We start from the raw sequence: 71904 nt of genomic DNA, 5'->3' as shown, positions 1-71904 counted from the left end.
CTACAAGTACACAGTTAGACTGTCCTCCTTGCTAGGGAGAGCCCACCCTAAGCAGAGAGGAGTACACAGCAGCACTGAGGGAGACAGCCCCAGCGAATAAAATAATTACAGCACAGCAGCACACCAGAGGTAGACCGCACAGAGGAGACAGTAGTACTATAAGTACACAGTTAGACTACACAGCAGCACTGAGAGACAGCCCCAGTAAATAAAAAAATATTGCGTTCAAGGTCAAGCTCAAGCTCAAGTTTAAGCCCCAGCAGCAGAACCAACACACCCTCTCCCAACCCACTACTAGACTGGAGTGAAGATGGCGGGCGCAGCAGCCACTATTTAAAGCCTCGCAAAATCCGGCACCGGGAGATGACGTTCTGACCACGCAGACGGACCCAAGTCAGGCGGGAATCTCTGAGCGCTGCTCGGAACCGGGCTCGGAATGATGACGTCCGTGGGGGCTCGGATCTCTGGAATCCGAGTCTGCACATCTCTAGTCTTATCCTTCTAGTACCGAGACATCGTTCCCAAAGCTGCAACATAAGCTCAAATGTACTTTGTAGTCTTTCTGTGACGAATAAATGAATCTCCCCTCATTTTGGATGTAGGACTCTGTGGTCATTGTGATTTGGAATGTGGAAATTCGCAGTGCTGGTTTTACAAGAAAAAGTAGCAGAGTTCCTGGCTAGTTACTTTTAAACCCCCATAGTAGTGCCCTAGTTACTAGGTACTGTTACGCCCCCATAGTAGTGCCATAGTTACTGTTACACCTCCTTAGTAGTGCCCTAGTTACTGTTACGCTCCCGGAGCAGTGCCCTAGTTACTGTTACGCTCCCATAGTAGTGCCCTAGTTACTGTTACGCCCCCATAGTAGTGCCCTAGTTACTGTTACGCCCCCATAGTAGTGCCCTAGTTACTGTTACGCCCCCTTAGTAGTGCCCTAGTTACTGTTATGCCCCATAGTACTGCCCTAGTTACTGTTACGCCCCCATAGTAGTGCCCTAGTTACTGTTACGCCCCCATAGTACTGCCCTAGTTACTGTTACGCTCCCATAGTAGTGCCCTAGTTACTGTTACGCTCCCATAGTAGTGCCCTAGTTACTGTTACGCCCCTATAGTAGTGCCCTAGTTACTGTTACGCCCCCATAGTAGTGCCCTAGTTACTGTTACACTCCCTTAGTAGTGCCCTAGTTACTGTTATGCCCCCATAGTAGTGCCCTAGTTACTGTTACGCCCCCATAGTAGTGCCCTAGTTACTGTTACACTCCCTTAGTAGTGCCCTAGTTACTGTTATGCCCCCATAGTAGTGTCCTAGTAACAGTTACGCCCCCATAGTAGTGCCATAGTTACAGTTACGCCCCCATAGTAGTGTCCTAGTTACTGTTACGCCCCCATAGTAGTGCCATAGTTACTGTTACGCTCCCACAGTAGTGCCCTAGTTACTGTTATGCCCCCATAGTAGTGCCCTAGTTACTCTTACACCCCCTAAGTAGTGCCCTAGTTACTGTTACACCCCCTTAGTAGTGCCCTAGTTACTGTTACGCCCCCATAGTAGTGCCCTAGTTATGGTTACGCCCCCATAGTAGTGCCCTAGTTACTGTTACGCCCCCATAGTAGTGCCCTAGTTACTGTTACGCCCCCATAGTACTGCCCTAGTTACTGTTACGCTCCCATAGTAGTGCCCTAGTTACTGTTACGCCCCTATAGTAGTGCCCTAGTTACTGTTACGCCCCCATAGTAGTGCCCTAGTTACTGTTACACTCCCTTAGTAGTGCCCTAGTTACTGATACGCCCCCCATAGTAGTGCCCTAGTTACTGTTACGCCCCCATAGTCTAATGCCCTAGTTACTGTTATGCCCCCATAGTAGTGCCCTAGTTACTGTTACGCCCCCATAGTAGTGCCCTAGTTACTGTTACACCCCCTTAGTAGTGCCCTAGTTACTGTTACACCCTCATAGTAATGCCCTAGTTACTGTTATGCCCCCATAGTAGTGCCCTAGTTACAGTTACGCCCCCATAGTAGTGTCCTAGTTACTGTTACGCCCCCATAGTAGTTTCCTAGTAACAGTTACGCCCCCATAGTAGTGCCATAGTTACAGTTACGCCCCCATAGTAGTGCCATAGTTACTGTTACGCTCCCACAGTAGTGCCCTAGTTACTGTTACGCCCCCATAGTAGTGCCCTAGTTACTGTTACACCCCCTTAGTAGTGCCCTAGTTATTGTTACACCCCCTTAGTAGTGCCCTAGTTACTGTTACGCCCCCATAGTAGTGCCCTAGTTACTGTTACGCCCCCATAGTAGTGCCCTAGTTACTGTTAAACCTCCTTAGTAGTGCCCTAGTTACTGTTACACCCCCTTAGTAGTGCCCTAGTTACTGTTACGCCCCCATAGTAGTGCCCTAGTTACTGTTACGCCCCCATAGTAGTGCCCTAGTAACTGTTATGCCCCCCATAGTAGTGCCCTAGTTACTGTTACACCCCTTAGTAGTGCCCTAGTTACTGTTACACCCCCTTAGTAGTGCCCTAGTTACTGTTACGCCCCCATAGTAGTGCCCTAGTTACTGTTACGCCCCCATAGTAGTGCCCTAGTTACTGTTACGCCCCCATAGTAGTGCCCTAGTTACTGTTACGCCCCCATAGTACTGCCCTAGTTACTGTTACGCTCCCATAGTAGTGCCCTAGTTACTGTTACGCTCCCATAGTAGTGCCCTTTTTACTGTTACGACCCTATAGTAGTGCCCTAGTTACTGTTACGCCCCCATAGTAGTGCCCTAGTTACTGTTACACTCCCTTAGTAGTGCCCTAGTTACTGTTACGCCCCCATAGTAGTGCCCTAGTTACTGTTACACTCCCTTAGTAGTGCCCTAGTTACTGATACGCCCCCCATTTTAGTGCCCTAGTTACTGTTACGCCCCCATAGTAGTGCCCTAGTTACTGTTATGCCCCCATAGTAGTGCCCTAGTTACTGTTACACCCCCTTAGTAGTGCCCTAGTTACTGTTACACCCTCATAGTAGTGCCCTAGTTACTGTTATGCCCCCATAGTAGTGCCCTAGTTACAGTTACGCCCCCATAGTAGTGTCCCAGTTACTGTTACGCCCCCATAGTAGTGTCCTAGTAACAGTTACGCCGCCATAGTAGTGCCATAGTTACAGTTACGCCCCCATAGTAGTGCCATAGTTACTGTTACGCTCCCACAGTAGTGCCCTAGTTACTGTTACGCCCCCATAGTAGTGCCCTAGTTACTGTTACACCCCCTTAGTAGTGCCCTAGTTACTGTTACACCCCCTTAGTAGTGCCCTAGTTACTGTTATGCCCCAATAGAAGTGCCCTAGTTACTGTTACGCCCCCATAGTAGTGCCCTAGTTACTGTAACACACCCTTAGTAGTGACCTAGTTACTGTAACACCCCCTTAGTAGTGCCCTAGTTACTGTTACACCCCCATAGTAGTGCCCTAGTTACTGTTACACCCCCCATAGTAGTGCCCTAGTTACTGTTACACCCCCTTAGTAGTGCCCTAGTTACTGTTACACCCCCTTAGTAGTGGCCTAGTTACTGTTACGCCCCCATAGTATTGCCCTAGTTACTGTTACGCCCCCATAGTAGTGCCCTAGTTACTGTTACGCCCCCATAGTAGTGCTCTAGTTACTGTTACGCCCCCATAGTAGTGCCCTAGTTACTGTTACGCCCCCATAGTAGTGCCCTAGTTACTGTTACACCCCCTTAGTAGTGCCCTAGTTACTGTTACACCCCCTTAGTAGTGCCCTAATTACTGTTACGCCCCCATAGTAGTGCCCTAGTAACTGTTACGCCCCCCATAGTAGTGCCCTATTTACTGTTACACCCCCTTAGTAGTGCCCTAGTTACTGTTACACCCCCTTACTAGTGCCCTAGTTACTGTTACGCCCCCATAGTAGTGCTCTAGTTACTGTTACGCCCCCATAGTAGTGCCCTAGTTACTGTTACGCCCCCATAGTAGTGCCCTAGTTACTGTTACGGCCCCATAGTAGTGCCCTAGTTACTGTTACGCCCCCATAGTAGTGCCCTAGTTACTGTTATGTATATAGTAACATCTGAGTTTTTGTTATATGCCACGTAGAAGTGCACTAGTTACTATCAACTGGGGAGCCAATGGGCTGAGTCGTTGGTTTCTTCGAACCAATCCTCTCTCGCCTGCTCTCTTAAAAGGCTCCTAACTGTAAACCATATTAACCAATGCAAGGACTCTCTACTTTTGCAATAGGGCTTATTTCTGTGCTTCCTGAGTTGCTTCTGTGAGTTTTAGAGTTGCCTTGGTCAGTGCCCGGTCGTGCCCTTGCAACATTATAATTAATGATTATAACCCTATATACTTTTTTCTGCAAAATATTTGTCTATCTCTTTTTTAACCGTATCTATTCAATTTGGCAAAGTATTCATACTTCACAATTCTCAGGCAGAGTATCTCATACTTACTGCCCTTACTGTACAGAAACCCTTCCTTCGCTGGGTGAGAAGATTCATCTACTATCTTGTAGTCCAGTCTGCAGCTTCAGTCCGGCTCCACGTTACAGATCTTGTATTCCAGTCCGCAATTCCAGTTTGATTCCAAATGACAGATCTAGAATTCCAGTCCACAATTCCAGATCAATTCCCAATTACTGTTCTAATATTCCTGTCTGCAATTCCAGTTTGATTCCAAGTTACAGATCAAGTATACCAGTCCTCAATTTCAGATAATAATAATAATAATAATAATAATAATAATAATAATGATATTTATATAGAATTTTTCTCGCAATAGGACTCAAAATGCTTTACCATTGTCTTTACAGCTCAAAATACAAAACAACACACACACACCTTGAAAAAGCTCTACTACAGAGCGAAACGCGTTGGTGGACCTCACAAGTGACTGTTATTCAAGTTCGATTCCAAGTTACAGTTCAATTCCAAGTTACAGATCTAGTATTGCAGTATTCCAGTCCGCAATTCATATTCGATTCCAAGTTACAGTAATTGGGTGATTGGTGCAGCTTACATATCAATGACTCTCAGCAGTGGGATTGCTCAGCTCTATGATTATTACCACTTGTCTCGCAATACATTGCCGAAGGAAAAAGTGGAGCGCAAACAGTTTTATGCGATTAAAGACAAGTCCACTTATTTTACATATCATTGACTCTCAGCAGTGGGATTAATGAATGGTGATGCAAGATGGAATTGTCCTTGGGCCCTCCCACCCACCCTTATTTTGTGGAAATAGGACTTGCCCACTTTAACAAACCAAACATTTCAGTGACAGGGCCTACAAAACTGTGGCAGAAATTATTGGTTTGTTTGGGCCCCCACACAAAAAAGCAATTCATCTTTCCTTGTATAAACTGGCTCTACAGAGACAAGATGTCATCGTCACTCGTCATCATCCTCCTGTGATTCCTCGCCCCCTTCAGTGTGTACTTCCTCATCCTCACAGATTATCAATTCTTCCACGGTGGACTCCACAATCACAGGTCCCTCCATAAACTCTGGAGGCAATTCCTGGTCTTCATTGAATAATTGATAATTCATTTTTATAAACATCATCTTCTCCACATTTTACGGAAGCAACCTCCTTCGCCGCTCACTGACCAGGTTCTCCGCTGCACTAAAAACTCTTTTGGAGTACACACTAGAGGGGGGACAACTCAGGTAAATAGAGCCAGTTTGTACAGGGGTTTCACAACTGCCTTTTTTTCCTGCCAGTACAGGTAAGGACTGTCTGACATGTCTACTTGGATGCTGTCACCAAAGTAATCCTCCACCATTTTTTCAATGGTGACAGAATCCAATGCACCGACAGTAGACATGTCAGCAATCGTTGGCAGGTCCTTGAGTCCGGACCAGATGTCCAAACTCCCTCTTGCCTGCCCTGCATCCCCGCCAGCGGGTAGTGTGGGAAATCGAAGCTGTTTCCTCACAGGCACAGGTAGGAGAGAAAATGAAGGAGGAGCTGTGGCCGTGTCACGGTCCCCTTCAGATGACAATCTCCTGACCAGCAAGTCTTTGCAGCTTTGTAGACTTGCGTCCGCAGGAAACAGAGACACAACATATGCTTTAAACCGAGGATCGAGCACGGTGGCCAGAACATATTCCTCTGACTTTAACAGACTGACCACCCTCATATCCTGGCAAAGCTTATGGAGGGCTTCATCCACAAGAGTTACATGCTTTGCGGAATCACTACGCTTTAGCTCCTCCTTCACTTTCTCCAGCTGCTTCTCCAACAGCCTGATCAGGGGAATCACCTGACTCAATCTGGCAGTGTCGGAACTGACTTCACGTGTGGCAAGTTCAAATGGCTGGAGAACCTTGCACAACACAGAAATCAGCCTCCACTGCGCTTGAGTCAGGTGCCGCCCCGCTCCTCTGCCTAAGTCGTAGGTGGCCGTGTAGGCTTGAATGTCCTTTTGCTGCTCCCCATCCTCTGCAGCATATGGATGGATGGAGTTCCAGAGTGTCACCACCTCTTGTTTAAGCTGATGGCAGTTAGGACAGGTTGAGGAGTTTTTGTTGATGCTCCAGCCTTCGGCAGGCAGTGGCAGAATGCCGAAAGTATCCGCAAATTTGTCGGGCCACTGCAAGCATCTCCTGCACGCTCCTGTAACTTCTGATGAAATGCTGCACCACCAATTTTTTTTGTGTGGGCAAAACATTGCACGTGCTGGAAATTGCCCACGTGTAATGCCACAATGTTACTGGCGTTGTCCGACACCACAAATCCCCAGGAGAGACTAAGTGGGGTAAGCCACTGCAAGACGATTTCCCTCAGTTTCTCTAAGAGGTTGTCGGCATTGTGCCTCTTACTGAAACCGGTGATACACAGCGTAGCCTGCCTTGGAAGGAGCTGGTGTGCAGGAGATACTGCTGCTGCGGAAGGCGATGCATCTACCCAGTGGGCTGTCACAGTCATATAGTCCTTAGTTTGCCCTGATCCACTTGTCCACGTGTCCGTAGTTAAGTGGACAGTGGGTACAGCCACATTTTTCAGGGCACTGAGGACACTTTTTCTGACGTCTCTGTACATCCCGGGTATCACCTGCCTAGTGAAGTGGAATCTAGACGGGATTTGGTACAGGGGACACAATACCTTGATCAACCGTCTAAATCCCACTCCACTGATGGCGGACACCGGACGCACGTATAACACCAAAATAGCTGTCATGGCCGCAGTTATCCGCTTTGACATAGGATGACTGCTGTCATACTTTGTCCTCATGGCAAACCACGGTTGGACAGTCAATTGCTTAGTGAAAGACGTAGCGGTCTTACGACTTCCCCTCTGGGATGATGACAGACTCCCAGCAGCAGTGGCAGTAGTAGGCATAGCGCTGCAGGATCCTACGGAGGAATCCCGGATAGAAGAGGTGTCAGCCGTGCTGGTGACATGGCCTGCAGGACTCCCCCCAATCCGGATAGAGGAGGACATTGACGAGGAGGGAGTTGCTGGTGTGCTTTTATTGCACTTGGCTCCAACAGGAGGACCAAGAGATTTAGGTGTCCCTGGACTGCTCACAGTCCTAGCCACAGTTCCTGAACTAAACACTGATTTATAAAGGGTCTTCAGGTGGCGTATAAGGGAGGATGTCCCTAGGTGGGCAAGATCCTTACCCCTGCTTATTGGAACTTTACATAAGCTACATATGGCAATACATTTGTTGTCCGGATTTGGATAAAAAAAAAATCCAGATCGAAGAGGTGAATTTATTGGTCCTCTGCCCAGGCGTGACGATGGGCTTTTTCATCCCATGGACAACAACTGTTTCCCCCCCCCTGGTGCCTTATTTAAGCAAACCACGTCAGCATCCTCCTTGTCAACTCCCTCCTCAGCGCCATCTACATCAATATCCTCCTCCTGGTGTACAACATCACCTTCATTATTAAAATCTGGAACTAGAGTAGACAGTGGGTGATCCTTCCAGCATATGCAGAGGGAGTGCTGAAAATGGGGGAAGGAGCCACCTCTTCCCATAGAGTGATGGGAAGGTCCAGGACCCAGGGGCTGGCTGGCAACTTTTAGCCTGGGGGACAAGTCCAGAGCACTGGCCCATAAGTAACAACGCATCATTAAATGGCGTTTTTTCGGTAAAAAAAAATGTATTAATAAAAAAAAGATAATAACGACACCACAGGCTGTTCCCCCTGTATAATAACAGGACACCACAGGCTGCTCCCCCTGTATAATAACAGGACACCACAGACTGCTGCCCTGTATAATAAAAGGACACCACAGACTGCTCCCCTGTATAATAACATTACACCACAGACTGCTCCCCTGTATAATAACATTACACCACAGACTGCTCCCCTGTATAATAACAGGACACCACAGACTGCTCCCCTGTATAATAACAGGACACCGCAGGCTTCTCCCCAGTAAAATATCAGGACACCACAGACTGTCCTGGTATAATCATACAGGGGAAGCAGCCTGTGGTATCCTGACAGGACACCACAGGCTGCTCCCCCTGTATAATTATACCAGGAAACCACAGGCTGCTCCCCCTGTATAATTATTCCTTACACCACAGGCTGCTCCCCTGCATACTAACAAGAAGACACCACAGGTTGCTCCCCTATATTAAAAGAACAGGACACCAAAGGCTGCTCCCTCTGTATAATCATACCAGGACACCATAGGCTGCTCCCCCTGTATAATTATACCAAGACTGTCCTGGTATAATTATACAGGGGAAGCAGCCTGTGGTGTCCTGGCTTTTATAATTATACCAGGACACCACAGGCTGCTCCCCCTGTATAATTATACCAAGTCCTGGTAGAATTATACAGGGGGAGCAGCCTGTGGTGTCCTGGCCCCTGCATACTAACAAGAAGACACAACAGGTTGCTCCCCTATATTAAAAGAATAGGACACCACAGGATGCTCCCTCTGTATAATCATACCAGGACACCATAGGCTGCTCCCCCTGTATAATTATACCAAGACTGTCCTGGTATAATTATACAGGGGAAGCAGCCTGTGGTGTCCTGGCAGGACACCACAGGCTGCTCCCCTTGTATAATTATACCAGGACACCACAGGCTGCTCCCCCTGTATAATTATACCAAGACTGTCCTGGTATAATTATACAGGGGGAGCAGCCTCTGGTGTCCTGGCAAGACACCACAGGCTGCTCCCCCTGTATAATTATACCTTACACCACAGGCTGCTCCCCCTGTATAATTATACCAGGGTTGCCAACTTGCACAAGATCCTCTCCTGGAGAAGCCCGGAGAGGAATCTCTTTCATTACGAGTTCGGGGGCGGGGCTTAACGGTGACGTCATTAAGCCCCGCCCCATTATGGCAAATAATAACTGATCTCCACGATTGTGCCATTTTAGCTCCACCCCCTCCCCTGAGACCCGCGGATTGCGGCATTTAAATGCCGCGATTGGGGGGGGGGGGCTCAGTTGGGGTCCCCCTGATTCCGGGAGGGTTGCCCACCCTTCCGGGGGCCGGGAGGGGGGACCCGATTTTCGGGAGACTCCCGCAAATTCCGGGAGAGTCGGCAATCCTGAATTATACCAAGACTGTCCTGCTATAATTATACAGGGGGAGCAGCCGGTGGTGTCCTGGCAGGACACCACCGGCTGCTCCCCCTGTGTAATTATACCTTACACCACAGACAGCTCCCCCCCCCCTGTATACCAAGACTGTCCTGGTGTAATTATACAGGGGGAGCACTGAGCAGCCTGTGGTGTCCTGGCAGGACACCACAGGCTGCTCCGCCTGTATAATTTTACCTTACACCACAGGCTGCTCCCCCTGTATAATTATACCAGGGTTGCCAACTTGCACAAGATCCTCTCCGGGAGAAGCCCGGAGAGGAATCTCTTTCATTACGAGTTCGGGGGTGGGGCTTAACGGTGACGTCATTAAGCCCCGCCCCATTATGGCAAATAATAACTGATCTCCACGATTGTGCCATTTTAGCTCCACCCCCTCCCCTGAGACCCGCGGATTGCGGCATTTAAATGCCGCGATTGGGGGGGGGGGGGGGGGGGGCTCGGTTGGGGTCCCCCTGATTCCGGGAGGGTTGCCCACCCTTCCGGGGGCCGGGAGGGGGGACCCGATTTTCGGGAGACTCCCGCAAATTCCGGGAGAGTCGGCAACCCTGAATTATACCAAGACTGTCCTGGTATAATTATACAGGGGGAGCAGCCGGTGGTGTCCTGGCAGGACACCACCGGCTGCTCCCCCTGTGTAATTATACCTTACACCACAGACAGCTCCCCCCCCCCTGTATACCAAGACTGTCCTGGTGTAATTATACAGGGGGAGCACTGAGCAGCCTGTGGTGTCCTGGCAGGACACCACAGGCTGCTCCGCCTGTATAATTTTACCTTACACCACAGGCTGCTCCCCCTGTATAATTATACCAAGACTGTCCTGGTATAATTATACAGGGGGAGCAGCCTGTGGTGTCGGCTCAAACACCACAGGCTGCTCCCCCTGTATAATTATACTAGGACACCACAGGCAGTACTGTACTGTAGTACTGTAACCATACTTGATTTTAGGCCCGGGTCCGTGCTGCGGCTCCCGTCTCTCTGTGACCTTCCTTGGTTTCACTTTCCCACGGCTCCGTCCTCCTCCGAGTAGCTGTCGTGACTTGTCCGTCCACCGCGGCCCGCCCCTTCCCCCATAGACACACGAGTGTGGTTGGCCAGGAATGCTAACGTAACAGGCTGCCGGCCCGGGACATGCGAACATGTCCTCATGCCAGCGGCCATGTTCCTGTAGCCGCGGCACGGCCTACAGGATGTCACAGTGTTAAATACAAGGCGGCCCGAAAAGGTACCTTTTAGAGCGACCCCTGGCACCCTGCCCCCCGGCCCAGCCCGCCCCTTGGCAGGGGGAGAGGAGGAGGTATTTGATCGTTGTTTGAAGCTGAACCACTAGTCATGCACGTAGGCCTTGGCTTGGCCTTATCCGTTCCTTGCCACTCCGTGTCGTAAATGGCATATTGGCAAGTTTACGTTTCTCATTCAACGATTTACATTTTTTAGAGTCCTTTTACCGAACTTTGGCTTCAATTTTACATGCCCTTTACTTTGACACTGGGCATCGGCCTTGGCAGACGACGTTGATGGCATTTTATTGTCTATATGTCATGGCAAGTGGCAGCAGCTTCAGAACTACGAGGAAGCGGCTCTTCATCTTTCCCTATTTTTGTATCCTCCATATTTTGGATCTCTATTATTTTTGTAAAGTTATGCCACAGGACAGCACCACTGGAGTGCAATTATATACGTCAGTAGGTAGGCCCCAGCAGACAGGAATTATATACAGCAATAGGTAGGCAGTGGCAACAGCAGACTGGAATTATATACTGCGATAGGTACTGGTAGGCAGGGGCAACAGCCAACTGGAATGATATACTGCGGTAGGTACTGGGCGCCAGGGGCAACAGCCGCCTGGAATTATATACTGCGGCAGGTACTAGTCACCAGGGGCAACAGCAGACTGGAATGATATACTGTGGCAGGTACTGGTTGCCAGGGGCAACAGCAGACTGGAATTATATACTGCAATAGGTACTGGTAGGCAATGGCAACAGCAGAGAACAGACTGGAATTATATACTGCACTAGGTACTAGTTGACAGGGCACCAGCAGACTGGAATTATGTACTGCAGTAGGTAGGTAAGTAGGTAGGTACTGGCAGTCACTAGGCAGTGCAGGGCAGGCACTAGCAGCACCAGTGGACTATACAGCAGAGGCAGGCCCGGCATAAATGAGGAGAGACAGTACACAGCAGTCGTCCTTGCAATGGTGATGATCCCACTGAGCAGAGAGAAGAGAACAGTACACAGCAGCACACAAGGCCCCAGCAGAGACAGTACATAGCAGCACACCCTATCCCATCCTGCTCCTAGACTGGAGTGAAGATGGCGGCACGGGGAGGCGGAATTTAAGGGATTCCGTGATCTCGCGAGAATCCGACGCCGGTCGATGACGTTCGTCCGGGATTGGATCTGGGAAATCCGAGCCCGCACATCTCTACAGTACAGCAGGCACCAATGCCTGTCCATGAGAAAAAATGACATTGGGCCTCCTCGCTTGGTATACTTCTCAGAGATGACTTCTCCAGCTTCTGCCACATCACCGCAAACCAACTTCAAGGTGACCCTGACAGAGGACCTTTTGGGCTCAACAGTCTTCAGTGGCGGGTCCAGCCCATGCGATGTCCTGGAGACTCAGAGACAGTTGAGAAGGACAATGTCAGCGACCATGGAGACTGTAAGCAGCTGGTTACAGGATGTATCAGGCTGGAGCACTCCAAACCCACCCAGGCCACGTGGGTAAGCCACGCTACCACTTTATTTTTTTTAACTAGATTTTTCTATGAATTTTCAGGTTCTAGGGTTTTGGGATTTAATATAATAACAGTATAATTTTACAACTGATAATCAGGTTGGGATAATTACTACATGACTTTCATTGGTTCCGCCAATTACCCCAAATTAAAAGAACACATATTGGGGGTAATTCAGTACTGCTCGCTAAGCTGTGACCCATAACCCCCCTGCCACCGAATCCCCTCGGTAACATGCGGGGGATGTGTACGAGAACACATTCTCTCGCAGGCAGCCGCTAGCTGGAGAAATCATATGATGGTCGCCAACCAATCAAATGATTTATCCTGCCTTCCCAAATAAAAGTCTGAACGCATGCTAGAACGAAGAAGGGGTGGACTGCTGGCATCCAGTGACATCAGCCGCCACCTCTGGCAAGCATCGTCCGCCCATAAAACATTGGTTGTTCCCCTGGTCTGGCCCTGTGTCCGCCACCCCCGGCCTTTCCTCCCCTCAGCCAATGGCCCGGCGTGAGTGTTGCCCGATATCGGGTTTGCACGTGCGCAGAAGTGCGTATGCACAAACCCCGGTTATCGGGGCTGGGGCCAAATTCGGATCACTATGAGTGCTTCTGAATCGGCCCCATAATCTGGATGTTATCATGCTACACAAGGGCCTGGTAAAATTCGCCACTTTCCGGCAGCGAAGTTGGAAGGTATTTGGCATATTTCCAAGTCATATAACACCTGCATGTTATCTGGAATATTGTATATTTATGTTGTATAGGTTAATGGTTTATTAAGTTTGACATTGATGTCTGTCCATATAAAGGCTGCTTAGAACCCTTCAGCTTTGCATCTCTTCAAGCCATCGGCAGAAGCAGTAACCAGCACCATGAACTCTGCAGTCTACCTGGTCTTCCTTGCGGTCCTTGTGGTCAGTGATGCCAAGGTGTTCACAAAATGTGAGCTGGCGACAACGTTGAAGAACGCTGGCCTGGACGGGTACAGAGGCTACAGCCTGGCGAACTGTACGTATGGTGCTATTATATATGATTATGGAGATATGTACCTGGGTCTGTTTAGGATTAGCAGATGTATGATCTTGGAAATTACCCCAAAATGTTCCAAGAAATGGAAATGTTTCAGTGACCCGCTTAGTGCTGTGGTAGGACTTACAAAGGGCCGGGTGCCATATTATGTCGTCATCCAGAATGTTGACATGGTCATTATGTTAATCCCACAAGCTCTCCACCCCACCCCCAGTCCTTATCTGCTCCTACCTCCAATATATGTCTAGAGTGTCATACGTGGGACCGTCCCAGCTTTTGGGGATGTTCCCGCGTTCCACGGTGGGAGGGAGGGGGGCAGTCACCTGTGAGCATGCGCACAGCATTTATTCCTGCATGGGGCTGGGGGAATGGCCAGCAGCTCACAAAAAATCTGGTCATGCCTCTACAGCGGTAAACCGGGGGTGTGGTCTCATGGGAGTGATGAAATTTATAGGCCATGCCCCATTGTCGCTAAGCCATGCCCCCAAAATGTCACTTTCTGTTATGACATATTTTTAGCACACATTTGGTCTGTTGAGTGGCCTCTAGTGGTCGGTGGCGGTACTTCACCTCATAGAGATGAGGAGTAGTTAGCCTTTTATATATAATAGTACTGTACGTACTGTACGATGATGTGTTGTGTGGTTTTTTTCTCACTATAGGGATGTGTTTGAGTTACTATGAGAGCCGCTATACGACCAATGCCATGTATGACAACGGCTGGAGCCGGGACTACGGCATCTTCCAGATCAACAGCTACTGGTGGTGCAATGACGGCAAAACAGCAGATGCCAAGAACGCTTGTGCCATCAGCTGCAGCAGTGAGTTACTGATGTTACTCACCTGGGATATAGAGGGAATTACTCACATGAGGACCACATCAATCCCAGTCCCAGTCCAAACATCTCAGCACCCTAGGCAAAGCCTACTGCCCCCCCAACCCCACCGCTGCCACCAATACCCACTTTCCAGCCCCTCCAATAAAAGTGTGGAGGTGAAGTTTTAGAGCCGCCACCTGCATTAAGTACAAAAAGGATGTTGTCCTCATAGAGAGCCCTCATTTTGTGACAGGCAGGCTCATCTCTCTCTACTTCCTGACTACATCACTTCTTAAGGGAACCACTTATCATCATAGAATTCCTTGTATGTACTGATTTGTAGCCCATTTTCCTATGCTAGTCAGACATAAAATATAGTACCGGTACACCACGATCTCTCGGCCCCCGTTGTTTTCAGCTTTGTGCCAGATTATCGGTGGTAAATCCAGCAGCCTCCCAATGACTTACTCTCCCACCCACCATCACCTTAACTTAAATCTCTTGTGGCCTGAGTCCCTCCCACAATCTTACTGATTCCTCCTGCATAATAACTCCACCCCCAGCTCCTAAACCTATCGCAGCTTGAGTCCCTGCTACAGCCTTACTGATTTCTCCTGCATACTAACTCCACCCCGCATCACCTAAACCTATTGCAGCTTAAGTCCCTCCCACAGCCTTACTGATTCCTCCTGCATACTTACTCCACCCCCAGCTCCTAAACCTATCACAGCCTGAGTCCTTCCCACAGCCTTACTGATTCCTCCTGCATACTAACTCCACCCCCAGCTCCTAAACCTATTGCAGCCTGAATCCCTCCCACACTCTTACTAATTCCTCCAGCATACTAACTCCCCCCCAGCTCCAGAACCTATCGCAGCCTGAGTCCCTCCCACACCCTTACTGATTCTTACTGCATACTAACTCCACCCCGCAGAACCTAAACCTACCACAGCCTGACTCTTTCCCACAGCCTAACTCAGCCTTTTCACAGCCTGGCCCCACCAACAATCTAATTGAGCCCTCAGTGCATGCATAGTCAACAGATACACTTTAGATTCTTTTTTTATGCATCAACCACATTCACAGATTTAATCCAATGACATAAGATATTTTTATGATACTCTCTCCAAGATTTGATGAATGACAACATCAGTGATGACATCGTATGTGCCAAAAGAGTCGTCTCAGACCCCAATGGCATGGGTGCCTGGTAAGTCCTTTGAGATCCAAAGCTTTCTTGTCATAACTTATCTATCTATTCCTCTAAGATCCATCTATCAATATAAGATCAATTTATCCGTATCTATCTATCTATCTATCTATCTTCCATATGAACCAGCCGCAGGTCTGGAAGAATAAAGACTATTTATTGCAACTGATGTTTCAGAATTTCAAACTGTTCTTTCTTCAGGGAACTATGGAACAAATTGGCATTGTCTGAAATGTTAAATTAGTCTTTTGTTCCAAGCAGTGAAAAAAAAAAGTAGGGACCAACAAGGAGAACATAAGTAGTGCAAATTGTAACACAAAGTGCAAAAGGGCCCTGCTTAGTACAGCCTTTCATTTAGTAGAGAAAGGTCAGTGTTAAAAAAGAAAGAGCAAGAGATACATTTACTAAAGTGTGAGTTTTTAGAAGTGAGAGATATTGGCCATAGCAACCAGTCAGATTCTACTTATTATTTATCTAGCACATTCTAGAGGATAATCGGTAGAATCTCATTGGGTGCTATGGGTAACATCTCTCACTTCTAAAAACTTACACTTTAGTAAATTTACCCCAAGTCACTTATTTAACAATCTTTAACAATTCACTTGCTATCTCTCACTAGTGTCATCCCTTGGGTTGGTTTGGTTGGCTGGCTTAGGTGAGTCCATTGGCCTAGACTTGAACCCCTAAAATGTTTGGGACTTACCCAATGATGAGGTTATCTGGACGTGATGTGTAAGTTAATAGGTTTGGCCAAGATTAAACAAAAAACTCTAATTGAATAATGTAATTCAATTCTAGTTAGTAATGTTTAAATAGTGCACATGCATTCTTTCTCTTGTGTGTGACATTAAAAGTCTCAGCAAGGTAGCACCTGTCATTTTATGTAGTTAGTGTGTGCAGTCTTCCTCTTCCTCTTTATAATTATTATTATTCTCCGAAGGGTGGCCTGGAACAACTACTGCAAGAACAAGGATGTGAGCAGCTTCGTCAGTGGATGCGCTGTGTGAAGCGGAACGTCAGACCCCATGGCGGTACCTTCGCTTCCCCCATTCTAGCTCGACAATAAATTCCTTTGGATCCGTGAACATTTTTGGACAGTGACTGGTGGGAATAAAAGTCATAAAAATAACAATATGCAGTTACTGTTTTTTTGGAAAACTGAAATGAGAATGATGAATGCTGAGAACTGGAGGTAGAGTCTTAGAAACACTTAGCAACTGTTACATCTGCCCCACCTGCAGTGCAGCATGGTTTTGCCCATTTAAGAAAAAAAGCAGCATTGCGAGGGATACGGTAACAATAGCAAGGCCGACATGCATTGGGTGTACCACTGAAGGTTGACATGAATCAAGGTCGACACACCTGAAGTCGACATAGGGTTAGTTTGACAGGTTCATTAGGTTGACACATGCATAACGTTGACATGGGCTAGGTCGACAGACAAAAGGTCAACATGTGGTTTTTCCCATTTTTTTATTTTTTTGAGCTGACGTGCCAACAAGTGGAATTTCATGCCCTATCAATAGGGCGTGGTGGGAGAAAACAATAGTGTGCCAAGCATAGCGAGGCACCGTGCCCGAAGCACGCAGTGAACTTTTTTAGTCTCCACGTTGACTATGTTGACATTTGGGAGGCAATGCATGTTGACCTTCCCCTTGTCGACCCTATGACCCATACCGATTTGCGATCAGATCTGACTAACCCCCTTAGTTTTAAACACGTACAATATTGCAGATGAAACACAAGGCAATGCGGTGTGAGACTTACACGGAGTCAAACTCAGCGCGGCCGAGTCACCTGGGACCTGGCCCGCCAAGAAGGGCTATTTGGCGCGACTTGAGCAACAGTGTATAAGGTCACATCTGCACAAAGGTTGTTGCCACAATTATTTACTTCTGCTTTTTCTCTGATTCAGAAGCCACCAGCCTTCCTTATGTTCCCCACAGGATACTTCTGTATAGCTGGCAAACCACAATCCTGAAAACAGAGACTTAAATACAGGCTGATTATGTCTTTAAAAATAGAACATAAAAAAATAAAGTCCTATCTGTCAGATGTAAATTGATTAATGTTTGATCTAAATATGAAATACATACAATTGAATCCCCAAAATAATATATACAGATGAGCTGTGCTTATCCATCCTTGTCAGACAGGATCATGGGGCAATGCGTTTGTGCCTGGACTTAATTGTATCAATCTTTCTTCAACCTTTCCCAGTCTTAATGGACCAACTCAGGGGCAGTTTGACAATAGAAGCCACTGGGAAGATTCCCGGTGGGCCAACCCATCTGTGGCCAGGAGAGGGTAGAGCATGACGGACTGTTGGTGTAGGTGTGTTACGGGGAAGAGGGTGGCAGGCTTGTGTGGGTGTGTTAGGTGGAAGAGGGTAGCAGACTGGCAATGTGGGCATGTAAGGGAGTCACATTTTGTAATTTTTTCAAGAGACACTTTAAATTACCAATCCACCCTGACACCAGGGAAGGGCACTGTAGTGAAATTAACATAAAGTTGCAGACACAACTAGACCCTATTATGAGGGATCCGAACCCTTCAACAGACCCAACCCGTCAACAGACCCCACCTCCTGTGTGGTGCAATGTATATAACCTACTGTGCAGTATAATATGAATAATGGGCTCTACTGTGCCATGCAATGTGAATAATGAACATTACTGTGTGGTGTAATGTGAATAATGGACACAGCTGTGCAGTATAATGTGAATAACAGTCACTACTGTGAAGTGTAATTTAATAATGGCCACTACTTTGATATGTATTCTGAATAATAGACACTACTGTGCATTGTAATTTGAATAATGGATACTACTGTGGCGTGTAATGTGAATTAATAATATTAGCAGCGCCCCTTCCTGACAAATAGGAAAATACCCTATATTTATGGTGAAATAGGAGGGGGGAGGGGGAGAGGGGGCACCAGTTCTCTTTCTGCCACTGGGTGTAGGGATGGCAATCGTTGCCATTGCCATCGATGGTTGCCATCGATGGCAATTCCGCAACTGTCCATTGATAGTGCTAAACTATGCAATAAATGACCATCGATATTTTTACATATCGATGGTCATCCATTGTGTTTGATTTATTGGCCTGTGGGCCAATCAAAACACGGGGGCGGGGCTTCGCGGGTGTTGTGGGGCGGAAAACCATAGTTTTGCTGTTCCATCGATAGAGGGAAATCATCTGGTTCTCCCCCATCGATGGCAAAAGTATTAGACATCGGCCATGAAACATCGATGATTACGAATCATCGATGGTCAATGGCCATCCCTAACTGGGTGCCAAAATGTCTAGTGACAGCACTGGTGCTTCTGTACATATACTCTGCGTAATACATATGCAGTAGCAAAATATAATTCAACTACTGGAACATCGCCATTGCGTGCAGCTTGTAATCAGACGCAAGGTGATGCTGCAATCTGAAAGACCTCACAACTGCTGTGATCATCCTCATGTTCTGCTCTCACCACCTAGAAAGGTTCTAGGAAGAATTCCCAGCACATAACCACCAATCAGCACAAATACTGACATAGATGGAATTAAGACAAGTTCTTCTGTTGCTGATTTCCTGTGACAAACATTGGGGACATTAATCTGTAGCGCACCTGATGTCGGCCTCTGGGATAAAAAAGTTCCATCCTGATGGTTATTGCTTGTGTGTTACATAATTAATTATACATTGCAGCCCAGTCCTCTAGGAAAATTGGTACAGAATAATTATAGGTCAGCAATTATAATGATTAACATGAAATACACAGTGTACGTGAAGTGCGGCCATTATGGCGATATGGAAATATGATGAAAGGTATAAGCGTAATTCTCACGAGAGTAAATCCCGTCCCAGCCAGGACGACGGACAACTCTCACAAGGATTGGCGGCTAATGAGACTAGGCGCCAAGTTCCTACAGTAACTCTTTGTGTGCTCATTATTTTCATTTAATTATTCACATTTAAAAAAAAAAAAAAATTTCATTGACAGTTTTTTTTAAATAATATTTCTCATTTTAAAAATAAAAGAAATAAACCAGTATTTCATAGTATTCCTTCACAGCATAAATCTAAAGTATAATATCTGTTATTATTATTATTATTATTATTATTATTATTATAATAATTGTCTAAATATTAATGATATAATGATTATTTTTGCACGAGTGACATATTTCTATCATGCCCTAAGTGGGGCCCATCATATACCAAATTAAAGGTACATAGATTTGAAGAATTATAATGGGGTTGTAATTGGTTGCTTGGAGTTATTTGGCTAAAAGCCTGCCATTTGGAAAATGACAGTTCGGGGTCTGTAAACGGTGACAGTTTTGCAGCCACTGACTAATGGTGTGTACACACGGTCAGATGTGCCTTAAGATCCTATCCACGATCCCATCAGATCGGATCGTGGATAGGATCTTAAGGCACATCCGATTTGCATCCAATCTTGACTATATAGTGCAGATCTGCACTATATAGACAAGGCAGCCAAGACTTTCTGGCTTCCGATACGTGAACGCGCATCGGGATCGGATCAGGATCACAAGGGTTAAAACCCTTGCGATCTGCATCCGATTCCGATCCGATGCCGATCCGATGTTGACTATATCGTCAACATTGGAAAGGAAATCGGACCGCGTGTACACACTATAAGACTTTCGCCCAGCAAACCTTTTCCCGTTTGAAACCGGGGACATCAGCTAGTATTTATTAGGTACTTATGTAGTATCTGGGCTGCCGATTTCTAAATCGGGTACATCGCATCGCATCGCATGCGACCATCGGATGCGATGCGATGCGATGCGATGCGATGACCCGATTTTTCCATAGGAATCAATGTTAAAATGGACTGAGTCCATTTTAACATGGAATTCAATGGGAAAAAGGGGTCCTTTTCATACCCCTACTATCCAAGTGGGCATGGAGTTGGATATAAACCTGTGGCGAGCGTAGCGAGCCACCGAGCCCGAAGCGTGGCGAGCGTAGCGAGCCCCGCGAGGGGACACAGAATACCGTCCCCTCGCGGGGCACGCTTCGCTCGCCACGCTTCGGGCTCGGTGGCTCGCTGCGCTCGCCACAGGTTTATATCCAACTCCATGCCCACTTGGATAGTAGGGGTATGAAAAGGACCCCTTTTTCCCATTGAATTCCATGTTAAAATGGACTCAGTCCATTTTAACATTGATTCCTATGGAAAAATCGGGTCATCGCATCCGATGGTCGCATGCGATGCGATGCGATGCGATGCGATATCGCATCGCATCGCATCTGATTGTATGCCTTAACTTAAGGCATACAATCAAAAAATCGGCAGCCCAGATACTACATAAGTACCATTTATTATTATTGTATTATTATTATTATTATTTATAATGACATTTGGAGACCTCTGCCGCACCCTTGGGAAATGGACAGGTTCAATTAAAGGAGGGACGACAGGGGTGGCCATTCCAGGGCAGCACATTCCGCTCTGTCAATGTCCTCTGGAGACTTAGCTTCTCATTAACAGGGACAGCCGATGATCTCGTCTGTTTCATGAAGCATCAGGTGTGGACGGCGCAGGGTGTGGACGGTGCTGGGTGTGGACGGCGCAGGGTGTGGACGGTGTCACTCTGCAATCCATCTTATAAATGAGAACGCCTTTTTGTAATTTTGTTTCTCTGTCTGATTGCGATAAACTCTGATGACACTGACACAATTGTGATGCAGTTTTCACCATTGTGTTGTTCATTTTAGGCCTTTACATTTTAGGCTAACTATCATCACGACCGGCCGTCACAGGGCTGTGGGCGGGGCTCCATGGGGAGAAGCACCCTGCACTGCTCTCGGCAAGCCGGCAGCGACAAGCGTACACAAGAGCGACCGATCAAATCATGACTACACCCGCCATGTTTTGGGCCTCGTTACGTTACCAATCAGAGCCCACGTGGATTGTTAAGCAGGAAAAGGTCCCAAAAATCAAGAAAAAGTCATGTTAACCTTTTCCTGTGTCGGCCATGTATATGTTGAACTTCCTTGCGTAGACCGTCTGTCAATTTCATCCTAGTGTATGTGGACCATTCTTAGGTTTCGAGATAATCACTGTTGACCGTTAGTGGTTGACCTAGTGACTGTGGACCTAGACTTTGTTGACCAGACACCACCCCGCGGTTGTAGACAGTTGGGGGCAGTTGGAAGTCCCCCTGTCAAATGTGCACAGCGTCAATTCACAGATGACAGTGGGGCCGGGGGCAGGGCCAGCAGTACACGAATGGCTGGCATAGTGATGGCAAATGGGGGGGCGTGGATCGTATTCGGTGCATTGCCATAAAGCCACACCCCCTTTTCGAAGGCCACACCCTTTTGGGGAACGTATTATTTGTTTAGCACCTTCTAGAACATATAAGAATCTGATTGGTTGCCTATAGCAACATCCCTTCCCAATAGAACTCCCATCTTACTAAATTCCCCCCCAATGTATTTAGTTGTGTTTTAAATACAAAATTTCAAAATAAATACATCTATAGATATATTTTTTGACGTAACATTATGGGAGGAGTTCAATTGGGGCGTGTCATTTTTACGCCCTCCCAGTTTGGCACCAATTGCGCCTTTTTGTCAAATGGTCATGTGCAATAATCTATTGTTTTTCTTTCTTTTAATGTGTGGGCGCGTCAACAGGGGGAGGAGCACTCAATACTGCACCCTTATTCTCCTCTGCAATAGGGATGGCCATCGATGCCATTGCCATCGATGGTTACCATCGGTGGCAATAGTGCAACTGGCCATCGATAGTGACATACTTTGCAATATATGACAAAGGATGTTTTTACCTATCGATGGTCATCCGTTTTCTTTGACTGATTGGCCTGGGGGCCAATGAAAACCTGGGGGTGGGGGCTTCTTGGGTCTCGAGGGCAGAGTTATGCTCTGTGTCCCAACCGCTTGGGGAAGAAAGACAAAAAAAACAATCGATGGAGGGAAACCATCTGATGATTTTGAATTATTGATGGTCGATGGCCATCCCTACCCTGTAAAGGAGATAAACCTGACAGCGCTACACCGTTAATATTATCCACTTGGTCCTTTCTCAGTCTGTTTTCTTCAACAGCCACAGGGACCAGAGCTGCAGGTTAGTGAGTGCAGGGTCTGGGAATGTGTGGGCTGATCTTCTGGGTATCATTTAAGATACTGTGGGGAAACATAGAACAGCCAAGGCCACCTGGAGCAGCAGGTTGTGTGCAGAGTCTGGGGCTTTGTTATCTGCTCATGTAAGCGGCGCTGTGACGACCAGTTGTCAAAGCTCAGGACTTCTCTGAATACTGTCTTCTCTGCCCTCATTGACCTTAGCTTAAAAAAAAATGGTCGCCGATGAAAGGGAACCTCTGCCGGGGGAGCCGCAGAGGGAATCAGCTGGTCACAAGAGCAAGCTCCTGCGACCAGCGATCTTAAGGAGGTTAAAAACGGGAGTGTGCACCCGGCGATTTATCGGCGGTGCACACTCCAATCGCTGGCAATATGGTTGCTCAGCGACCATATTTACAACGATAAATGCCTGTGTGTACACACCTTTAGGAACCTGGCAACTGCTTACACATCATAGCTAAAATGAACATGTGTTTTTTTCTTGGGTTAAAGCTCAACTGCCAAGTGCCTTATGGCCTTTAAAGGTGAGACCATCCCAAACACAGCATCTGAATGAGTATTAAAGGGGCAGCTGTCACAGGTTTCAGGTAAATGAGCTTATCTAGGGTGCATGAGAAAGCTATGATCACAGTAACAGAGGTTAAATTAAAAATCAACCCAAATATATAGATACAGAAGTAGCAAACACACTCGCCATTCCTACAAATGGGGTGCAAACAGCACCCACTTCCCAGGTTGGGGTGCAGTGGCCTGTGACCACACACTCTAGGAAATACAAACACAGGGGGACCAAATACAAGGTGAGTTAGTTTGGTGTAGTGAGTGTAGTGATTGCTGGGCACCCTGTACAGGGGCGTAACTATAGCAACGCAGCACCTGCGGTCGTGGGGGCGCCGGGGGGCTGCGGTGCTATAGTAATGCCCCCGCCCCCCCATCCCCCGCAGGCTTACCTGTCTGCGCGTCCCGGCTCCCCTCCTGGCTTCAATCAATTCTATGGAGACGGACCACGATAAATGGCCGCCCCATAAAGCAGACAGTTCTCTGAAACTGTCTGCGGAAGGGGGGAGGCGCCCCATTAACGGCGCTACGCCACTGACCCTGTATTTGTATTTACTAGAGTGTGTGGTCACAGGCCACTGCACCCCAACCTTTTTGGGAGACAAGCTGGGAAGGCAGCTCCGTTTCACAAACCGAAGTTAATCTGTATCCAACAGGTGAAGGATTTTCTAGAAGAGCAGAAACAGGCGCTCGATAGTGCATCAATTGTTTTAAAAATAATTTATTCCAACATATGATATACAGGCAGAGTTATAAATGAACGTACTAACGTTGGCGGTTCTCATTTATCGTGGTCAAACAGCATGAAACACGGTGCAATATATAACTTGTTGGGCTGGCTGTTTAAAAAATTTACCTAGGGAAGGCTCCAGGCTGGCTGGCTGGCTTGCTTGGCTGGGCAGGACATACTAGGTCAAGGCAGCTGGCAGCAGGAGACTGAAAGGAAGCAGCCCGTTGCAGCTTACACTCACTGTCACTGGGCGCACGGCCAGAGCCGGCCCTAGCCTAAATGATGCCCTAGGCAAGATTTTGGCTGGTGCCCCCTAGCACCGCCACTAGTTCCGCCTTTGACCCTGCTCCTCTTTCCCAGCACCATCAACCCTCATCATAGCAGTCATCATTTTGGTGCTCCTACCCGCAATATTTTAAATAGAAACAGTGCACACATTCGGTGCGCAGTCCAAACAGTGGTGTGTTCTTGCTGGGAAGGGGCATGGCTACATAATAGTACCCCCAATTCAAATTATGCCACACAGTAGTGCAACTTTATTCACATTATATCATGCGATGGTGTTTCTTATTCACGTTACATCACACAGTAGTACCACTTTACCTTATATACATTACTCCTCACATTATTCACATTATACCCTTTAGAAAAAAATCCTGGGTACTTGTGTACAATCACGGCTCCCATCGCATGCCATATGTAGTGGCATGCGATGCGATTTTACCGTGTTTTATGCATTTTTGTTAAAAATCGCATGCGATCTGATGCGATGCAATGTCATTTTTCACTGAAATTATGGACATGAGTTAAAATCATGTAAAATGCACCCCAAATGTCATTTTTCACACTGTACCACCCCCACTATCAACGCCAACCCGAAGTGTGGCGAGCGCAGCGAGCCCGCGAGGGGCGTCGGTAGGCGTCCTATGACCTTTTCATACCCCCACTTTCCACGTCGGCGTGGAGTTGAGAATAGAAAGTGTGGCGAGCGCAGCGAGCCACCGAGCCCGAAGCGTGGCGAGCGCAGCGAGCCCCGCGGATACCTTCACAGGTATCCGTGTCCCCTCGCGGGCTTCACAGGTATCCGCGTCCCCTCGCGGGCTTCACAGGATCCGCTACGCTCGCCACGCTTCGGGCTCGGGCTCGGTGGCTCGCTGCGCTCGCCACGCTTTCTATTCTCAACTCCACGCCGACGTGGATAGTGGGGGTATGAAAAGGTCGTAGGACGCGTACCGCTGCGCTCGTCACGCTTCGGGTTGGCGTTGATAGTGGGGGTGGTACAGTGTGAAAAATGACATTTGGGGTGCATTTTACACGATTTCAACTCATGTCCATAATTTCAGTGAAAAATGACTTGCATCGCATCAGATCGCATGCGATGCGATTTTTCCGTATACGATGCCCATCGTGGGAGCCGTGATTGTACAAGTACCAAATCCTGAGAACATATTGTATTTTAAGCACCTCCATGGCCACACTGCAACCCAGCACAAAGCAGTGTGTGCTGGGCAGAGGAGAAGAGCTGCAGCTGTCACTTAAGGGGAGGGGCCCGTTTCCCCCACTGACTTTGGCCTGGGTAATTTGTACCCCCTACCCCTTTCTCTCGGCACCCCTGATAATACCACACAGTAATGCCCCTTACACATGACACACATTATTAATGTCCTTAGAAACATAATGCCCCTTACACATTATGCCAACCTTTATTAATGCCCTTCATACACATAATGACACACATAATGCCCCTTACACATATGTTGCACATTATTAATGCCCTTATACACATGACACACATAATGCCTGTTACACATATGTCGCACATTATTAATGCATTTATACATGAAACACATAATGCCCCTTACACATATGCCGAACACTATTGCACAACCAACCCACCCGCAGACAGCACTCGCACAGCCGCTAACACTGTGACATCTGCCTCTGCTTGGATACAGATGTTTCCTCATACATCTTGCCTCAATAGGCCATGCAGCTCCTGGCCAGTTCTGCTAACGTTGGGTGCCTGTTTTGCTGAAAATGTGTCTTATTTGCATTGTTATGTGACCAGGACACACAAGGAGCTTCCGATGATTAAAATGATATGCGGCATGCCTATATTCTGTGTGCAACTGTGGCTGTACCTGCATACGGAATGCTATGTTACAGTGATTTCCATGAATACACTATTTCATATGCAGGTACAGCCTCACTTACACACAGAATATAGGCATGCTGCATATCATTTTAATCAGCAGAAGCTGCTGGTGCCCCTAGGCATTCCAAATGCTCTAGGCATTTGCCTAGTTTGCCTATGCCTAGGGCCGGCTCTGCGCACGGCCCAACGGCGACACCAGCGGCGGACAGGGGGGGTGGGCCTGCTGCAGAGCAGACACTCGCAAGATGATAACATCATCTCTCTAGCGCATCAGGGCATCTCCGCAGCGGCTGCGGTGAACAGGCTGGACTGGGGGGGGGTAGGACCGGAGGCTTTTTAAGACACCTGGATTGTGAATACTTATGTACATGTGATTTCTTAGTTGTTAATTTTTTTAATAAATTTGCAAAATTCTCCCAAAAACTTTTTTTTTTTTAACATTGTCATTATGGAATATTGTGTATAGAATTTTGAGGGAAAAATTACAAAAATGAGGGTAACATAACAAAAAAGTTAGGTGCTGTGAATACTTTCCAGATGCACTGTAAATTGTGGGTTAGTTCCTCTATTTTTTTCTGCTTCCCAAAAGTCTATTTTTGTGTTTTGTCTGCTGTTACCGGGTTTTCTGCGGCCAATCAAATCCCCCCCCCCCCCATGCTGCAGAGTGACACATTGACAGTGGAATTCAGTTATTGGAGATGCTCGATCACCATGTGCGGTTGCACCCATAACTGTTTCTTAACATAAACACAAACATTTTCAGCAGATCCATCTGGGAGCCATTACGTTCTTCAGAGCGTCTGTGACCTGCTGGTTCCTCAGGCTGTATATGATGGGGTTGAGCAGCGGGGTCACTGTAGAGTAGATCATGGAGACCGCAGAGTTTAGCGTCTGGGAAGATCTGTTGTCGGGTAAAAGATACAGGAAGGTGAGCGATCCGAAGTAGAGGACGACAACGGTGACATGGGAGGCGCAGGTGGAGAAGGTTTTCTGCCTGCTGCTCCTGCTGGGCATTCTAAAGATGGCCGCCAGGATGAAACCATAGGACGCGAGGATGAAGAGGAGGCAAGTGACCCCAAATACGGCAGCTGAGAGTGTCGCAAGGATGTCACTAAGATGAGTGCTGGAGCAGGAGAGGCGTATCAGGGGCTGGACTTCACAATACAGACGGTCTACGGCATAAGGCCCGCAGAATTGGAGGTGCGCGGTGACATAAGTGTTGATGGTGGAGTTCAGAATGCCACAAGACCAGGCAAAGGCTGCCAGATAGGCACACACTATCCTACTGATCATGGCCGTGTAGTGGAGCGGTCGACAGATTGCCACGTATCGGTCACAGGCCATGGCGGCCAGGAGAATGCATTCTGCGGTGGCGAAGAGGGTGAATAAGTAGACTTGGGCGATGCAGCCTGTGAATGAGATCATGTTGCTATGCCTTAATATGCTAGAGAGGATGTTGGGTATTGTGGTGGAGGTGTACCCCAATTCCAGGAAGGACAGGTTTGATAAGAAGAAATACATGGGGGTGTGAAGATGGAGGTTCAGTCTCACTGCCAAAATGATGAGACTGTTACCGGTCACAGTCATAAGAAAGATGGTGAGAAAGATCACAAACATGACTGGTTTCCAGTTGGAAAAATATGCAAATCCCATGAGAATAAATTCACTTATGGGGGTCTGATTGTAGAATTCAGACGCAGGATTGGCTACCACCCCCATGCTGCAAGGACCTAGGATGCAAAAAGAAAATTCTTAAAATGGTTTAGGCTGAAATATTAATATAAAATTCTGGAGGTGATATATACTCAATCATGTGTTTCCTCCATAGAATGCACTCTATTCCCTACAACTGTCTGTTTTCTATCCTGCAACAGGAATTTTATTCATTCAATAGTCCTAGTATCCAATCCCAATAATCACAGTTTATTCAGCTGTCTGTGATGCGGGACCATGTCCAAAGTCTAGATAAGCTACGTATATGCTGCCCCATCTATTGCTTTAGTCACCCCCATAAAAAAGTAATTAATTTTTTGTTAGCATGACCTCCCCCATTACATCCATACTGTTTGGGATCATGAAAATTGCTAAATTTTAGATATTTCACAACTCTTTCTTTTAATAGTGTGTCCATTACTGTCCCTACTACTGATGTAAGGCTTACTGGTCAGTAGTTACTTCCTTCTTCCTTGCTTCTACTTTTGTGCAGTGTGACTACATTCGCTCTTTCCCAGTCCCCTGTTAATGGTGCTACCGGTGCAGTTTTGAGAGATTTTTCTCTCTTCTGTAGATGTATTTTTACCTACCTTATTTTTTTGAATGTCCTTGCAACATTACTGTGGCCCCTTCACCTCTCCTTCTGTAGTAAATACTCAGAAAAAATATTTATTCAATTGTCTATTGGCTTGTCCGGGGGGTGGGGCGGTCATTCGGGCGACGTCTCAGGAGCTCGGTAAGTTGCGATGTCCGCAGCTTGGTGAACCAACCTGAATTGGGCCCATAATAAAGTCACCAAGGTAATACATCAGGTAAATGAAAGTCTTCCATGATTATAACCTCTCATTTTAAAGTAATTAAAGTGATGTCCTGCAATAGGTTCCTGTCCTGTTCCTCTCCCTGACATGGTGGTTTATAGACCACCCCAGAGTGAATTATGTCATTGATCACCCAAAGGGCCTCAGTTTTTTTTTATTCAATATTTTGTAGTAAATTCGTTTTTATGCTGCTTTTTGCATACATTTTTACCCCTCCTCTGATTTTTCCCAATCTGTGCTTTCTAATTAAAGTATATCCTGGTACAGTTATTTACCAGTCCTGGTTTATACGGCATCACGACTCTGTAACTGGCACAATATCCAAATCATCTCTTATCAGTATCGCAGTTATTCAGGGATTTTGGGGCTGATTTATCACCATCCTCAGATGCGGATGTGCTGTGATTACATTGGCCCAGTTTACAATGCAATATCACATACATCTTGCTATTGGTGTAACAATAGGTCGTGGGGAGGCACTGAGCAAATGTGGGTGCCGGGGGTCTGCAGGGCTATCGATGTGCTGCATTGCTGCCGGGAACAGCCTGCCTTACTCCTCTGCATGGAGCCACCGCCGGCACCCACAGATCTACTTGTCTCTGGCGCTCCTCCTGGCTGGTTCCCGCTTATAAAAAATAGCCCATACAAAATGTCTGCCCCTTACAGCAGTCACTTTTTGAGAATGCTAGAGGAGGCGGCAGCCTCCTCTAGCATCCTCAAATATGGTCTGCTGTTAAGGTCATTTTCATTAGCAGGAGCCAGCCAGGAGGAGCGCCTTGACCGCAGACAAGTAGATTTGCGGGTCCCGGCCACAGACCCGGCGGCGGTGGGGTAAGGCATGGTTGGGCGAGTGGAATTTATTTTACTGGGGGGGGGGGGGGTGGGATGACATTGCCAAAATTTCTGGTGTTTTTTTTTCCCAGATATTTTTTGGGATAAATTCAGCCAGATCGCATTTCCTATTATAAGTATGGGAAATGCGATCTGGTTACTTAAAATAATGGCAGTTACAGTTAAAGGTTTTGGGCAATATTTCACAAAAGCTTAATGAAAAGCCCTTTAATGCATACAGATGATACTAAAAGAAGGTTAAAAAGGGTGGGAACACACCATTTTTTAACCTTATTGTATTAAAAAATAATGTTAATAAATGGTCAGACCAGTACATAAAAAAATGTCAATGCTCAAGTTTAAATGACCTGTTCCGATGATGCGTCCTGGTTCAGACTTGATTGCTGGGCTGCGAACAGTGCCAGATTAAGCCTTCGGGGGGCCCGGGGCACTTTAGATAGGGGGCCCCCTTGCACTTGTCATTACTGGCCGCAAACTGCATGGGAGAATATTACATTGTCAAAACACAGAGTAAAGGCAGTATAAACTTGGTCAATGGGTAACTGCAAGGGATATAGATATATAGATATATATACACACACACACACACACACACACACACACACACACACACACACACACACACACACACACATACACCACTTGAAAAGCCTGTGTTTGTCCCCCTGCACCTTACTCTGTAGGACTTTAGGAGACCTCACAGTCCCAGTGCTTCCTCTGATTAAAAAACCCTCCCATGACTAGGCTGCTGCTGCTGTCCTCCATGGGCCTGAGAAGCATGTAATGAGCTCCACCAATCAGAGCTCAGCACAAACCTCTCAGCCACTGCCCTCTTGTGCAAAGTTTTAACTCCCAGCAATGCACTGCACACTTGCCTTGGCACCCCATGCTCAGCACCATTAATCATTGTCACATTGGCAGATAGGTGAAGCTACAGCACTACCCCACTCCCATGAGAAAAAAAACTTTAGCTTAAAAAAACATGCCAACTACAGGGGGCCCATAGCTAGAGGGGGGCCCATGGGTACTGACTCCTTTTGCCCCTGATTTAATCCGGCCCAGGCTGCGAACCATTGGGGAAAACAATTCTCAACCACTCACCTTTGAATGGTTTTCCGCCGGTTTGCGGCACCAAGTAAGTCTTGACCTATTTGGTGCTGTGGTGGAGATAGAGGCCGCTTCTAACGTCAGCATCCCTCCCTACGACTGCACCCACATGCATTTCAGGCAGCACTACAGATGTATTCCGGCTAGGGATGCCCAAAAAAATGCCCCAGCTGCACCGCATATTTACTTATTATATAAGCCGGTGCGGTCAAGGGCCGAACTGGTGTGGGAGCTGACCGGGCGGGAGCCAGGCAGGGGGGTCGGTGCATGAGCCAGACGGGCGGTACGGAGGCCAGGCAGGCAGTGAGGGAGCTAGGTAAACAGTGCGGGAGCCAGGCAGGCAGTACAGGCGGTGCAGCTGGGAGCCGGAAGCCAGATGAGTGGAGCCGGCGTGTGGCCTGCAGAACATGACCTCTGACCAGACCACGCTGTGCAGAGCCACACAGCCAGGGTCGGGAGAAGCCGGGCAGCGTGTGCAGTGTAGCCCCAAAATCCCGGGATTGGAGACTCCAATCACGGGATTCGAATCCCGGTGTTTTTGTGGCCAAATCCCAGGATCCCGCCGATCCCAGCTGTCAATCAACTTGTGAACGGTGAATCAACTTGCAAGGGAACCCACACATGCACACAGTGTAACGGTCATTCTATAATTGTCAGGCAGCAAGATCTAAATCGGACCCTTTGTTCCACGATTTGACCAATTGTTCTGTAAAATTTTCAACACTTTGTAATTTCCGCACCTGCCAACTGCCCCAATAACTGAATTCAAAGATATAGTTGGTCTGAAGAAAGGAGTATAATCACCGGTGTTATGTAAGCCATGTATGCTGTAGAAGTTATACTAAAATGAACAACATTTTCAACACAAGCAACACCAATTACCAGCAATTAATCGTACACATACTTTTACATACACATGCCACATGGTAAGTACATATTTGCAGAGGTTTGCAGGATGTAAATAGAAAAGCCGACATACATTGGCTACATAACTGGTTGCTATGGGCAACATCCATGGTATAATATAATGGATACTTGTTGCTTAATCTGAATTGTGAGTTCTGTGATGCGGCATAATATTAGGCTTACTATATGATCCCTTTAAACTGGGACACTTATGAATTGGTTCTGTGGCTGGCTGAATTGAAGCCTGCAATTCAGCTGGTTTTAATCAGCCATAGAACATGTGAAACTCATGAGTGTCCTAGTTTTAATATGACCTGGGAGCACCTCAATGTAGGTATCAACTGGGGTCAATACAATGTGGTATAATATGAACTAGGAGCACTAAGTATATTGTGGCATATGAACTGGTCCACTATAACGTTGAATAAGATGTACCATTGGCACTGTGGCATCATGGAAAAAGGGGGCACTGTGTGCCATAAGGACTGCTGGCAGCATCACAACATGGCATAATGTGAACTGGATGCATTAGAATGTGACAGAATGTGAATGTAACATAATGTGATCTGCAAATGCGCACTGCTATGGGGCACACAATAAACAACTCCTGCGGAAAGAAGTGAGTCCCTAGAAGCCAGGCTGCCATCAAGAATTGTGGCTCCCAAAATAGACAGGGCCCCAGTTTTCCTTCTTGAACCCCCTGCTTGCCTGGTGAGACCTCCGGTGTCCGCAGCACTGATCACACTACTCTACCTCTACATTGCTTCAAAGGAAATGTGAACTTTGTTTATGACAAATTATACTTGATAGTCTCCAGTTCTTGGCCCCCTTTCTGTCTGGGCCCCGCAGACCCCCCTGATGGCAGCTCTGCCTAGATGCATTACAGTAATTGCTCTTGCAAACATTTCTATGTGGCCCATACATTTCTTACTAGGCCTCTGGGTACCATAATCTACAGCAATCAATTAGAATCTACAGGTGGAACCCAATTCCAAGGGATGTGGCATCAGATTTCACAGTGATGTCTGGATGTGTATATTACAACTCAATATGGTTTGAAATCATTGCTCCAATTCCTGTGCACCTCTATGGGGAAGAGTTTACCCACAGATCTTTGTTGCCTGACCACATTGGCAAATGTTGTACCACTGCACAAAAGTGGAAGCAAGGTTACAGTACATCACAGACCACAGCACTGGATAGAGACTTGGCTTGGACGCAACTGCAATATAAACCAGGGAGATTATTAATTTATCGCCCATTTGCCAGTTTCTTGGCAACACGACAAATCCTTTTAGCATTATGGGAGAAATCCCTTTTCATTTCCAGTGTATGAAAGAACAACATACTGCAGACATGCCTGTTAAATGTGATTGTGTATGTATGGATATTCTATAAACATTTCCTTATATAGGGGGCTATGAATCAATGCTTGGAGTGATCACGTGGAGAAAGATAAAGTACCAACCAATTAGCTCCTGTGTTTGAAAAATGACAGACGGGAGCTGGTTGGCTGGTATTTGATCTCTTTCCACATTATTACTTTCCAAGGATCAGTACATCTGTCCCTTATTGCGGCAGGTTTTTCAGTGCCGCATGCAAAAACAGGCACATTGGTAGATTGGCTAAGCTTTGAAGGGAGATAAAATGGCTTGTAAGTACCAACCAATCAGCTCCTAGCTGCCATGTTACAGGCTATTTTGAAAAATAACAGTTAGGTACTTCATCTGCATCCAATATATCTCTCTCTAAGACAGAGGGTGAGATTTAATAGGATAAGAGATTCAGAAAGTGAGAGATTTGGACAGAAATCTCCTGTTTTTTTAAAGCGGCAATCATTTACACTGCAAAACCAGTTTGATTTTGCAGTGTAAATGATTGCCGCTTTAAAAAAAACTGGAGATTTCTTCCCAAATCTCTCACTTTCTGAATCTCTCATCCTATTAAATCTCACCCAAAGATTCTAGTAATAGTCGCAGGAGGGTGAATAACAACTATGAGCTTCAGCACTGGAGAACTGCATGTGCAATCTACACAATGTATCTGTAAAACCTGTAAAACCATCTACAGCTGCAGAAAATAGTCCCAGTGATCAGAAAAAAAACGTCCAGTGTATTTAGCTTTCCCTGAAATGTTGCAAACGCTCAGACAGAGAATGAAACGCTGGATATCAGCAACATGCCTGTCAGCAGCAGTCAGCGTACAGTAATCGAATGAGGGTGCAGAATGGGACTTATCTACACAACAGCGGCAGTTCCCAGCAGGCACCAGGGTCTCTCCTGAATCAATTAATTCAACTTCAGTAACTCTAAGGACGCCAGCAGCTCATGCATCCCCCACGTGCATCAGTGCAGATATCTCCGTAATGTTACACACTGACATGGCTACATATGTATTGCTTATATTTTAATATTGATCTATATTGAAGGTCACATTTAGGGGTCAGGCTGCCCCGAGACAGAACTAAAAATATACGACGGCTGCCAGTAGCCGCGGGTCATTTGTACATAAAATGTTATAATCATTTCAGACTTCCTATAAAGAAATACAATAGTTGCTATAGAAACAAGTCTAATAATCTGTAAAACAAAACAACATTACAATGACAAGATCTGCAGTAACTACCGTCTACGGAATTAGGGCGTCATTTTGTTTATTTGCATTTGCCCCCTATTACGGAACCTCGCTGCTAATTGAATAGCCACCACTGGCATAGTAGGTGCCAGTGGTCTAATTATAATGGGTCCCAGGGGGCCCAGGCCACACACATTGCACCCATTTATTTAAGATCCTCTGAAATCCAGCAGCAGTGCTGTGCAAGTTGTCTTAAAAATGGCCATTGTGACATTTTTATGGAGATCTGCGTGATCCAGTGCTCAGACGCCACAACCATGCCCAGCTGCCGGCAGCAGCAGAGATGCGAAAATTGCTGGAAAAATAGCTGCCTTGCCATTTTTCTGGAGACAGACACAGAAGGGTCTTAGCGTTCTAGTGCCGAGACTCTACGGTGCTTCTCCTGCCAGAGAGGAGGGGACCTGGACAGAGAAGACTGTGCACAGGCCTCTTATAACGCCCTTGGTAGGGGCCTTATTTCCTACTTGCGCACAAACCCAATGGTCTACATACAAATGTAATGTTTGCGCATGGGCAGGACAGGTGTGGCGATATAGCTCGCAGTCGCCCTGGAGTTTGGGGGATGAAACCCAGCGCCATTCTTCATGCAAGTGCACCCATGTAAGAGGCGTGACTGGTGGAGGACATAAAGCAGCGGAGGCAAGCAGGGATGGGGTCCCCTGGACTGGTAAAGGAGGAGAGGATAATATGAAGGAGCAGACTTTGTTGCCTGTGGTTGGGTGGAAGAAGGACAGAGTAGGGAATCTGGAAGGAGGGGAGGGGGCGGGAAAGGAGGAGCTGAGGAAAAATTTGATGAGATTTTGTGACTCCATTTTAGAGAATGAGGAGCAAATAAGAGATGGGAAGGGAGCAGGGCCGGTGTAAGGCTTCTCAGCACCCTAGGCAAAACTTCAACCTACTCCCCCCCCCCCCACGGGAAGGTGGGCAAGTCCCCTGCTTTCTCTGGAGGTCCTCTGCACCCTCCCCTTTGCCACCCACAACAGAGTACAAGGAGGAGGGGGCAGCAATGTAGGGAAGTATGTCTCAAAGGAAAGTATGGAGGTGAGGTCTTAGAAGTTCCACAGCCGCCACCTGCATTAAGTACAACAAGGATCCTCATAGACATCCTTGATTTTTTGATTGGCAGACCTGGTGGCGCCCCCCCAGATCCCGGCACCCTAGGCAGCTGCCTAATGGTAGAGCCGGCCCTGAAAGGGAGATGTGGAGAGATGGACAAGGGTGTTGAAAGTCTCAAGGAGATTGGAGGACAGAGAGGAGATGGTCGATTGGAAAATAATTAGTTAGCAAGGGAGAGGGCGGAGCTGTAGGTAGATGAATTTGAAGTGGAGTTTTTTTCCAACTAATGAGCATTGTCGCAGGACCTGATCGGTTTGGAGTGCCAGGGTTGGTGTTTGTTGTAGAAGGAGGCTGACTTGTTGGGGCAGTCCCGCGGCTAGGGGAGTACGGCGAGTATACAGGGAGGAGGACAGGACAATGAGGTTCACAGTCTCAAGATTGCTTGTGGTGATGGTGGATTTGGGCATGGAGAGGGGTGGAGCAGATGACAGAGTGAAAGAGAGTTGATGGTGGTCAGAGACGAAGCAGGGAGAGTTGAACAAGTCAGGGAGACCATAAAGATGGGCGACAACGAGGTCAATGGGGTTTCCCTGACAATGGGTAGAGGTGGAGGTCAATTTAAAAAAAAGGCCAAAGGAAGGGGAAAGGCCAGGTTGGTGATGTTAGGAGGGATGTTAAAGTCACCGATAATGATGAAGGAGAGGCCAGCAGAGAGAAAGTTTGGAAGCCAGATAGCATATCAGTCGAGGATATTGGTTGGGCTGGGGTGATAGATGCCCAAAAAATGGAGCGAATTGAGTAAAGGAGATGGATAGAATGTTGCTCATGGTTGAGAAAGAGAGGGATGGTCAGGAGGAAGGACACAATGGATTCAGTTGGGAGATACACAGTTATTATTTTGAATAAATAACTATTTTTAAACTTTTTAATTTAAAAAATAAACTGCCCGGCTTTCAGATTCACTGGTCATGTATGGCCAGCGAGATATCTAAACGCTGTGTGTGAGTGTGTATTATATAAATAAACAAATACCTATGTGTAAGTTATATATTATGTTTTGTGGATTTACGTGTTACTCATTGCTGTTTTTTAGCATTACACATTATTACTTTTTTCACAAGTGAAGCCCATGACAGCGCAGACTGAGGGGTATATTCCCTCTGATAAAAAAAGTTAGAATTAAAATGATTCATATGTAAGTACATATTACAGAGATCTTGCCTTTGAGATATAATGATTTAAAACAATCCCAGTGGATATCTTCCAGCAATGATCATAATTGAGTTATGATAAATTATAATTATATAATATAGTTCAGAAAGTATAATCATCAAAGCTAAATATACGGTGTAGAAGCTGAGAATAATTACAGTGACAAGCTGGCGGCAGGATAAGAGGCGTTGCAGAAAGTCCCAGCGCAACGAGGAAATGTTTTCCCTCAGGATCGGTCACAATATAAATCCTAGCATCAATCAGAACTGTTGGACAGCTCCATCCCGACCAAATCAGGGGCCACAGCGGCTGCTCCCAGCAGGTAAGTTACCTCTACCTCTGACTGTCACCATTGACCTGTAATACTCCTCAGCTTCCTCACTTCCACATATACACAAGCTAGGCACAGGGGGAAATGTATCAAACATTCTAACGAGCAGAGACGTGAGGTTGTTAGTAGCAACCTATAAGTGTATAGATGTATTAAATAAACACTATAAAATGATAGATTGTTTGATACATCTCTTCCATCATTTTCAATGAGGTCAAATTTAAAAAAGCACAACATTGACGATCACATGGCAAGCTAGGTCTGATCTTATTGGGCTAGGGCTAACACTAGGCAGGCCTTGACACCAGGGTGTTACGGCCAACAAAATAAAAAAGTGGGGACATGTATCTATTAAGTAAGAGGACCCAGAGTATACCATGTCCCCCGTTGTGCCCACTGCTATGCGTCACCCCGAAACTGCTCTGTTCTGTCCCCTGCTCCCTATTTCCTGACCCCCCTCCCCCAATTATATAATTATATTATATATACTTCACTGCAGTGTGAACCATATTTTATATTGTTATTCCCCTAATGAAGTTTCACTTACTTGGCAACTAAACGCGTCAGTCCAGTTTGGAATTCCAGTATTAGGACTAACTTTTCTCTATCCTTAGGTGGAGGAGACATTGCTGGGAGCTATCTTGCTGATGAGCATTTCCCCACAAGAGGACTTGGCTATTAAAGGGAGGAATAAACACCAGGTACATTTTAAATATTAAACTTTTTTAATACTTTATGTTGGGCGAATTTTGTTTTGACATAATGGAACCGAGATTTTGCCTAGGAGAAGACTGATCAGATGAAATGGTCAGCTCCTCCTATGCTCATCCCAACCTTAACTAAATCTAGAAGCTCTCTCTCTCTCTACTGGTATCTTTCCTTCACTGTTCCAGCATGCAGTGATTACTCCCATTCTGGAAAAACACAATTCTGACCAAAACTGTCTCTCAACTACTGTCCTATGTCTCAGCTCCCATGCCTCTCGAAGCTACTTGATACTCGTCTACTCTAGCCTTACACACTTTCTTAATGACTACAACTTCGTGGACCTACTTCAGTCAGGCTTTCGTTCCCAACACTCCCCAGAGACAGCACTGACTAAAGTAGTGAATGATCTGGTCACTGCTAAGTCTAAAGGCCACTACTCTCTTCTTCCTCTGCTAGATCTCTGCTGCATGTGACACTGGTGATCATTCCATTCTAATACAAACACTTAAATCCCTAGGCCTTAAAGACACAGCACTTTCTTGGTTCTCATCCTACCTGTCTAATTGATCTTTCAGTGTTCGCTACTCTGATTCTACCTTCTCCTAACTACCTCTGTCAGTCCGAGATCCGCAAGGCTCAGTCTTGGGTCCTCTACTTTTCTCAATCTATACCTCCTCTCTTGGCATACTAATCAGCTCTTTTGGATTTCAGTATCATCCGTACACAGATGATACTCAAATCTACCTATCCTCCCCAGACCTGTCCGCACCTGGATTGGGCCAAGTCTCTGAAAGCCTTTCTGCTGTTTCATCATGGATGTCATCTCGCCATCTCAAACTAAATATTTAAAAAACAGATTATATTTCCAGGACCAATGGTAGTTACTCACCAGATATCACTATCACTGTTCAGAACAGGACAATCAGTCCTACTCAACGAGCTCGCTGCCTGGGTTCTGACTCAGAACTGTCCTTTGTTCTCCCACATTAAATCTGTCACAGAATTGTGCTACATGCATCTAAAAAACATAAAAAATATGTCCGTATGTTACACAAGACACAGCTAACACTCTAATCCGTGCCCTCATCATCTCCTGCATTGGTTATTGCAATAGTTTCTCCACTGGTTTACCCAGTACAGATTCTCACTATGGCAATCCATCTGTGATGCTAATGTTCCTCGACAGATATTTATCATCTGTGGATCCCCCATTACAAGTACTCTATCATATTCAAAATAAAAAACTTTTACTTACACACAAGGCCAATAACCAAACTACACCAATGTACATCTCTTCTCTCATAGTATTTCCCAACCCAACCTCTCCGCTCCTAACAAGACCTACATCTCTCTCACCCACATGCACTACTCACTCCCATTCACAATTACAGGATTTTCTTTGGGCTGTACCCACTGTGGAGTCCCCTCCCACGCACAATAATACTCTCCTCTAGTCTCCAAGCCTTTAAGTGTTCCCTCAAAACTCACCTCTTCAGGCAGCTTATCAGATTCCAGAACCAGCCAAATGACCTCCATAAACCTTTCCTACCTATCACATCCCCACTGTACAGTCTACACATATCCTCACTTATTTCTTTCTTTACTTTCCCATCCTCCTGACCACAGCGGCCATGGTCATCATTGCTGTAGTAGCGACATCCAGGTATCCAACTTACGCCACAAGAATTGCACGTGAAGGTCTACTAAGGCATAAGAGGATTCAAAGCAGGTTATGGCACTGCTTCACTCCTGGTTGGCAATTGCTTCTCTAATAAAACTGCAGTACAGTGCTGAGTAGCCACATGTGGATATTACACTATAGAGTACAATATACAGGAACTGTAGCACGGTCTGAGAAGTATCCCGTGCACAGTATAATAAATACAGGTCCTTTTTAATACAAAAAAAAATTGCTGAACAAACTACATTATCAAATTCACCAAGCCCTGAGCATTATTTTCTGCTGGGCACTACAGAATACCCTAATGGCCCAAAGTTAGGTCTGGTGTCTGTGGCATAGAGGTTAAAGCAATACTTTACGATGCCAGCATCCAGATTTTGAATCTGGTTAAGGCACATTGGCAGCTGGAAATCTTTTTAAATTAATCATCACTACACTATACAGTAATTATGATTATTATTATATTTTGCGGAAGAGACACTCGTAAAGCATCTCACAGGGTGAGCTTAGTTAATCCCAGAAAATGCCCGTGTTACACCCCTAAACAACCGGCGCCTGCCAATCACCTTGCGAGCAGGCAGTGAAGGCACGCCTTTGCATGGTCTGTTCTCAAGGGGAACCCTTCCATGTGCACAGCTTACCGTGTGAATTAGATAATCAGCAGAGCTGCGAATTCACAGCCCTGCACATCGGTCTGAATCGGGCCCTGAACCACAATATGCCACATTGAGATATAATATGCCGCTGTGACCAGGCACAATGCGCCTGGTGTATCAATCTATGCGCCATAGGGAGGATAGATCAGTATTTGCCCATTATTGTAGCAACTACATTGCCAATTTTCAAGTACACCTCTATGGCTCATATAAATTGGCACCATACACCAGGTAACCTAGACACTTTGCCATTCTTTCTGTGGCAGATCGGTAATGTGCATCCAGTTCCTGCTGTGTGTCCTGGCCTTGCCTCTCTGCTGTGTTGTGGCTCCGAGCTGTCTCTTCACCACCCCATCTCTGACAGACTACACTGAGGAAGGAGACATCATGTTAGGCATGGTCCATCCTATAAGTGCCAGTAAAACTAAGCCGCTCATTGTATTCTCCAGTCGCCCAGATCCACATCCATGTGTCCTGTGAGTATTAATATTCATACAATCGCTGAGTGCTCCTCAGATTATAAGTGTAGTTATAATGGGTTATATTGTATAATGTAGGGAATTTATACTCTGTACACTGGTTGTTGTGGGTAGCCTATTTGTCTACTGTACTGTATATCTAATTTAAATTCCTTTGGGTACACATATGAAGAACACGGCTTGCCAATATAATACACTTATCCACCTTGCCAGGATATTCTGAGCAAGTGAAATATGAGCCAATTAAATTCTCTCATTCACAAGTAAAAAAATCGAGCTGTCCAATTTCCCACACTGAAAATTATATTACTGTTCTCCCCATGGTCAAGAGAGCTCTGGAGCTAATATATAATTTGCTGCTCCAGAGGTGTGGCCTCCTGAACATGGACTTTCATGATGTCCCACCGGCGGTGAGGGGCCATTGGTACCAGGTTGAAGGGCACTGCCTGATGTGTCCTTAGGATGCAGCAGGTATTATAATGTAGGGCAGCGATGGTGCCACCCATATAGTGGAGATGACAACAGGATGCAAAATAAACTTCAAGAGATCTACTGAGAATATAACTTCAGTCAATGGGGGTAATTCTAGTTGACTCTGTAAGCTGTGAAGCGGGCAGCTTGCCTCGGAATGACACTGGCCTACTGCCCTGGCGAATACAACCCCCCCCCCCCCACCAACGTTTTCCCTTGCAACCATGCAATGGTTGGCGACCATCTAATGATTTCTCCGAGTCCTACCTGCACAAATATAAGTCAGTGGAGATTGACTTTGTATTTGCGGGTGCCTGGGACAAAGACAGGGTGGGCGGCTGACATCACATCGACCTGACACGTACCCATGGGAACAGCCAGTGTTTTCATGGGGATGCCCATGAAGCACTGGGCATTCCCATTTCCCAGAGACGCACCGCAGCTCTCAGCCCCCATCCCTCCCTCCCCTCTGTGAATGGACCGGTGACATTGTAAATCACTGAGGCCGTTCACAGTCGGGCTTTGCACATGCGCAGAAATTCGCAAATCCCGACCATTGGGGCAGGGACCGAATTCCGTTTACAGCGAAAGAACCAGAATTGGCCCCAATGTCCAGGCCAGCAGAGGTCAGTATGGGATATAGAAGGCATAAGTTGGGTTTTCAGGTCAGGAGAGGTCAGTATGGGATATAGAGGGTATAAGTTAGGGTTTCAGGTTCAGGAGAGGTCAGTATGGGATATAGGGTTTATAAGTTGGGGTTTCAGGGTCAGGAGAGGTCAGTATGGGATATCTGGTTGGTATAAGTTGGGTTTCAGGGTCAGGAGAGGTCAGTATGGGATATAGAGGGTATAAGTTGGGTTTCAGGTTCAGGAGAGGTCAGTATGGAATATAGGGGGTATAAGTTGGGTTTCAGGTTCAGGAGAGGTCAGTATGGGATATAGGGTTTATAAGTTGGGGTTTCAGGGTCAGGAGAGGTCAGTATGGGATATCTGGTTGGTATAAGTTGGGTTTCAGGGTCAGGAGAGGTCAGTATGGGATATAGGGGGTATAAGTTGGGTTTCAGGTTCAGGAGAGGTCAGTATGGGATATAGGGTTTATAAGTTGGGGTTTCAGGGTCAGGAGAGGTCAGTATGGGATATAGAGGGTATAAGTTTTGTTTTCAGGTTCAAGGAAGATCATTATGGGATATAGGGGGTATAAGTTAGGCTTTCAGGGGCAGGAGAGGTCAGTATGAGATATAAGGTTTATAAGTTGGGCAGGAGAGGTCAGTGTGGTATATAGAGGGTATAATTTGGGTGTTCCAGTCAGGAGAGATCAGTATGGGATATAGAGGGTATAAATTTGGTTTTCAGGTCAGGAGAGATCAGTATGGGATATAGATGATATAAGTTAAATTTTCAGGTCAGGAGAAGTCAGTGTGGGATATACAGGGTATAAGTTGGATTTACAGGTCAGGAGAGGTCATTATGGGATATAAAGGGTATAAGCTGGGTTTTCAGGTCAGAAGAGATCAGTATGGGATATAAAGGGTATAAGTTGGGCTTTCGGTGTCAGGAGAGGTCAGTGTGGTATGTAGAGGGTATAAGTTGGGCTTTCGAGGTCAGGAGAGGTCAGTGTGGTACATAGGTGCCGATTCTGTGGGTGCTTGAGGTCCCGAACACCCATGGAAATTGATGAGCACCCACCCGCTCAACAGCGACCCACCCGCCCGTATCCCACTGCACTCCCCTTCCCTCGTCACTGCCACAGGTACTGTGTGCTCATTTATGTACCTGCACTGTGGGGGAATTTATGTATTTGGCACTGTGGGGGCATTTATGTATTTGGCACTGTGGGGGCATTTATGTATTTGGCACTGTGGGGGGGGATTTTTGTACCTGCACTGTGTGGGCATTTATGTATTTGGAACTGTTGCCATAATTTCAATATTGGAGACAACTGTGCTACGTAATATAAATTAGTATTATTTTGTGGCCACGCCCCTTTTCCATGAAGCCACTCCCCTATATTTTTGGCTTGAGCACCCACCAGCAAAAACATAAATCGGCACCTATGGTGTATAAGTTGGGTTTTCAGGTTAGGAGGGGTCAATAAGTTGGGTTTTCAGGTCAGGAGAGGTCACTACTGGATATAAAGGGTATAAGTTGGGTTTTCAGGTCAGAAAAGGTCAGTATGGGATATAGAGGATATAAGTTGGGTTTTCAGGTCAGGAGAGGTCAGTATATAGGGGGTATAAGTTGGGTTTTCAGGTCAGGAGAGGTCAGTATGGGATATAGAGGGTATAAGTTGGGTTTTCAGGTCAGGAGAGGTCAGTATGGGATATAGAGGGTATAAGTTGGATTTTCAGGTCAGGAGAGGTCAGTATGGGATATAGAGGGTATTAGTTGGGTTTTCAGGTTCAGGAGAGGTCAATATGGGATATAGAGGGTATAAGTTAGGTGTTCAGGTCAGGAGAGGTCAGTATGTGATATAGAGGGTATAAATTGAATTTTCAGGTCAGGAGAAGTCAGTATGGGATATAGAGGGTATAAGTTGGTTTGTCAGGTTCAGGAGTGATCAGATATAGAGGGTATACGGTGGGTTTTTAGGTTCAGCTGAGGTCAGTATAGGATTATTGGGTACAAGTTAAGTTTTCAGGAGAAGTTAGTATTGGATATAACTGATATCTTATGATTTAGGAGAGATCGAGATCATTACAAGATACAACATCAATCTCCAATATAGTACCTTATTGCTGTATACTCCTATGACAGGCTCTGTATCTGTAGGGTGAAGCTCTCTATGGTATGATGGATAGGAACTGATATATACATGTACCTGGTATCTCCAGTTTCAGGACAGAGCTGTACAAATCGATTCTTGCTCTGTTATTTGCGGTCAAAGAAATCAACAATGATCCGTATCTTCTACCAAATATCACCCTGGGCTTCCATATGTATGACTCCTGCTACTCAGAGACTACTGCTCTTCAGGCCACTTTTCAGCTGACCTCAGGTGGTGGAAACTATGGCCCAAACTATAACTGTGATTACCATCCTTTTCCACCGGCTGTTATTGGAGATACATCAAGCTCGTCACTGGTAATAGGAAGAGTGTTTGGCCTTTGGAGGGTACCTCAGGTAAGCAGCCCATGCAAGATGAGTGATGTGAATGGATGTTTTAAGAATACTTAATGGTCGGGGACTGACACCTTCTTTGTCTATGTCTTATATAAATTGGTGAAAACAGATCATCCAGAAATTGAGGTTACCTAAAGCTTTTATTCATGCTATGGTGTTTCGACAGGGGAGAGTGGACCTATGAGAGCAGGGGGTGTGGTTTGTATCTGAGGAGGATCCGCCAGAGGGAGGGGCCACTTCTGAGCATGCTCAGGACATGCATAGTGTCAGGGACCCACAAGAGTTGCAGGTCCGCTGATGGGGTTTTGTTCCACAGCCACCAGTGCAAAAAATGTTGCCATAAATAAAACCAAGGGAGCCTGCGTTTTGGCCTCCTACAGATGTGTCCACATACATCTTGGCGTATTTAGTAATTAACATAAATTTATAGCATAGTTTAGACCTAACACTGTTAAATATGGGGTGTCCAGTCTACCCTTTAACAGTCCTACTCAGAGCCATGTCCACCTCCACATACTGTATACAAGGGCTCGATGAGAAACAAGCACTTAGGGACTATGGAAATATATATTTTTACTCCATATACTGTACAATACCCATAAATATGCCTTTCATCTCTTGTGGCATCTCAGTACACGTGTGGCATATCATACCTGCCAACTTTTCTAGGATGTGAAGAGTGACCTGCCACTCCGGCGCGGCTGCTCCCAAAAAGGAGACGGGACCACCTGTGGAGAGGTGGGGCAATAAGCAGAGTGGGAGCGGCCGCGCACCTCAACCCCCGTTGAGGCACTCCCCCAAGCAACTGGGCAGCCCCTGTCTCCCCTCCCTGCATCAACAGATGCTGTGCACAGTGGTGATCACTGATTCTCCCAACATTGCCCCTCATTACTGACACTGAGACATGGGTGTGGGATAGAGGTATGGGTATATTCACTCATACTGGGAGCCTCTTTTGTGAGTATCATAGCAAGCAAACCACTTTTAACTGTTCAGGGGCGTTTACAGAGCCGGCCCTAGCCTAAATGATGCCCTAGGCAAGATTTTGGCTGGTGCCCCCTAGCACCGCCACTAGTTCCGCCTCTTACCCTGCTCCCCTTTCCCAGCACCATCAACCCTCATCATAGCAGTCATCATTTTGGTGCTCCTACCCGCAATATTTTAAATAGAAACAGTGCACACATTCGGTGCACAGCCCAAACAGGGGTGTGTTCTTGTTGGGAAGGGGCATGGCCACACAATTTTACCCCCAATTCAAATTATGCCACACAGTAGTGCAACTTTATTCACATTATATCATGCGATGGTGTCCCTTATTCATGTTACATCACACTGTAATACCACTTTACCTTATATACATTACTCGTCACATTATTCATATTATACCCTTAGAAAAAAATCCTGAGAAAATATTGTATTTTAAGCACCTCCATGGCCACACTGCAACCCAGCACAAAGCAGTGTGTGCTGGGCAGAGGAGAAGATCTGCAGCTGCTGCTGTCACTTAAGGGGAGGGGGCCTGGGTAATTTGTACCCCCTACCCCTTTCTCTCTGCACCCCTGATAATACCACACAGTAATGCCCCTTACACATGACACACATTAATAATGTCCTTATAACCATAATTCCCCTTACACATTATGCCAACCTTTATTAATGCCCTTCATACACATAATGACACACATAGTGCCCCTTACACATATGTTGCACATTATTAATGCCCTTATACACATGACACACATAATGCCCATTACACATATGTTTCACATTATTAATGTCCTTATACACGACACACATAATGCCTGTTACACATATGTCGCACATTATTAATGCATTTATACATGACACACATAATGCCCCTTACACATATGCCGAACACTATTGCACAACCAACCCACCCGCATACAGCACTCACACAGCCGCTAACACTGGGACCTCTGCCTCTGCTTGGATACAGATGTTTCCTCATACATCTTGACTCAATAGGCCATGCAGCTCCTGGCCAGTTCTGCTAACATTGGGTGCCTTTTTTGCTGAAAATTCGTCTTATTTGCATTGTTATGACCAGCACACACAAGGAGCTCCGATGATTAAAATTATATGCGGCATGCCTATATTCTGTGTGCGACTGTGGCTGTACCTGCATATGGAATGCTATGTTACAGTGATTTCCATGAATACACTACTTCATATGCAGATACAACCTCACTCACACACAGAATATAGGCATGCTGCATATCATTTTAATCAGCAGAAGCTGCTGATGCCCCTAGGCATTCCAAATGCCCTAGGCAATTGCCTAGTTTGCCTATGCCTAAGGCCGGCCCTGGGCGTTTAGAAGATTTGGAGGCCTGCGTGCAGCCTCCTCTGGCCAGCCCCCACCTCTCTGCTGGGAGTAGCGCAGAGTAGAAGGGTCTGAGCACTAGAGCACTCAGATCCTTCTGTGCATTCACAGATCTCCTTAGAAATGGCACAAAAGCCAGCGATTCTGCACCCGCAGCATTGTGGAATCTGAGTACTACAGCACTCAGAATCCATGCACAGATTGCGGGAAAAATGGCATGGTGGCCATTTTTACAGAAATGTATGCAGCGCTCCTGGACTGCATCAGTATTTTAAAAATGGGTGCAGCCAGGGCCGGATTTCCTACTAGGCGTGTGAGGCACATGCCTATGGGCGGCACCTGGGGGTGGCAAGGCATACCCCTTTCTCGGTGGAGGGAGGATCGCAGGAGGGAGTGTCGCGGGGAATACGTGAATCACGGGAGGGGGAGTCGCGGGGACCGCAAAATGTGGGAGGGTGTCATGGGGGTTGTGGGGGGGGGGGGGGTTGTGTGCGTGTGAGTCGGTCCGCCAATCGTGCGAGGGGAGGGGGGCTTAACGACCAGGACGAGGCTTCATTTTGGGGTGAGGCTGACGTCACCAAGCCCTGCCCCCACGACCGGCAGCCGCATTAATTTGCGGTCCGTGGATGGCGGGAAGGGGCTAAAATGACAAGAAATGACCCGATTCACGAAATTCAGAAATTTATACCGCGGGGAAGGGGGGAGCAGGGGCTGTGGCTACAATGTGGGAGACTTGCCTACCTTCCTGGGGGGCCGGGAAGGGGACCCGATTTGCGGGGTAGGCAAATATGATGGATTGTAGTGGTCATGTGCGAGGATATACAGTGTCAAAAAAAGGGCCTTTTTTATACGCAATCCCGGCACAACTTGACTGACAGGGAGATGGCATTTGTTGTGGTAACCAGATGGCGCCCGGGTGATATCGAGGATGGTGTGCGACGTTAGCGCTGGGCTAGATCAGCCTGTTTCTATCGCACACTTGTGGACAGGGCCGCTGAAAGTGCTGCCGGCCCCGGCAATAAAGGGGGCATGGTTAACAGGAGGGTGTGGCCAGTGGGGGGTGTGTGGCCACATCCCTGTAAAAAAATTGTAATGAATTTGCAGGGGGTGCGGACTGTGCTGCTGCAGCAGCCTATGCTCTCTAATCCCACTCCTGGTCTCTGCAGCAGGGGAAGGGGGCACGGGAATCAGGACCCTCCATCAGATCCAGGGCCAGGTACAAAAAAGGCACCCGTTCCCCCCTCCCCCCCCCACGTAAGGTGCAAATATGTTCTTTTTGGAGGTATGAAGTGCTTGCTCAGTGTGGTGTCCTGTATATATTTCCAGGTCAGCTTTATTACACCTGTTCCAGCCCTGAGCAACAAAGTGGACTTTCCGTCATTCTTACGGACTAGCGTGAGTGTTGCGAATCAGCCGCAAGCCGTGATTGAACTGTGCCTGAGATTTGGCTGGACCTGGATAGGGATATTTATTTCCTCACAAGACTATTACCTGCAAGTGGCTACAACCCTCAAACGTGAATTGGCCAGGAACGAGATTTGCATTGCATTTTATGAAGCGGTGGACTATGTTCGTAGCAGTGCGGTCCTCCCAGAGATCATAGAAAAGGTCCGCAGATCAACAGCCACCGTGATCCTTCTCTTCTGTTCCCCTGCCGAGGTTAGCATGATTTTAATTGGGGTCCTCCAACATAATCTCTTAGGAAAAGTGTGGATTGGCACCGAATCCTGGTTCACCACACCGGTATTCCAGCAAAAGCAGTTCTGGGACATTCTCAATGGCACCATCGGGATCGCAAAAAGTCGGAATATACTGCCACACTTTGCCAGCTTCCTCCAAACTCTCCACCCATCCACATACCCCAGGATGCTCTCCATCCAACAGTATTGGGAGAGATTATTTAACTGCAGGTGGGCTGTGTTTAAGACCAATAACAGCGTAGTATCTGGTGTAGGCCCAGGCAGTCAGAATTGTACAGGGATGGAGAAGCTGGTAACAGATGACATCAAGGAGTACAATGACCCGACGTCACAAGCCGTGTATATGGCCCACAGCGCTCTCTACGCCATTGCTCACGCTCTCCACAACCTGCTGACCTGTGAATCTGGCAAAGGACCCTTCGCTGGGAAGTCTTGTGCTGATAAACATGATATTAAACCTTGGCAGGTAAATTCTTCCAGCTGTGATGCCAGATGACTATTATGAGGTGAGGTCGGCTGAGGGCACATGAGAAATCCAGATAAGAAGACATGCAACTTGGGTTAGATTTTATGTTATTTTCTTACCACTTTTATACAGAAACCCCTTATGCCAGATCCAGTTTTGGGACATTTCTATGAAAACCCAAACTATCAGAACCATCATCTCCCAGGCCCTGTAGGTTCCACGTGACCCCAATCACCACAGCTAGGAAGTAGCTACTGTATTCCCGTGCCCCTCTCTTACCAACACGTAACCTTGGCCTTGGCCTGCAACACCGGACGTCTGTGGTAGCATGTTCCCATAAAGGATGGATGTGCTCCCGGGTAGGTTTTCACACTGCCCACAGTTAATTATGGATACTGCATATGCCCTGATTTCAGGACTTTTCATAGTGATACATTATCCCCACTGTCCAGCATCTTACAAGACAAATCAATAATAGACTTAGTAAGAGCATGGAATAGGTGATCTCCACTCATCGATGTTGAGTACAGCCACATGGCAACTTGGAGTAATGTAAATAAGAGAAGGCACCATGTGTCTGATTAAAGGGGGGACCAGCCATAATGTGTGTGTGTGTGTGTGCGTGGGGGGGGGGGTACAGGTACTGGCACTTCGGAGGAACGATGTCTCTGCTAGACTCTAATGTAAATGTGGCTGTGCCTCACACATGGTGGAGGTTGAGGTACAAAATCCCTGGGCTCCTGCATGACCGGGCCATGGGACTTTGCACCCAATAGTACCATCCTTTCCCCTTAGCACCTCTGGAATAACTGCATGCAAATAATTGTAGCCACATTAGTATTCCCTATAGGCCTATGCATGGGTCAAGAAAAAGACTCGTCAGTCACTGCTAAATATATATCCTGTTATTTTAATATGTATATATTCCAAATACCTCTGCCTCATAATGGAATGCGCACCTCCCCCCCAAAAATGGGGTGGGTGGGGGAGGAGGTCTCCATCAGTTTATTCCTTGCAGTGACATAACAGTTGTTAAAATATTTCTATATAATATATTTCTATATCAGCTTCTTTATCACTTGAGAAGAGTCCATTTTGTGACCACTGCCGGGGAAGAAGTGTCATTTGATGCTAACGGTGACATCAACGGCCACTTTGATATTCTGAACTGGCGCCTGAAAGATAACATGGGTCAGTACGTGAAAGTCGGGACTGTCAGCGCCAGTCAGGGATTCTCCATCAATGACAGCGCCATCTTCTGGGCTGGAGGACCGGGAAAGGTGATTTTCCATACACATGCTAGTATCATGCATTATTAAAACCAACCTAGCGTTCTTGTACTGTTTTAGTGATAGACAGAGATTATTTATTACTGTATGTTTGTTATGTCCATTTATTACTGAATACTATACACTTAAATGCCTTATTCTAAGCATTATGAAAATCACAGGAAAGCACAGATACTGTATGTGTTCTGTTTGTTATCCCAGGTTCCAGTATCAGTCTGCAGTCGTAGCTGCCATCCTGGCTACAGGATGACGCCACGGAGGGGTGAGCCGGTCTGCTGCTTTGACTGCGTTCTGTGCCCGGAAGGGATGATTTCCAACCAAACAAGTCAGTATTATTCCCACACTCTGCTCAGTACTGATTCTTTACACATTTAATAAGTGGATCCACATTGTGGTAGGGATGACCCAGGTTGGCAGTGTGACACTGTGTGAGTGCTCATCCAGTTTGGCAGTGTGGAACTGTTAGGATCAGCCAGGATGGCAGTATGGTACTCTGGGAGGGATCAGCAAGGTTGGGGGTGTGATACTGTTGGAGGGATCAGCCATGTTGGTGGTGTGGCACTGTGTGAGTGATCGTCCAGGTTGGCAGTTTGGCATTGTAGGAGGGATCAGCCAGGTTGGGGGTGTGGCACTGTAGGAGAAAGATCAGCTAGGTTGGCAGTGTGGCACTGTGGTAGAGATCAGCCAGTTTGGGAGTGTGGCACTGTGGTAGAGACCTTCCAGAATGGCGGTGTGGCACTGTGGGAGGGATCAGCCAGGTTGGGGGGGTGGCACTGTAGGAGGGATCAGCCAGGTTAGCAGTGTGGAACAGTGGTAGAGATCAGCCAGGATGGCAGTGTGGCACTGTGGGAAGAATCAGCCAGGATGGTGGTGTGGCCCTGTGGGAGGGATTAGCCAGGTTGGCAATGTGGCACTGTGGTATAGATCAACCATGTAGGCAGGGTAGTACTGTGGGAGAGATCAGCCAGGTAGACAGTGTGGCACTGTGAGAGGGTTCAGCCCGGTTGGCGGTGTGGCACTGTGGGAGTGATCAGCCATATTGGGAGTGTGGCACTGTAGGAGGGATTAGTCAGTTTGGCGGTGTGGCACTGTAGGAAGGATCAGCCAGGTTGGCGGTGTGGCACTGTTGGAGGGATAAGGCAGGTTGGTGGTGCGGTACTGTGGGAGTAATCAGTCAGGCTGGCGATGAGGGGAGGCACCAGATGGGATGGGTGTATCATAGCTTAAGGTATCGATCTCAAATATGCAGCAAGTACAAGAACTCTCCTTTACTGCAGTCCTCCTAAATGCCCCCCTCTTTGTCATTCTGCCCTTTCCAGCGCAAGTGAGTGCAAATCAGGGGATGAAAAATGGACGCATGAAGTCATGTTCTATGTGCTGGAGCAGTACAGATCTTACTTTGCTTAATATTATTTTGCAGATTCTACGGCTTGCTTCAATTGTCCAGAAGACCAGTGGTCAAATAATGAAAGAACCAAATGCAATCCCAAGGTCATCGAATTTCTCTCCTATGAGGAACCCTTAGGCTTGGTGATGGTATCCTTCTCCATGATCTTCTCTTTGGTCACAGTGATGGTGCTGTGGGTATTTTTCAAGTTCCGGGACACAGCAGTGGTGAAAGCGAATAACCGCAACCTCAGCTACCTCCTCCTACTGTCCCTGATGTTCTGCTTTCTCTGCTCCTTGGCATTCATCGGCCACCCATCAAGACTGACCTGCATCTTCAGACAAGCTCTCTTTGGGGTCATCTTCTCTCTGTGCATCTCCTGCATCTTGGCCAAAACCATCATCGTTGTCATTGCCTTTAGAGCAACCAGACCAGGTAGCAATTTGAGGGTATGGATTGGTTTCCAGACAGCTCTTCTCATTGTCCTCACTTCAAACTCTGTCCAGGTGGTTATTATCCTGGTGTGGCTGGTAAGGTTCCAACCATTTCTTGAGCCCAATTATCATCTTTTAACCGGCGTCATCCTCATGGAATGTAACGAAGGTTCTGTCTTCATGTTCTACTGCACCATTGGATACTTGGGCTTCTTGGCCTCGATCAGTTTAGTTGTGGCCTTTCTGGCTAGAGACTTACCAGACAGCTTCAATGAGGCCAAATACATCACCTTCAGCATGCTGACCTTCCTTAGTGTCTGGGCGACTTTCATTCCAGCCTATCTCAGCACTAAGGGCAAATATGTTGTTGCCAGTGAGATATTTGCCATATTACTGTCCAGTTTTGGTCTTTTGTGCTTTATATTTGGCCCCAAGTGCAACATCATCCTCCTGAAGCCATCAATAAACACAAGAGATTATTTAAGGTCAAAGAGCTAAATTAAACACCACAAGAAATATTTTCAAAGAATAAAGATGAGCTACCTACATCAGAAGGAGTGTTCCATAGTCATAAGTTCATGGCCCTACTAAAGCTACACCTCACTGTGCTCTCCAGTCTCCCTATGTCTGATGGCCTCATAGATAACATCAGGCTACTTACTTTGGAGTGGAAGCTGTGACGTTTTATACCTAAATTGGGTCAATTATTTATGTTACATACCTACGTTGGGAAGTGTAAGGAAGCGTCATAAGCTTTAGTCATTAAAAAACCTTTATATATTTGTAATGTGATGGAGATATACCAGGTTGATGAGCTCTGTGTAAAATGTTGATGTTTCATGAATTAAGAGTAAAAAGAATAAAGACATAAATAATGGTCTTCAATGGCCTTACGGACCTTAATATATCGTTCCCTATTTTGTTATAGGAATTATTTTACTAATGGAAAGATAATGCTAATTTTACAGTTCATTTTACTCAGTCAGTCACTCATGCCAGCAAGGAAATGTAATAGGGTCCAAGTTTGCGGAGGTCCAAGATTTCAGCTGAGATTGCTCATATTTTTAAAGCGACAATCATTTACAAGGCACAAGCCGGTTGGTTTTATCTTGTACATGAGTGCCGCTTTAAAAAAAGCAGTCAATCTTGACTGAAATCACGGACCCCCGCAATCTCGAACCCTAATACCTTTCCCTGCAATATCACAGAACCATCCTCGATTGTTTCCCATAATTTATAAGCCAACAAAATGGCAATAAGGTCTCCAAGAGGGACTTCCTTGCTTAGACCACCATCTTTAACCAATTTTGTATACCAATTGGGATGAGGTCAAGCCTCCAAAGTTCTGCTGGGGAAATGCCACCAGACTATGGGGAACTAAATCCAGCAGCAAAGACCATAGAGGTAAAATATGTACATAAAACACAAATTTTTAATAGGAAATAATGTTACCAGATACAAATACATTTGCACCTTATCTACAATAAACACATTCCAGCGTCTATTGAATAATACGATGGTGTATGTGACAATTCCACGTGTCGCTGCATGGTGCAGCCTACATAGCGAGGATCACTAGGGTACAAACAGTACAATAATTGTGATAACAGAACCGAAGCATTTATAAATAGGTTTTGTCACTGAATTAATTAATTTTGTGAATTAATGCTTTTATTATTAATATTATTATTACAATTTATTTATATAGCACCAAACGTGGTCTGCAGTACCCTACATAGGCAAAAAGTATAACAGATTAGGACAAAACCGAGCATTATAGGACACAATTAACAATAAGCATCACAGATCTCAGTGCACAATGCAGTTGGTAACCAGGTGTACAGCTAAGGTAGGGACATATCATTGATAGTGATGGTATGACTATTAATTTATGAGCTGCCAGATGGGATAAGCCTAGTAGGCAGAGGGCATTAAATAAAGTGCAAGAGGATAGGGCTGAGAGCACGAGATGGAGGAGGACCGTGCTCCTAGGAGATTACACTCTATAGGAAGTTTAGAGAAGAAGAAGACATGAGGCATGAGCAAGTCAAGTGGGAACCTGATGGAAGGTAGGTAGATAGCTAGCAATGGCTGGATAAGGAGCACTGTAGTGAGACTGAGCTTGGGCAAGAGGATGAGGCGAGCCACCAGGTGAACTGTTTATGTGCGGTATGGGTACACTGTAATGAACAGAAATCTGGGGTGATGGAGACCCTACTGTAGGTTAGGTTTTGACCATGTTGAGCTTCTGAGAGAGCTCTGACATCCAGGTGGAGATGGTGGAGAAGCAGCTGGAAACCTGAGAGATGACAGAAGGGGAGAGGTCAGGAGAATAGAGGTACAGTTGTGAGTCATTGGTGTAGATGGATATTGCAGGTCAAGAGAACTGATGAGTTCTAACAGGGATGAGGTGTACAGGGAGAAGAGTATGGGGCCAAGGATAGAACTCTGTGAGATGTTCAACATGAAGGATGGAAAGGAGATAGAGTCAGAGGCAGACAAAAACAAGGAGTAGTTGGTGTGGTAGGATCAGGTGAGGACCGTGCTAGAGAGGCTGTGGTATGACGGGTGCGAACGAGGAGAAATGGATCAACAATGCTGAAGGCCACAAAGAAGTCCAGGAGAATGAGTAAAGAGAAGTAGCCCCTGAATTTGGTCGAAGATAGGTCATTGTGACTTTAACCAGTTTTTTGGAGTATAGTTGGCAAAAGCCAGATTGTCAAAGATGTTCCTGGGCAGGTGGCAGGGAGAGAAAGGATAAAGTGAAGGAGTGGACACTGGGGGTGAGTAGGGAAAGGGCTGCTGAGGGGAGATAGGAAGAGATTTTTTAATGGAAGAGAAGAAGGTGCCAAAGTCAGTCACAGTGAGAGAGGATCGGAGAAAGAAGGGGTGAAGAAGGGTGTTAACAGTGTCAAAGAGATGTGAGGATTGTAGGACTTAGAGGAGATAAGCAAATAGAAAAAATCTTGCTTACTAAGGAAGAGGGAGGAGCTGTAGGATGACAGGATGAATTTGAGGTGCAGGAAGTCTGTTAGAGCAACACATTTGTTGATTTATACCTTTCTGATTGGGGGCGGGTTTCTCGCCTTTGAGATTTAATATTTAAAGCAATCCCAGTGGATGTCTGTCAGCAATAATCATGCTGATGCTTGTTAAATTAGTCATAATTATATAATATAGTACAATTATAGCTCAGAAAGTGTAATCATCAAAATTAAATATACAGTGTAGCAGCTGAGAATAATTACAGTGACAAACTGGCGGCAGGATAAGAGGCGTTGCAGTGCAGCGAGGAAATATTTTCGCTACGGATGGGTCACAATATAAATCCTAGCATCAATCAGAACCGTGGACAGCTCCATCCCGACCAGATCAGAGGCCGCAGCGGCTGCTCCCAGCAGGTAAGTTACCTCTACCTCTGACTGTCACCATTGGCCTGTAATACTCATCAGCATCCGCTCTTCCATATAAACACAAGAAAGACACGGGGAAGAAATGTATCAAACAATCTAACGTACAGAGATGTGAGATTTTCTGTAGCAACAAATAAGCTTGTAGTTAGAATTTTTAAGTACATTCAATAAAATGATAGTTAGGGGAAAATTTACTAAAGCTTCTAAAAATGAAAAGAGGTGATATTTCTCATGCAAGAAAATAATACTCAAAATCTTTCCTATGGGAACATTAACTCTTTTCATTGTTTAGATGCTTAGAGCATCACTTTGGGCAATTGTATTCAGGATGCAGGTACTTTGTAGTGTTATTCCCTGCACTGGAAAAACCTCCCGCCACCCATCAGGCTTTCTGATTCCCTTACCTCCTTCAAGCGCTCCCTCAAAACCCACTTCTTCCGATTAGCCTATCCCTCCTCCTCCTAACCTCTTTTGCTCCTCCTATCCTGCCTACCCTACCCCTCCATCCATTCCTACTTATCCTATTGTTTTTCGTTCGTCCACCCACCTCCTTTTAGTCTTTTAACTCTTATGAGTAGGGCCTTCCTTCCTCATGTACTCACCCTACCTCTTTACCTCACCTGTGCTCCTGTCCTGTTCTTCCCTTCCTCTACTTCATCTTCAGTCTCCTTGACAATTTCCACACCTACTTCAGAACTGACGCTGATTTTAGTTCTACCAGCTATACCCCTATTTATGCTGTATTTTATCAACACACCCTGTACGTTACCTTGTAATTTGTTTTTTTGTTTGCTATGTACGGCGGGCGCTGCGGACACTTTGTGGTGCCTTATAAATAAACGTACTACTACTACTACTTATGAAGTTGCAATTACTTGGCAATGAAACGTGTCAGTCCATTTTGTAATTCCAGTATTGGGAATAACTTTTTTCTATCCAGAGGAGATCCATGTACTGAGGGGCGGAGGAGACATTGCTGAAAGCCATCTGATAATGGATATTTCCTCAGAAGAGATCCTGGGTGTCAAAGGCAGGAAAAAACACTAGGTACACCATGAATACTAAACCTTTTGTTTCATTACTTTATGTTGGCTGTTGGCCTTCTGACCAATGGGGTGTCAACCGCTGGGATATTGATGTCATCCCTTATTATACTGCATATGGTGCAAATGTGGATTAATTAGGGTCTAAAAGGGTCTCAAATCTTTACGATATTTTAATCTGAAGTTTTTGCATAGTTACCTAGCAACAAGCTCCTATAAATGACGCTGTATATGATATTTTAGATATTTTTTTACATTTGAATTTTGACTAATTAATCATTTATTTCTGACCATGTGACATAATTGCGGCCACTTAGGCCTTGTCCAAGCACTCCTGCAAGCCACAGGATAATGAAAGTCAAACTTAGGAGGTAGCAATAATGAAATGCTGTGTCCTAGCAACAGACACTCTCTCCGGTTGCTACGCGTTACTACAGCAGTCTACTTAGCCAAAGTTCTATCCTGCTCTGAGAAGAAATGAGGTCACATTGGGTGCATATTGGATTCCCATGCTATATAGTGGTGACATCACATATCTGCAATAGCAGTGCTTTTCACATCCAATGCTTGGGTAAAATTAAGGGGGAAATGTACTAAAACTTGTTGTTACTCATAGCAACCAATCACATTCTGTCTATCATTTTCTAGGATGCAATATAATCTGATAGTTCCTATGGAAAACATCACCCCTTTTCATTTTTAGAAACTTTATACATTTACTGAAGGACTGGATTGAGAAGCATTCTGTTAGAAGACACTGTGGCAGTGGTATTCCACATGCAGCCCTCCATCTGCTGTGGAACTACACACATCAGCATGCCCTGCCGCAATCTTGATATGATGCCAAGCTAAATCTATGGTTTGGCATGCTGGGATCTGTAGTTGCATAGTAATTAGAAGATTTCATGTTGAATATATACAGGGTCAGTTCAATTTAGGGCGATATTATGCTACAGTGCACATATTGGCCCATTGATGTAGCCAATGCATGTCCAGTTTTCCTGCGCACCTCTATGGCTTATATAAACAATACTATACACTGTTCTACAGGTAACCTATGGACTTTCCTTGGAAGATCAGTAATGTGCATCCAGTTCCTGCTGTGTGTCCTGGCCTTGCCTCTCTGCTGTGTTGTGGCACTCTCTCCGAGCTGTCTCCTCACCACCCCATCTCTGACATTCTACACTGAGAGAGGAGACATCATGTTAGGCCTGGTCAATCCTATTTGTGCCAGTTCAACTAAGCCACTCATTATATTCTCCAGCCGCCCGGCTCCGCGACCGTGTGTCCTGTGAGTATTAATATTCATACAATCGTTGAGTGCTCCTCAGATTATAAGTGTAGTTATAATGGTTTATATGGTATATTGTAGAGTATTTATAATCTTTACACTGGTTGTTGTGGATAGCCTATTGGTCTACTGTACTTTATATCTAGTTTACATTCCTTTGGGATATACAGTAGGACATATGTTGGGTACACATATGAAGAACACGGCTTGCCAGTACACTTACCAACCTTGCCAGGACATTAGGTGCAAAAAAAATATGAGCCAATCCAATTACCTAATTTACAAGAAAAAATCTATATGGCCAATTCCCCACATGGGTGCATGTGGGGTGTCATCACCTGCCCAGAATACAGCGAGACGTTAGGTTACTTTACAATCTGTAGTTTTCCATTAGACCCTGTTGATAGATCCAATGGATCCACTATGGGTCATATGATTACTTATTTATTAACAGCTCAGAGCTCTAGATAAAATATTCCACATCGGTCCCTGCGCCAGTGAAGCTTGCAATCTATAGTCTCACATTCTATAGTCTACACACTAGGCATAAGATGAGATGACAGTATAATCAGTCATCTTGTATCCGGGCACATGGGAAACCAGAACATGATACTACTGCTGTCCTCATGGTCAGGACAGCTCTGGAGACAATATACAATTTGCTGTATGGGATATAGAGGATATAAGTTGGGTTTTTAGGTTCAGGAGAGGTCAGTATGGGATATAGGGGGTATAAGTTGGGTTTTTAGGTTTAGGAGAGGTCAGTATGGGATATAGAGGGTATAAGTTGGGTTTTTAGGTTCAGGAGAAGTCAGTATGGGATATAGAGTGCATAAGTTGGGGTTTCAGGTCAGGAGAGGTAAGTATGGGATATAGAGGGTATAAGTTGGGTTTTCAGGTTCAGGAGAGGTCAGTATGGGATATAGAGGGTATAAGTTGGGTTTTTAGGTTCAGGAGAGGTCAGTATGGGATATAGAGTGTATAAGTTGGGGTTTCAGGTCAGGAGAGGTCAGTATGGGATATAGAGGGTATAAGTTGGGTTTTCAGGTTCAGGAGAGGTCAGTATGGGATATAGAGGGCATAAGTTGGGTTTTCAGGTTCAGGAGAGGTCAGTATGGGATATGCAGGGTATAAGTTGGGTTTTCAGGTTCAGGAGAGGTCAGTATGGGATATGCAGGGTATAAGTTGGGTTTTCAGGTTCAGGAGAGGTCAGTATGGGATATAGAGGGTATAAGTTGGGTTTTCAGGTTCAGGAGAGGTCAGTTTGGGATATGGAGGGTATAAGTTGGGTTTTCAGGTTCAGGAGAGGTTAGTATGGGATATGGAGGGTATATGTTAGGTTTTCACTTCAGGAGAGATCAATATATGATATAGAGGATATACTGTAAGTTGGGTTTTTAGGTCCAGGAGGGGTCAATATGGGATATAGAGGGTAGAAGTTGGGTTTTCAGGTCAGGAGAGGTCAGTATGGGATATAGAGTGTATAAGTTGGGTATTCAGGTCAGGATAGGTCAGTATGGGATATACTGTAGGGGGTATACAGTATATTGGGTTTTCAGGTTCAGGAGAGGTGAGACTGGGATATAGAAGGTATAAGTTGGGTTGTCAAGTTCAGGAAAGATCAGTGTCGGATATAACTGATATAACCCAGTTTAGGAGTTTAGGAGAGATCATGATAGGATACAACATCAATCTCCGAAAGAGTACCTTATGGCTGTAAACTGTAGACTCCTACTTCAGGCTCTTTTTCAGCAAGTTGAAGTTCTCTATGGTATGATGGATAGGCACTTATATATACCTGGTATCTCCAGTTTCAAGACAGACATGTACAAGTCGATTCTTGCTTTGCTATTCGCGATCAAAGAAATCAACAATGATCAGTATCTTCTGCCCAACTTCACCCTGGGATTCCTGATGTATGACTCCTGCTTCTCTGAGCCTCCTGCTCTTCGGGCCACTTTCCAGCTGACTTCAGGTGGTGGGAACTATGGACCAAACTATAACTGTGACCCCCATCCACTTCCATCGGCTGTTTTTGGAGATATATCAAGCTCATCACTGGCAATAGGAAGAGTGCTTGGCCTATGGAGGGTACCTCAGGTAAGTAAGTAGACTGTTAAGTTCATGCAAGAAGAATGCTAATGAGATTTTGGAAGAATACTTCAGGGCTTCCTGGAATGCTCAACATTGCTTAACATCCTGATCTTTATAGTATACAGTAGGGAGTTCGCTATTGTTAGTAACACATGTTTTAATAATGAACATTGAAGTTATGACATCAAAATTCATTAATTTAAAACAATGACATCAAAGATAACTGTTGGTGCTAGTATTATTTACAGAAGTGTAATCATGTATATTAGGACAACGGTGTATTCTATAAGTCTATGTAGGGTGCAGATATATATTTTTTAGGAGTTATGAAGTGGTTGCTCAGTGTACAGAATGCTGTCCTGTATATATTTCCAGGTCAGCTATTTAGCATCTGTTCCAGCCCTGAGCAACAAAGTGGAGTTTCCATCCTTCTTAAGAACTTCTGCCAGTGTTGCGAATCAGCCGCAAGCCGTGATTGAACTGTGCCTGAGATTTGGCTGGACCTGGATAGGGATATTTATTTCCTTACTAGACTATTTCCTGCAAGCGGCTACAACCCTCAAACGTGAGGCAACCAGGAACGGGATTTGTATATCATTTTTTGAAACAGTGGACTACGTTCAAAGCAGAGAGGTCCTCCCGGCGACCATAGAAAAGGTCCGCAGATCAACAGCCACCGTGATCTTCCTCTACTGTTCCCCTGCTGAGGTTGACATGATATTTGTGGAGGTCCTTCAAAAAAATCTCTTAGGAAAAGTGTGGATTGGCACTGAAGCATGGTTCACCACACCGATATTCCAGCAAAAGCAGTTTTGGGACATTCTCAACGGCAGCATCGGGATTGCAAAAAAACGGAAAATCCTTCCACACTTTTCCAACTTCCTCCAGACTGTCAACCCCTCCACATATCCCAGGATGCTCTCCATCCAGCAGTATTGGGAGATGTTATTTAATTGCAGGTGGGCTGGGGTTGAGTCCAATAGCAGCGTAGTATCTGGTGTAGGCCCAGGCAGCCGGACTTGTACAGGGATGGAGAAGCTGGTAACAGATGACATCAAGGAGTACAATGACCCAACGTCACAAGCCGTGTATATGGCCCACAGCGCTCTCTACGCCATAGCTCACGCTCTCCACAACCTGCTGACCTGTGAACCTGGCAAAGGACCCTTCGCTGGGAAGTCTTGTGCTGATAAACATGATATTAAACCTTGGCAGGTAAATTCTTCCAGCTGTGATGCCAGATGACTATTATGAGGTGAGGTCTGCTGAGGACACATAAGAAATCCAGCTATGTAATCTAGGGGGAAGATGAGAAACCCATTATGCCAGGCTTATCTTCCTCTCCCGCCGCTCTAACTCTGCTACTCCCCTTCAGCAAAATCTGCACTGGCTTCCATTCCCCTACAGAATCCTCTTCAAACACCTCACACTCACATACAGGCAGGGCCGTCTTAACATTAGGAAGGGCCCCTGGGCAACCTAGTTCACTGGACCCACCCCCCCCCCCCCAAATTAGTTTGCCCAGGAGCCCACAGTCACCTCCCCAACCCTCACCTCTCTGGCTCCGTGCGGCAGCCAGTCAGCTTCCGGCGGCCGGGGATCCGATCATCTTCGCTGGGGGATCCGGGCAGCGGGATCAGGGCAGCGGCGGTAGCTAGGAGCCTGCCCTGAAGTGGCAAAGCGCTATTAACTGGCGGGCGGGAAGCGCTGTTGCATTTGAAAAGACTGGCCAGACGCTGATTGGCTGAATTCAGCCAATCAGCGTTCGGCCAGTCTTTTCAAATGCAACTCCGCTTCCCGCCCCACCGGCAAATAGCGCTAATGGGAAAGATGGTGGCTGGGTGGCGGGGATCCGACCATCCTCGCTGGGGAAGGGGATCAGGGCGGCGGTGGCGGTAGCTAGGAGCCCGAAGCGGCGAAGCACTATTTGTCGGCGGGGGCGGGAAGCGCTGTTGAATTTGAAAAGACTGGCCGGATGCTGATTGGCTGAATTCAGCCAATCAGCATTCAGCCAGTCATTTTAAATGCAGCAGCGCTTCTCGCCCCCCCTGCCGGCAAATAGCGCTTCGCCGCTTCGGGCTCCTAGCTACCGACACCGATGCCCTGATCCCCCTGCCGGATCACCCAGTGAGGGTGATCAGAACCCCGGCACACGGACCCCCGAAATTAAATTCACTGCTAGCTAGGAGGTGAAGCGCTATTTGCCGGCGGGGTGGGAAGCGCTGTTGCCTTTTCAAAGACTGGCCGAATGCTGATTTTCTGAATTCAGTCAATCAGCGTCCGGCCAGTCTATTCGAATGCAACAGCGCTTCCCGCCCCGCCGGCAAATAGAGCTTCGCCGAATCAGGCTTCTAGCTACCGCCACCGCCCTGATCCCCCTGCCCGGATCCCCCAGCGAGGGTGAGCGGATTCCCGGACCCCGGCCACCATCTTTCCCATTGGGCTGGGCCAGGGGCCCCTAGGTCCTAGGGCCCCCGGGCAACTGCCCATCGTGCCCAATGGGAAAGACGGCCCTGTATACAGGGCCATCTCTAATTCCATTGCTCCATATATCTCTAACCTCATCTCCATTCATACACCCTCCCACCCTCTACGGTCAGCTGACGACTGTCGTCTCTCCTCCACCCTGATCACTGCTTCCCATGCTAGAGTACAGGACTTTGCCCGTGCTGCACCCCTTCAGTGGAATGCACTCCCTCGCTCCATTAGACTCTCCCCGACCTTGCAAAGCTTCAAACGGGCACTGAAAACTCACCTATTCATCAAAGCGTACCCTTCCACTGCATAAACCAGCTGGTTCTCCGACCCCTTGCCTGTTTACATCCTGCTATCTAACCACCACCCCCTCGCTTGCACCTCTTGTAATCTGTATGTCTCCCCTTCCTACTAGATTGTAAGCTCCTCTGAGCAGGGCCCTCTTCCCTCCTGTTGTCAAAGCCCTCTTCTCTTCACATGTCACTCACAGCTCTCCTATACTCCAACACTCAGTGACCATCTTTGTCCGCATACTCATCTTCATCATTGGCATCAAGCCTCTAGTTGTATGTTGATTGAGTCCTCACTACTTATATCCAAGCTGTAATGTGTATTGAACTGTGGCGCTCTTTATTTGTACTGTATTCTTGTTATTTATTCAATGTTATGCCAAGCTTTGTCTCCCTGTATTGTTCCTTTGTACGGCGCTGGGAAACACTTGTGGCACCTTATAAATAAAATTATAATAATAATAATATGCCAGACCCAGTATGGGCACATGTCTATGACTCTCACGGGAAACTGAAAAGCATCTGAAGTATCTTCCAAGCCCAACTGAGATCCCTCCTTGTGCATGTTCCCATTGAACTCCAATCACTGCAGCTATGAATTAGCTACTGTATACCCATGCCTCATATTAGCCTACGCTCCCGGAACAACCCGGGAGGCTCCTGAAAATTGGGTCCACCCACCTTCAAACCCCCTAAAAAGGTGGTCAAGTCCCCCACAATGGCCCCAGCCTCCGGTCCCCTTCGGAGCATTGGGGACCAAAGGATGTGAATCGTGTCATTGCCTCACCCCCCCCCCCCCCGCTGTGCAATGCCTATAATACTGGGGAGAGTGGCCACTATGACACAATAGCACGTGCCATGCCCCCACTCACCGGCTCCTTTTAATTCCCCCCCTCCAGCCCTGCCCTTATATGGTCAAGCTCATACAGCTCCACCCACTATTTGCTCCAGCTGGCTGCCCTCTCCCAGAAGTTTAGCCTAAAAGTCGGCAAATGTGCCATGCCACCATTTTAACCACATGTAACTTTGGCCACACATACCCATCTTGGCTTGCAGCACTGGACATCCAAGGTAGTAAGTCCCCATTCATGATGGATGGACTCCTGGTTAGGTCATCACACTACCCATGGTCAATTAGGTATACTCTGGACTCAGAACAGTTGCCCTGACTTCAGGATGGTCCGGAGTAATCTGTTTTCCTTACTGTCCGGTGTCTTGCAAATCAAAGCAAGTCCAATAATAGCCTTAACAAGAGCATGGAACAGGCAATCTCCAATAGGCACTGTTGAGTAGAGCCACATGGCAATTTGGAATAATGTAATGAAGAGAAGGCACCATGTGTTTAATTCAAGGAGGGAATAGCCATAGGGGGGTATTCTGGTTCATTTGGACGCATGGAGGACCAATGTTTTGCCAGGCGCACGCACCTAAGACTGCAGGCGGGGAGCGGCGGAGGGGGGCAAGGGGCGGCGGGGGAGGCATGGGGCGGCGGGGGAGGCATGGGGCGGCGGGCCGGGGGTTTCGCCCATGGGAGCTCCCAGCATTTCATGGGCGTTCCCATGAAAATGCTGGGCGTTCCCATGTAAATTGCCTGGTGACGCGGGGGCGGGCAACTGACATCACCAGATCTCAGCTGCCCGTCCTGTTCATGTCGAGGGTGCACGCAAATCTAAGGGACCTGAGAGTCATTTAGCTATGCGTGTGCGCACCACATTATTCAATGGTCGGCAACCATCGAATGATGTGGGTGTCGCCCCATAGGCTGCGAATGGATGTTTTGGCATTTAGTCCACACCCGGCATTCATTAGTAATAGTGGGTGCTGGCACTTAGGAGGAACGATGACTACACGTGTTGTGAATATCAGTCCGCTAGACTCTGATGTAAGCATGGCTGTGCCTCACATATGGTCGAGGTTGAGGTACAAAATTCCTGGGCTCCTGCATGACCGGGCCATGGGACTTTGCACCCCCGGGAATGCAGAAATGTGCATCCAGATAATTGTAGTCACATTAGCATACCTCCCAACTATTGGAGCTCTTCAGTCGGGACGGTGCTCCTGCGCGCCGGAGGCGCGTTGAATTTTTCGGGGGCGTGGCCTAATTTGGGGGCGTGGCCTATACTCGCGGCTCTTCCGCGAGGCCACGCCCCCATTTTGCCGCTATGGGGGCATGACCCAGAGGCTCTGTGAGCCTCTAGCCATGCCCCCAGCCCCCTGGCTGCGGGAATAGACGCTGTGCGCAGGCGCACAGCGTTTATTCCAAGCTGCTTAGCAGCTGACAGGGGGGACTCCCAACAGCCCCCCCACACCGCGGGACACTGCCGCCCGCGGGTGGGACATCGGGACAGGCCCTGACAATCGGGACTGTCCTGATAAAATCGGGACTGTTGGGAGGTATGCATTAGTATTTGCTATAGGCCTATGCATGGGTGAATGAAAGACTTATTTAAGGCCAGATGTATCAAGCTTCAAAAAGTGATAAAGTGGAGAGTGAGCAACAACCCGCCAATCAGCTCCTACCTGTCCTTTTTCAAACCCATCCTGTAACATGGCAGTTTGGAGCTAATTGGCTGTCTGTTTATCACTCTCCACTGTATCACTTTTTAAGCTTGATACTGTACAACCAGCCGTTAGTGCTATATATATATATATATATATATATATATATATATATATCCTGATTTTTTTATATGTATATATTCTAAATACCTTTGCCTCATAATGGAATGTGCACCTCCTGCTCCCCCTCCCCAAAATAAAGTAATATCTTATCAATTGTGATGACTAAATTGTGTATACAGTATATGAGGAATCCAGTATCTGGGGTTAGCGTCAGCCCTACACCATAATTCTCTGTAGGTTATAATTGGTTAACGAAAGCTGTTGTGGTCTCCATCAGTTTATTCCTCGCTGTGAGATAACAACTGGTAATATATTTCTATATCAGCTTCTTTATTACTTGAGAAGAGTCCATTTTGTGACCACTGCCGGGGAAGAAGTGTCATTTGATGCTAACGGTGACATCAACGGCTACTTTGATATTCTGAACTGGCGCCTGCAAGATAACATGGGTCAGTATGTGAAAGTCGGGACTGTCAGCGCCAGTCAGGGATTCTCCATCAATGACAGCGCCATCTTCTGGGCTGGAGGGCCAGGAAAGGTGAATTTCTGTACACATGCTAGTATCATGCATATACATTATGTTTTGTTATGTCCATGGATTTATTACTGAATACTAGACACTTAAATGCCTTAGTCTAAGCATTATGAAAATCAGAGGGAAGCACAGATAGTGTATGTGTTCTGTTTGTTATCCCAGGTTCCAGTATCAATCTGCAGTCATAGCTGCCGTCCTGGCTACAGGATGACGCCGCGGAGGGGTGAGCCGGTCTGCTGCTTTGACTGTGTTCTGTGCCCGGAGGGGATGATTTCCAACCGAACAAGTGAGTATAACTCCCACTCTCTATACTGACACATTACACATTTAATAAATTGATTCAATTGTGGTAAAGATCAGCCAGGTAAGCACTGTGGGCTGGATCAGCCAGGTTGGTGATGTAACACTGTGGAAGTGATTAGCCAGGTTGGTGGTGTGGCACTGTGGAAGTGATCAGCCAGGTTGGTGCTGTGGCACTGTCGGAGTAATTAGCCAGGTTGACAGTGTGGCACTGTGGGAGCGATCAGCCGGTTGACAGTGTGGCACTGTGGGAGAGGATCAGCCAGGTTGGCAGTGTGGCACTGTGGGAGGGATCAGCCAGGTTGGCAGTGTGGCACTGTGGGAGGGATCAGCCAGGTTGGTGGTGCAGCACTGTGGGAGGGATCAGCCAGGTTGGTGGTGTGGCACTGTGGGAGTGATCAGCCAGGTTGACAGTGTGGCATTGTAGGAGGGATCATCCAGTGTGGTTTTGTGGCACTGTTGAGTAGTCTGTCAGGCTGGCAGTGAGGGTAGGCAGCAGAGGGGGTTGGTGCATCACAGATAAAAGTATTGATTTCCAAATACACAGCAAGTAAAAAAAGCCTTTACTGTAGTTCTCCTAGTGCAAGTAAATTAGGGGATGAAAATGGATGCGTGAAGCAGTACAGATCTTACTATGCTAAATATTATTTTGCAGATTCTACGGCTTGCTTCATATGTCCAGAAGACGAGTGGTCAAATAATGAAAGAACCAAATGCATTCCCAAGGTAATTGAATTCCTCTCCTATGGGGAACCCTTGGGATTGGTGATGGCATCCTTCTCCACGATCTTCTCTTTGGTCACAGTGATGGTACTGTGGGTGTTCCTAAAGTTTCGGGACACTGCAGTGGTGAAAGCGAATAACCGCAACCTCAGCTACCTCCTCCTACTGTCCCTGATGTTCTGCTTCCTCTGCTCCTTGGCGTTCATCGGCCGCCCATTAAGACTGACCTGCACCATCAGGCAAGCTCTCTTTGGGATCACCTTCTCTCTGTGTATCTCCTGCATCTTGGCCAAGACCATCATTGTTGTCATTGCCTTTAAAGCCACCAGACCTGGCAGCAATATAAGGGTATGGATTGGTTTCCAGACAGCCCTTCTAATTGTCCTCACTTCAAACTGTGTCCAGTTAATTATTATCCTGGTGTGGCTGGTCAGGTTTCCGCCATTTCTTGAGCCCAATTATCATCTCTTAAGTGGCATCATCCTCATGGAATGTAACGAGGGTTCCGTCATCATGTTCTACTGCACCATAGGATACTTAGGATTCTTGGCCTCAATCAGTTTAGTTGTTGCCTTTCTGGCTAGAGACTTACCGGACAGCTTCAATGAGGCCAAATACATCACCTTCAGCATGCTGACCTTCCTTAGCGTCTGGGCTACTTTCATTCCAGCCTATCTCAGCACTAAGGGCAAATACGTTGTTGCCAGTGAGATATTTGCCATATTACTGTCCAGTTTTGGTCTTTTGTGCTTTATATTTGGCCCCAAGTGCAACATCATCCTCCTGAAGCCATCAATGAACACAAGAGATTATTTAAGGTCAAAGAGCTAAATTAGACACCACAAGAAATATTTTCAAAGAATAAAGATGAGCTACCTACATCAGAAGGAGTGTTCCATAGTCATAAGTTCATGGCCCTACTAAAGCTACACCTCACGGTGCTCTCCAGTCTCCCTATGTCTGATTGGCCTCATAGATAACATCAGGCTACTTACTTTGGAGTGGAAGGTGTGACGTCTTATACCTAAATTGGGTCAATTATTTATGTTACATACCTGCGTTGGGAAGTGTAAGGAAGCATCATAAGCTATTAAAAAACCTTTATATATTTGTAATGTGATGGAGATGTTCCAGGTTTATGAGCTCTGCGTAAAATGTTGATGTTTCATGAATTACGAGTAAAAAGAATAAAGACATAAATAATGGTCTTCAATGGCTTTACGGACCTTAATATATCGTTCCCCATTTTGTTATAGGAATTATTTTACAAATGTAAAGATAATGCTACTGTAATTTTACAGTTAATTTTACTCAATCAGTCACTCATGCCAGCAGGGAAATGTAATAGAGTACTGGATTGGGTTCACACATGTACATAAAAGAAGCTGTGCAATCTCACTCAGGTAGGTCTTTGAGCATGCCAGCTTTGGGTCTGTGGTATGTCGCAGTATAGTGGTCAATGACATTCAGAACCACAGTAGAGCAGCATAAAGATAAAGTTTGTCTGTCCTATAGAAAGAACCACGCCGGAGGACCACGCTACAGCACACAGGTGGCAGCACCTCTGCTTGATCATCATGAAACTGTAGAAGAGCAGTCCTCAGATAGTTGTGTAATGGTCAGATCAGTGGTCAAAGTGGGCCGGTATACAGCGGTTTGTCATACCGCCACTTCTTCGACCACAGACCCGGAAGAGATTTTTATTAATTAAAAAAGTGTGCAGCAGGAGGCAGTGGAAGTGGCCAGCCTGCTGCACTTACAAGATGCTGCTAACCTACCCGAACCCTGATGGGAGCTGTAGCCCACATAGGGTGCCGTGCGCTTAGTCTCTTACTGCTGCCGAAAGTTGTATGGAGCAGTCCCGCTGAAGCTTTCCAACACATCCTGCCTCCCCGCTGCAAGAGTCGCTGCTCCCCGGGCGAAAGTCGCTCGCTGTCTGCTGAAGAACTTATCTGCCAAGCGGTGCCAAGCAAGAAGTACTGCTCTCCCAGGAGAAGCAAGCAGCTGCACACTGTGGTTCACAGACGTTGTGCGCTTCCATCCAGCCGCATGGCCATCTGTCACACACAACGGAAACGCCAGACCCCCACCAACCCTATCTTACTGCCGCCGCTGGGTACCCTGGTGGGTTGCGCCCGGATCTCTTCCCTGCTGCTGCCAGGAGCCAACATGGAGTGTGCTGGCTCTTCTCCCTGCTGTCGCTGTAAGCCTGCCGAGGTGTGCGCAGTGAATCTCCATGACACAAGTCTGGTAAACTTTATTATTAAACCTGCACCCCAATCTCCCCAAAAGTACTCCCAACCCTGCTTCCCCGCGGTCCATGTTCCTGTGGTAGACGTGAATTTTGGCTCAATTTAAGGGGAAAGTATAAGGGGGTCTACTATTGTGTTGCATTATGTATATAAGAGGTAAATGACACGCCCCTTTTAAGTGGCCACACCCCTTTTTCTGAGCACGCATAGCATCGTCCTTCACTTTTTCTATACCCCCACCTTAAAAATTTCACTTCGAACACTGGGTCAGATGTCATATTGACCAGGAGAAGACACTTTGTGGTTTCCAAGAAGAGGAAGAAGAACATCTGTATGGTGCATCCAAGAAACAAAATTGTTTTATCCCATGACACCAGAATGGACAATTTGCATAGGAAGAAGTACATGGGGGAGTGGAGAGCATGGTCTGAGCACACAATGTAGACAACTGCCCCATTACCCATCGCGTGAACAGATAAACAAAGAGAAAGAAGACAATGTATGATAGCCAGACTTCTGGGAAAGGTGAGAAGCCAAGATTAACAAAAGTGGTCACCGTAGTTTGGTTACTCATCGTCTTCAATGGTGACCACCAACAGCAAAGACCATAGAGGTGTAATATGTACACACCTTTTTAATAGGAAATAAGGTTACTAGATACAAATACATTTGCATCTTATCTACAATAAAGACATTACAGCATCTATTGAATAACACGCCCGAATGATGGTGTATGTGACAATTCCACGTGTCGCTGCATGGCGCAGCCTACATAGCGAGGATCACTAGGGTACAAACAGTACAATAATTGTGATAACAGAATGAAGCATTTATAAATGGGTTTTGCCACTAAATTAATTAATTTAGTGAATTAATGCTTTTATTATTAATATTATTATTACAATTTATTTATATAGCACCAAACGGGGTCTGCAGTACCATACATAGGCAAAAAGTATAACAGATTAGGACAAAACCGAGCATTATAGGACACAATTAACAATAAGCACCACAGATCTCAGTGCACAATGCAGTTGGTAACCAGGTGTACAGCTAAGGTAGGGACATATCATTGATAGCGATGGTATGACTATTAATTTATGAGCTGCCAGATGGGATAAGCCTCTACAAGTAGGCAGAGGGCATTAAATAAAGTGCAAGAGGAGAGGGCTGAGAGCACGAGATGAGGAAGACCGTGCTCCTAGGAGATTACACTCTATGGGAAGTTTAGAGAAGAAGAAGACATAAGGCATGAGCAAGTCAAGTGGGAACCTGATGAAAGGTAGGTAGATAGCTAGCTATGGCTGGGTGAGGAGCACTGTAGTGAGACTGAGCTTGGGCAAGAGGATGAGGCGAGCCACCAGGTGAACTGTTTATGTGCAGTATGGGTACACTGTAATGAACAGAAATCTGGGGTGATGGAGACCCCGGATGGGAGGAAGGTGATCAGTTAGGTTTTGACCATGTTGAGCTTCTGAGAGAGCTCAGACATCCAGGTGGAGATGGTGGAGAAGCAGCCGGAAACCTGAGAGATGACAGAAGGGGAGAGGTCAGGAGAATAGAGGTACAGTTGTGAGTCGTTGGTATAGATGGATATTGCAGGTCAAGAGAATTGATGAGTTCTAACAGGGAAGAGGTGTACAGGGAGAAGAGTAGGGGGCCAAGGATACAACCCTGTGAGATGTCAACATGAAGGATGGAAAGGAGTTAGGTGGAGTCCGAGGCAGACACAAAGAAGGAGTGGTTGGTGTGGTAGGTGGAGAATCAGGTGAGGATGGTGTTAAAGATGCCAATGGTATGACGGGTGCGAAGGAGTAGAATATGATCAACAATGTTGAAGGCCACAGAGAACTCCAGGAGAATGAGTAAAGAGAAGTAGCTCCTGGATTTGGTCGTAGCTAGGTCATTGTGACTTTGACCAGGGTAGTTTTTTGGAGTACAGTTGGTAAAAGCCAGATTGTCAAAGATGTTCCTGGGCAGGTGGCAGGGAGAGAGAGAGGATAAATTGAAGGAGTGGATGCAGGGGATGGCAGTAGCGCACGCAGGGGGGGTTTCTGAGTACTTGGAAACCCCCTAGGAATCTGAGGGCCCTAGTCTGAAAGCTGAGGGTCCCCTCTTTCCATGGGTACAAGAATTTTAAAAATCGGCCCTGGAGAACTGGAGATATCTGACTTCAAAGCAGTGGTCCCCATCCAAGCCTGTTAATTGCTCTCCCCAGTCAGATATTTCAGTTTCTGTCTGACTTAGAGTTTTTCTGAGGGTATATTCCAAAAGCTGGGACTCTTCCCCTTTTGGGGACACTAGAAGCTGGTCTCTGCAGTGCCCAGAACCAGATATATCAGCCTTCAAGCAGCTGGTTACTGCTCCAGCTCCACACACCTGGTATGTAGTTTTATATACTCGTTGGCGGATTGCTCTGCCTTCTGAACTCTGATCCCCTAGTCCCCAGTACCATTTGGTAGGGGGGATACTCTAGTTTTTAATTCCATTAAAAGCTAAAAAATCTAGTTCCGGGAACTAGAGATATCTGCAGTCAAGCAAGCTGTCCTCCCACCAGAAAATTATGAATAATAAGCCCACTCCACTAAACACCCCTCCTCTGCGTATTAAACAACCTCTACCATCCTGGAAGTTATGTATTGGGACCCCCTCATTCAGCCCAATGCCCCCTTCTCCCACCTCATCTCAAACCATCTGTGCAGTAAAGGGGTAATTAGTGGAAATTACTGAGCCCTACATGCTGAGCGGTTGATATAATTCCTCCTACCACCCGCGGGACATCAAAGCTTCCGCTCACAGCACCCCCCACCCCTACTGCTGGAGGATCGGTAGGGGCCCCAATACATTGCTATACCTAGGGGTCTACACTGCTGTTATGTGTGTATGTATATATATATATATTTATTTATTATTATTATTTATATACATTTGGTCTATCTATAGTACTTTAACTGACCCAGCATATACTGGGTCACCTAAGTGTCCATCTCCGTGCTTTGCTCCGCCCCTCTGGAAACCCCCTTCTGAAAATCCTGCGTTTGCCCCTGGATGGGAGTAGGAAAATGGCTGCTGAGGGGAGATAAGAGATTTTTGATGGAAGAGAAGAAGGTGCCAAAGTCAGTCACAGTGAGAGACGATGGGAGAAAGAAGGGGTGAAGGAGGGTGTTAAAAGTGTCAAAGAGATGATGGGGATTGTAGGACTGGGAGGAGATAAGCAAATTGAAAAATGATTTCTTACTAAGGAAGAGGGAGGAGCTGTAGGATGAGAGGATGAATTTGAGGTGCAGGAAGTCTGTTAGAAGCAGCACATTTGTTGATTTATATCTTCCTGATTGGAGGCGGGGTTATTACACATTTCTACTTACTGGCCTTTGGGATTTAATATTTAAAGCAATCCCAGTGGATGTCTGTCAGCAGTAATCATGCTGATGCTTGTTAAATTGGTCATAATTATATAATATAGTACATTTATTGCTCAGAAAGTGTAATCATCTAAGGAAAATATACGGAGTAGCAGCTGAGAATAATTACAG

General features: G+C 46.4%; 4 protein-coding genes across 4 annotated transcripts; 3 read left to right on the top strand and 1 right to left on the bottom strand.

Annotated features, from left to right (window-relative positions):
* Positions 1 to 13192: 13192 nt before the first annotated feature.
* Positions 13193 to 16460, top strand: LOC146036517 (lysozyme C, kidney isozyme-like). Its single transcript, XM_083160498.1, has 4 exons — positions 13193 to 13343; positions 14027 to 14185; positions 15314 to 15392; positions 16333 to 16460. Exons 1-4 carry the CDS (start codon positions 13208 to 13210, stop codon positions 16397 to 16399), a joined length of 441 nt encoding a protein of 146 aa, XP_083016624.1. The 5' UTR covers positions 13193 to 13207; the 3' UTR covers positions 16400 to 16460.
* Positions 16461 to 26729: 10269 nt separating this feature from the next.
* Positions 26730 to 27689, bottom strand: LOC146036500 (olfactory receptor 5AN6-like). Its single transcript, XM_083160486.1, has one exon. The coding sequence runs from the start codon at positions 27687 to 27689 to the stop codon at positions 26730 to 26732; it is 960 nt and encodes a 319-aa protein (XP_083016612.1).
* Positions 27690 to 35562: 7873 nt separating this feature from the next.
* On the top strand, positions 35563 to 51831 carry LOC146036499 (vomeronasal type-2 receptor 26-like). The gene is made up of 9 exons (XM_083160485.1): positions 35563 to 35640; positions 37214 to 37300; positions 37493 to 37656; positions 39911 to 40120; positions 43425 to 43713; positions 47384 to 48223; positions 49291 to 49503; positions 49714 to 49837; positions 50933 to 51831. The coding sequence occupies exons 1-9, from the start codon at positions 35563 to 35565 to the stop codon at positions 51829 to 51831; spliced, it is 2904 nt and encodes a 967-aa protein (XP_083016611.1).
* A 13339-nt stretch (positions 51832 to 65170) lies between these two features.
* LOC146036516 (vomeronasal type-2 receptor 26-like) lies at positions 65171 to 67236 on the top strand. Its single transcript, XM_083160497.1, has 2 exons — positions 65171 to 65382; positions 66052 to 67236. The coding sequence occupies exons 1-2, from the start codon at positions 65304 to 65306 to the stop codon at positions 66948 to 66950; spliced, it is 978 nt and encodes a 325-aa protein (XP_083016623.1). The 5' UTR covers positions 65171 to 65303; the 3' UTR covers positions 66951 to 67236.
* The last annotated feature ends 4668 nt before the right edge of the window (positions 67237 to 71904 follow it).

The sequence above is a fragment of the Crinia signifera genome, chromosome 9 (assembly GCF_055691185.1).
Source record: "Crinia signifera chromosome 9, ASM5569118v1, whole genome shotgun sequence".
In the NCBI taxonomy this organism is placed as follows: domain Eukaryota; kingdom Metazoa; phylum Chordata; class Amphibia; order Anura; family Myobatrachidae; genus Crinia; species Crinia signifera.
This window is presented reverse-complemented; position numbering and strand designations above follow the sequence as displayed.

Excerpts from the sequence above, each read along its gene's own strand:
- LOC146036517 (XM_083160498.1), top strand. The coding sequence starts at position 13,208 with ATGAACTCTGCAGTCTACCTGGTCTTCCTTGCGGTCCTTGTGGTCAGT. Across the intron at positions 13,344-14,026 it reads AGGCTACAGCCTGGCGAACT|GGATGTGTTTGAGTTACTAT; the intron begins GTACGTATGGTG and ends TTCTCACTATAG. Across the intron at positions 14,186-15,313 it reads TTGTGCCATCAGCTGCAGCA|ATTTGATGAATGACAACATC; the intron begins GTGAGTTACTGA and ends ACTCTCTCCAAG.
- LOC146036500 (XM_083160486.1), bottom strand. The coding sequence starts at position 27,689 with ATGGGGGTGGTAGCCAATCCTGCGTCTGAATTCTACAATCAGACCCCC.
- LOC146036499 (XM_083160485.1), top strand. The coding sequence starts at position 35,563 with ATGGTGGTCAGAGACGAAGCAGGGAGAGTTGAACAAGTCAGGGAGACC. Across the intron at positions 43,714-47,383 it reads GCCTTTGGAGGGTACCTCAG|GTCAGCTTTATTACACCTGT; the intron begins GTAAGCAGCCCA and ends ATATATTTCCAG. Across the intron at positions 48,224-49,290 it reads ATGATATTAAACCTTGGCAG|CTTCTTTATCACTTGAGAAG; the intron begins GTAAATTCTTCC and ends TTTCTATATCAG.
- LOC146036516 (XM_083160497.1), top strand. The coding sequence starts at position 65,304 with ATGACGCCGCGGAGGGGTGAGCCGGTCTGCTGCTTTGACTGTGTTCTG. Across the intron at positions 65,383-66,051 it reads GATGATTTCCAACCGAACAA|ATTCTACGGCTTGCTTCATA; the intron begins GTGAGTATAACT and ends ATTATTTTGCAG.